At 36.4% G+C, this 72,089-nt stretch overlaps 2 protein-coding genes, 1 long non-coding RNA gene and 1 pseudogene across 5 annotated transcripts; 2 read left to right on the forward strand and 2 right to left on the reverse strand.

The window, feature by feature from the left end:
- Window positions 1-19,005: 19,005 nt before the first annotated feature.
- On the forward strand, window positions 19,006-21,957 carry LOC146936064 (F-box/kelch-repeat protein At3g23880-like; annotated as a pseudogene). Its single transcript, XR_015030447.1, has 2 exons — window positions 19,006-20,291; window positions 21,584-21,957. The product of XR_015030447.1 is annotated as an F-box/kelch-repeat protein At3g23880-like (transcript).
- Window positions 21,958-23,089: 1,132 nt separating this feature from the next.
- On the reverse strand, window positions 23,090-27,158 carry LOC146936065 (uncharacterized). The gene is made up of 2 exons (XR_015030446.1): window positions 26,732-27,158; window positions 23,090-23,416 (listed from the first exon to the last, which is right to left on the reverse strand). It is a non-coding gene; the product is annotated as an uncharacterized LOC146936065 (long non-coding RNA).
- Window positions 27,159-36,974: 9,816 nt separating this feature from the next.
- LOC146936066 (uncharacterized) lies at window positions 36,975-40,699 on the reverse strand. The gene is made up of 2 exons (XM_085751075.1): window positions 40,012-40,699; window positions 36,975-38,156 (listed from the first exon to the last, which is right to left on the reverse strand). Exons 1-2 carry the CDS (start codon window positions 40,478-40,480, stop codon window positions 37,114-37,116), a joined length of 1,512 nt encoding a protein of 503 aa, XP_085607201.1. The 5' UTR covers window positions 40,481-40,699; the 3' UTR covers window positions 36,975-37,113.
- A 2,396-nt stretch (window positions 40,700-43,095) lies between these two features.
- On the forward strand, window positions 43,096-46,945 carry LOC146936067 (F-box/kelch-repeat protein At3g23880-like). Of its 2 annotated transcripts, XM_085751077.1 has the most exons (2): window positions 43,096-43,656; window positions 43,828-46,945. In XM_085751077.1, the coding sequence occupies exons 1-2, from the start codon at window positions 43,260-43,262 to the stop codon at window positions 44,646-44,648; spliced, it is 1,218 nt and encodes a 405-aa protein (XP_085607203.1). In that variant the 5' UTR covers window positions 43,096-43,259; the 3' UTR covers window positions 44,649-46,945. The 2 variants fall into 2 exon arrangements, with proteins under 2 accessions (XP_085607203.1, XP_085607202.1); XM_085751076.1 differs by having other exon boundaries at window positions 43,098-46,945.
- The last annotated feature ends 25,144 nt before the right edge of the window (window positions 46,946-72,089 follow it).

Raw genomic sequence — 72,089 nt, forward strand, 5'->3', positions numbered from 1 at the left:
ACACGAGGCAACCCCCGGAATGAATTGTCGATTATATCCCTCCTAAATCCTAAGTTCACTCAGCCCGGGTGCAGGACTTTTGATATTCTCACCCCACACGTTTGCAAGAAATTAAACATTTATTCACATAGGAAAGCAAGTAAAAGAAGCAAGTAAAAATACAAGCGCAAACGTGGAAATAAAAACTAGGCGTAACTCTCGAATCTCCCCAGTGAAGTCGCCAGCTGTTTTATCTTGGTTTTCGGGTGTCAAACATTGATTACGTTTGAACCTTTTAAACCGGTGATATCTTATTTTTTCTTGGGAAGGGAAAAAGTAAGCAAAACCCTTGAGAATCGAGGTCCGGGAGTTGTTTTCGCTACGGGAAGGTGTTAGGCACCCATAACGACTATAGTAACCTATAGGAACCGTCTTTAATTTCTACGCGCGCGCTTTATTTTTAAATGCTATTTTGAAATGATATTTACACCTAAGAATTACTAAATGAAGAATTGGAGGGAGAAGAATGTTTTTGGATTTTTATTTTATTTGAATTGAAGGAATTTTGTTCCTTGCCTACGTACCCGATTAAGGGATCAAATCCACCGTAGTTCTCTTTCAAAAAATGTTTTTGTTTTTGTTGGTTGATTTTAAGTTTGAAAATTGGAATTTGAAGAATAGAAAGAGGCCTCAAGGGCATGAGATTATGAAATTGTGGGGTGGAATTAGTTACTTGCAAAATGGTCTAAGTATGATTAAAATTCATTAAGTTTGATTAAGAAAATAAAAGGAAAATTCAATGGGGTTTTGACCCCAAGGTTTATTATGAAAAAAATGTTTGAGTGAAGTTTGTTCAAGTTTTTTGGGAAAATGATTTTTCTAAGTATAAGGCCTAAACATACATCTAAACATACAATCCTAAACATACATCTAAACATGCATATTCTAACTATATCTAAAGTGGTGTGTGTGCAATGTGTCGGTGCTTGTGTCGGTGTACATTATTAGAGTCCATTGTCCTTTACATCATACCCTAGATACATTCTATGGCCTCTTTGCCAAGAAATTAAAAGTGCATAAAGGAAAATATTACAAAACTCCTAAATGTTTACATTCTAACTTTGGTACAAATTAAATTGCAAGAAAGTTAAACTAGAATATGAAATGAGATGAGCTTATGGGATACATGAAACAAGAAACAAAAGGGTTAGTAGCACATGACAATATCAAGAAGTAAAATCAAGTAAAAATTACTATAACAAAAGCAAAGAAATTACCACAAAAAAAAAACATAACAAAAATGATGCAAAATAGAGCTAAAACCCTACTACAAATGCAAGGTTCACATGACTTATAATCCTCACATTTTAACACATTTTGAAGACATGAACTCAGATTGTAAAATGGGGATCAAAGGGATGTGATAGACCATGCATTTTAATAGTGAATTTAAGCATATTTTACATTATTTATTCACAAACGAATCTTGCAAAGCAAGCAACTAGGCACAAGACACACATTCAACAAAAGACATACTCACAGTAGCAAAAATCCTCACAACATCACATATCATGAATTACTAGTATCTATCAAGAAATGGAATTGAAACTAGGCAAGAAAACCACAAGTTTTTAACATAAAATCATACAATTAAAGCAAGAAAAATCCACACTATTTTCTATCAATTTTCCAACACAACTACTATCATAAAAGAGTCACAAAAAATAAAGAAACACACAGGAATTTTTATAGAATTTTTCAAGAGGTTTTCAATCAAGCAGGGGTGTAAACAGCAAGAAAATAACAAAACACGCAGGAAAGGGGGGGGGGGCGCATAGCAAGACTGGACAAAATGAGCAAAAAACGTTGGGCCTAGCATGGGTTATGGAGCAGATTACAATAGGAGGGTAGTATATAATAGAATTTGCTGCATAAGACCCCATGTTATTAGAACCTTCATCTCTCTAAAATACAAAAGCTCCCTCTTCTCTCTCTAAGATGATTCTGAAGAAAACAAGAAAGAAGATGAGTCTTCATCTTCTCCGGTGAACCTTTTCACTCCGGCGCGGTGGCCGGCCACCCTAAAGTGGCGGCGCCGCCGCCGGAGTTACTTACTTTCACCCTTTTTCGAAATTTTTTGCACTTTCAAACGTCTTTTCCTCTCCTAAACTCAAATCCGGTACTGAAATTTTCAAAACATAACACAAACGCCTTGGATCTATGATTAAACGTGACACACAAAAGAGGGAAGAATTACCTCTGTTTGAAACAGAGAAACCGAGCTTGAGAGGTGAGAAAAGCTTCAACTCTTCTTCTTTGTTTCGATCTGCACCTCGCTACCTCAGCTGAAAACGGTTCAGATTTGAATGAAAACGGTTCCGCTTTGATTTCGTGATTTTTCTTCTTCTGCGTGAATAGTGAATTCGCGTGAACAGTGACGCGTGAATAGTGAATTCGCGTGAACAGTGACGCGTGAACAGTGAATTCGCGTGAACAGTGACGCGTGAACAGTGAACGTTGTTCTTCGACACCGATTTGGAATTTGTGAGTGTTGTTTGTTTGTTTTTGGATTGATTTGTGAATTGGTGATGAATTTGTGTTATGATTTGTGGGAAAATTGTGATGGATTATGGTGATGATGATTGTTGTTAGTTGAAGGTGATGATGAAGGTTTTGGCTATGGAGGATTGTGGTGGTTGAAGATTGAAGATGGTTTAGGATGATTGTGGTGGTTGAAGGTGGTGGAAGCAAGTTGTTATGGATGAAGATGAGTTAGTTAGGGTGGAGAAAGTGGTGGAGGAAAAATAATTATGATTTTATGTAAAATAATTGGAAAATAAAATTGGTGTAAAAAATGATTTGTTCATGAACCTTGACCAACTTTGACCTATTTATAGGTGATGTGGAAATGCTTGGACCAATGGGAGTGGGACATGTGACACTTGACTTGTAACAAACCTTGACTTTGACTTAAAAGGGATTAAAATGCAAATAACAAAAGTACGAGGACTAAAATGAAAATTAAACTAAAACTGAATTAAAAAAGTAAATTGAAAATTAACGTAAAATGAGACGATTAAAAACAACAAAGCAGATTAAAATGAAACAGAAATATTATGTGAAATGACCAAAATGCCCCTAGGGACTAAAATGACTCGAAACGACTCAAATGCAATTTTAAAATGATTTTTTAACAAGGGATTAAAGCAAGAGTTCATACAAGCGAATTAAAAGACTCAGAGACAATTTTTAGAATTTAAACAGGGTTTTAACACATGAAAAGACTAAAATGCCCCTAGGGGCAAAACTGACTCAAAATGACTTCAAACGCAATTTTTTAAAATGGATTTTGACATGGAATTGCAATAGAAACTTATCCAGACTATTTGAAAGGACTCAAACAAATTTTCAAAGATTGAAAGAAATTTTAACATGAGAAATGACTAAAATGCCCCTAGGGGCTAAGCTGACTAGAAAATGACTCAACTGATATTTTTGAAATGAATTTTGACATGAGATTGAAACAAGGACTTATGCAAACCAAATTAAAAGACTCAAACAATTTTCAAAGATAAAAATGAGTTGAATGCAAGAAATGACTAAAATACCCTTTTACATGAATTTTGCAAACAATATTGAAATAAAATGCAGAGAAAAATGTAACTGATCAGAGACAAATCAAATGACTTATAATGCAAGAAAAGAAGAATTGAGTTAGTATTTTTAGGTCCAAAATTAGGGTATAACAGCTGCCCCTATTTAAGTTTCTTTGTCCGGGGAGTCAAGAGACGAAGTCTTAGAATTGACGGGACGAAGATACTTAAATATTAACATTTGCACTGCTTTTGGACATAAAAATACGTTTTCAGATTTTCAAAAACATGAATGTCATGCAACATTTCATTTATGAGTGCAAGACAATCAAACCGGAATCTACGGGCTGTGTCACACCACCAAGGGATTTATAGACATCAAGGTAGAAAGAACGGGCAACAAATAGACAGGTACAAGCTGTTCTTTGGGTCGAACTTGGCACTTGACCGGAAACATAGACATATAGGCAGATACAAGCTGTTCTTTGGATCGAACTTGACACTTGATCGGAAACATAGACATATAGGCAGATACAAGCTGTTCTTTGGATCGAACTTGACACTTGATTGAAAATACAAACAGATAGACAGACACAAACTGTTCTTCGGATCGAACTGGCCGTTTGGCTGGAGACATAGACAAAAGGGTTGATACAAGCTGTTTCTTTGGATCGAACTTGCTTGTTGGATTATCACCACATCATGTGGGAGAGTGCAGACTGTTCTCTTAGATCGAACTTGTCGTTTGACCGATAACAAAGCATAAGCTGGGTACAAACTGTTCTTCAGATTGAACTTGCCGTCTGACTGATAACAAAGCATGAGCTGGGTACAAACTGTTCTATCGAACTTGCCGTTTGACCGATAACAGAACATAAGCTGGGTACAAACTGTTCTATCGAACTTGCCGTTTGTCCGGAAGTATAGGTATATAAGCAGGTACAAGTGGTTCTTTTTTGGATCGAACCTGGCACTTGACCAGTAACAAGATACAAATTGAAAGTCTGGTTTAACAAGATACCAATTGAGGGTAAATTGTCATTGACTTAATTTGAAAGTAGACATGACCATTTTTGTTGGCCCAAGAGTAAATTGACATTGATTTGAATTGAGAATTGACATCGACATTGACATTGACATTGACATTGACATTGGCTTGGCAATTGAAATTGACATTGACATTGACATTGGCATTGGATATTTGACATTGACATTTGACATTGACATTGACATTGACATTTGACATTTGACATTGGATATTTGACATTGACATTTGACATTGACATTTGACATTGGATACTTGACATTGACATTTGACATTGACATTGACATTTGACATTGACATTGACATTGACATTGACATTTGACATTTGACATTGACATTTGACATTTGACATTTGACATTTGCATTTGACATTGAAATTGACATTGGATTTGAAATTGGAAATTGACATTGGAATTGGATTGAAATTGGAATTTTGACATTGGGATTGGATTGAAATTGGAAATTGACATTGAAATTGACATTGGAATTGGAAATTGGCATTGGAATTGGAATTAGAGATTAGCATTGGAAATGGAATTGGAGATTGACATTGACATTGTCACTGGATGTCAACATTGGAATTGGAGATTGACATTGACATTGTCACTGGATGTCAACATTGGAATTGTTATTGAAGTTGAGATTGCTTCGAATTCGACATTTGACATGGTTTGAAATTGAGATTGGGAAGTTGAGATTGCATCGAATTTGACAATTGAAGTTGAGTTGGATTTGACAGTTTGACATTGAAATTGAGATTGGAATTGACATTGGAGATTGGAAATTGCTTCGAATTTGGCAGTTGAAATTGACATGAATTTGACATTTTGGAATTGGAATTGTGATTGAAATTGAATTTGACAGTTGACAGTTGGATATGCAACATGTATGTATGGTATAGCAAGATTATTGGATGTATGAGCACATAAAATGCATGATTATGCATGCATGAATGCTTGGAATGCATGATTGGTTGGCAGTTTGACAGAGAAGTTTCACAAAGGCAGACGAAACATTGGAAGATTGGGCACATAGTGGCTCGTGCTGCAACGTATTCACAGGGGAAAAACCTCTTTGGAGAGACCGTCGTTGAGAGACGTATCAAAACCATGGCTGAGGGCAGTAAAACTTGTAAAGAAGGGACCCTTGGAAGGTTCTTGGATACAGGTCGCCGTTGCTAGGCGTGTCAGTGCTGGGTAAACATTGGATGTTCGCATCTGTGGTCAATGCTTTTCAAGATTTCGTTCTTTTCATTTTTCATTTTCAAACCCCACTTTTGCCTGAACCGCCCTTTCGGGTTTTCGATTCACCGGGGAATAAGTATTCTTTTCATTGCCCCATTTTTACCTGAATTGCCTTCATAGGTTGTCAATCAGCGGGGTGCTCATTTTTGCCTAAGCCGCCCTTTCGGGTTTTCAACTTAGCGAGCTTTTCATTTGTATTTTTTTCATTTTTTCATTTTCATTTTCATTCTGTTTTTTCATTCTTGCCATTGACCACAGATCATCCTGGGGAGTAACCTGCTTGTAACATGTATTGAAATAGACATTGACATTCATTCATTCATGCATGTTTCATTGAAATGTACCCTGTTGCTCAGGTTTGCTTTCAAAATAGATAGAAAAAGATTTTTCAATTTTCAAAAGATGTTTGTTTCAGACATTGACATTATCAAATAGAAAGAAAGTATTTTGTACAAAGCATTGAAAGTAGAAAGAAAAATAGAGTTTCAAACAGTAGAAAGGCTCAAACTGATGTAGAAGAGTGAGAGTCAGCCAAAGGCATGACTTCACGGATTTACAAAGCTTGGAAAATGGTAATTTTATTGGTTGGTGATACATTGAACACGATGACCGCTACATTTCATAGAAATTTTGAATTCACAAGTACAGAAGCCTCTGATGAAGACGATCATTGACAGTTGCAGATGCCCCAAGGGGTGATGGTGATTTGCCAGATATAGTTACTTGTCTTTTATCAACCTCATTTTTGCATGAACCGCCCTTTCGGGTTTTCGGCTCATCGAGGCGCTCATTCTTGCCTGAGTTGCGTACAATCTCAGCGAGCTTTTTCATATTCATTTTTTTTTTGTCCCTAACTTTTGCCTGGATCGCCCTTTCGGGTTTTCGATCCACCGGGAAGCGCATTTTTGCCTAGGCCGCCCTTTCGGGTTTTCGACCTACCACGCTGTTCTTTTCTTTTTAGACAAAGTATTTCTTGACTATATCGGCATTAACGGGATTTGGAAGCTCAACACCATCCATGTGCGTAAGAATCAAAGCACCACCAGAGAAAGCCTTCTTGACAACATAAGGACCTTCATAGTTAGGTGTCCACTTGCCCCTTGGGTCGGGTTGTTGGCTTATCCTTCTTTTCAATACAAGTTCGCCTTCCTTGAATTCCCGAGGTCGGACTTTCTTGTCAAAAGCATTCTTCATTCGCACTTGATACAACTGTCCATGAGTCATAGCATTCATACGTTTCTCTTCAATCAGATTCAATTGATCATACCGACTTTGACACCATTCAGCCTCAGTTAATTTTGCTTCCATAATCACTCGAAGAGATGGAATCTCCACTTCCAGAGGGAGAACTGCTTCCATGCCATATACCAAAGAGAAAGGAGTTGCCCCGGTTGAACTGCGCACTGTAGTACGGTAACCGTGCAAGGCAAATGGTAGCATTTCATGCCAGTCTTTGTAAGTAGTGACCATCTTCTGAACAATCTTCTTGATGTTCTTGTTAGCGGCCTCAACTGCACCATTCATCTGAGGTCTGTAAGGAGAAGAGTTGTGATGCTCAATTTTGAATTCTTCACATAAAGCTTGCATCATGCTATTGTTCAGATTGGAACCATTGTCAGTGATGATCTTATTGGGAACACCATATCGACAGATGATGTTATTCTTGATAAACTTGACAACCACTTGCTTGGTCACATTGGCATAGGAGGCAGCTTCAACCCACTTGGTGAAATAATCAATTGCCACTAGAATGAAACGATGTCCATTGGAAGCCTTTGGTTCAATTCTTCCGATCATGTCAATGCCCCACATAGAGAAAGGCCATGGGGAAGAGATAACATTGAGAGCATGCGGAGGTACATGAATCTTGTCAGCATAAATTTGACACTTGTGGCATCTTTTAGCATGTTTGTGGCAGTCACGCTCCATAGTTATCCAGTAATAACCGGCTCTTAACAGCTTTCTTGACATGGTGTGGCCCGAAGCATGGGTCCCAAAAGTACCATCATGTACATCATGCATTAATTTCTCAGCTTCTTGTTTATCAACACATCTCAATAAGACCATGTCATAATTCCTCTTGTGTAGGATTTCTCCGTCCAGAAGGAATTTGCTAGCCCATCTTCTCAAAGTCTTTTTATCCCTGTTGGAAGCACCAGGTGGATATTCACGATTCTGCAAGAATTGTTTGATATTGTAGTACCAAGGCTTTTTATCATTCACATCTTCATCAGCCCGATCTGGTATATTTTCAACGGTAAACACATGTGCGGGTCTATCAAGACGCTGCACCTTGATCACAGGCACATCATTCCAGTGATTCACACGAAACATGGAGGACAGAGTAGCAAGAGCGTCAGCCATCTGATTTTCATCCCGAGGGATGTGGTGCAGCTCAACCTTGGTAAAGTATGTCAACAGACGTCTTGCATAGTCACGGTATGGGATCAGCTTCTCATGATGAGTCTCCCATTCACCTTTTATCTGATTAATGACAAGTGCAGAATCTCCATAGATGTCAAGGTGTTTGATCCTCAGGTCAAGGGCTTCTTCAATGCCCAAGATGCATGCTTCATATTCAGCTATGTTGTTTGTGCATTCAAAAGTTATTCGAGCGGTGAAAGGAATGTGGTGCCCCTGCGGAGTTACGATGATGGCCCCAATTCCTTTACCATAAGCGTTAACAGCACCATCAAACACCAATCCCCATTTGCTATTGGGATCTGGCCCTTCATTGATCAGTGGCTCTTCACAGTCTTTTGCTTTCAGATACATAATCTCTTCATCAGGGAAATCAAACTTAATTGGCTGGTAATCATCAAGAGGTTGACAAGCAAGATGCTCAGCAAGGACGCTTCCTTTGATTGCTTTCCGAGCTTTATACACAATATCATATTCAGACAACAACATTTGCCAACGTGCAATCTTTCCAGTAACAGCAGGCTTTTCAAAGATGTACTTGATTGGATCCATTCGGGATATCAACCAAGTTGTATGATTCACCATATAATGACGCAGGCGTTTGGCAGCCCAGGCTAAGGCACAACAGGTCTTTTCAAGCATTGTATACCGAGTCTCACAGTCGGTGAACTTCTTGCTCAGATAGTAGATAGCATGCTCCTTCTTGCCAGTCTCATCTTGTTGACCGAGAACACAACCAACTGAATCATCTAACACTGACAGATACATGATCAAAGGCCTTCCTTCCACTGGCGGGACAAGGATAGGTGGTTCCAACAGGTATTCTTTAATGCTATCAAAAGCTTCCTGACATTCATCATTCCATACAACAGGCTGATTCTTTCTGAGCAATTTGAAAATTGGTCCACAGGTAGTAGTCATGTGAGATATGAATCTTGAAATATAATTCAGACGTCCGAGGAAACCTCTGACTTGCTTCTCAGTTTGAGGGGCCGGCATCTCTCTGATGGCTCGGACTTTGTCAGGATCAACTTCAATGCCTCTCTGGCTGACAATGAAGCCTAGCAACTTTCCAGATCTTACACCGAATGTACACTTGTTAGGATTCAACCGCAGCTTGTACTTTCTCAATCTTTCAAACATCTTTTTCAAATATGCAACATGCTGCTCTTCATCACTTGACTTCACAATCATATCATCAACATATACTTCGATCTCTTTATGAATCATATCATGAAACAGAGTGGTCATACCCCTTTGATAGGTAGCACCAGCATTTATCAAGCCAAACGGCATTACTTTATAACAGAACGTTCCCCATGGAGTGATGAAGGACGTCTTTTCTCTATCTTCAGGAGACATTCGTATCTGATTATAACCAGAGAAACCATCCATAAAGGAGAACACTTTGGATTGAGCAGTACTGTCAACAAGCACATCAATATGAGGCAATGGGAAGTTATCTTTTGGACTGGCTTTATTCAGATCTCTGTAATCAACACACATTCGAACTTTCCCATCTTTCTTAGGTACTGGTACGATGTTGGCAATCCACTCAGGATATTCAGCTGTCATGAGGAAACCCGCATCAATTTGCTTCTGTACCTCAGCCTTGATCTTAAGAGCCATGTCTGGACGAGACCTTCTCAATTTCTGTTTGACAGGAGGACATTCAGGTCTTGTCGGTATCCGATGTTCCACAATCTTGGGATCTAGACCCGGCATATCTTCATAGGACCATGCAAAGACATCTGGATAATCATGGAGAAGCTGGATGATCTTCTTTTTCACCTCTGGCTCAAGTGCAGCACCAATCTTGATCTCTCGCTTGTTTTCTTCAGTACCCAGGTTGATAAGCTCAATCTCTTCCTGGTGAGGCTGAATGGCTCTTCTTTCTTGCTCAAGCAGTCGAGTGATCTCATACGGTATCTCTTCATCATCATCATCCTCATCTTCAGCTTCATATACAGGGAATTCAAAATTTGGAGGAACCATAGGGTCACTGTGTTCAACGGGTTCATTATGGTTCAATCTGCATAATATGATTGGGATGATTTTAGAAAAAGTTTTTCATGCAGATTTTTGAAATTAATAAGAAAAATACAGATGTTTTGGTTTTTTCTGGCATTACCATTATTTCCAAGAAAAAGGCACTAAAAAGTAAAAAAACAAAGAGTCGTGAGAAAAACGACAACTTTTATTGATAACGGCAATGCCGAAACAAACACGCCCTTACAAAGATATCACTTTCGCCTTGGGCAGAGCGAAAGGATTGTTATTTTGAAAACGAAAAACATGAGCAACAAGACACATTACATGGAAGCATGCATGACTAAAGGAACATCAATGGCTTCCCAATTTCTCACAGTGCCTCCTGGTATAACAAATGCAGGCACGTGACCACCTTCAGCAGCATCTTCAGTAATAGCATTGATGAACCCAGCACTGTAGAGAGTCCCCTTTGAAACAGCAGATGTCGGGGAGAATCCAAGGCCTTCTTTACGCTTGTTTTCCAAAATCTGAATCACCTTGCCCCAGCCAGCAGCTTGCCCTGCTTGAACAGCCTTCTGGGCATCCTTCAGTGAGGCCATACTAGTACCAGCCCTCCGGGGCTCTGCACCCTCAACAGTCAAGCCTTGGAATGACGTCCCTTCTGCGGACCCTGCTTCAACACAAGAGAACGATGATATTTGGCTAACCAGAAATGCCTCCTCACCATATACGGTGACAACCTTACCGTTTCTCATGAACTTGAGCTTCTGATGCAAAGTGGATGTGACTGCTCCGGCGTCGTGGATCCATGGTCTTCCGAGGAGACAGCTGTAAGAGGCATTGATATCCATGACTTGGAAAGTTATTTGAAATGTCTCGGGACCGACGGTGATTGGCCAGTCCACTTCCCCGAGAACATCCTTGCGGGATCCATCGAAAGCTTTAACCAGATAGCTGCTACCCCTCAGAGAAATTCCATGATGGCTCAATTGCCTTAGTGTGGATTCAGGCATTACATTCAGAGACGATCCAGTGTCTACCAATACGTTGGATATCATATCAGACCCACAGTGCACTGAGATATGTAGAGTCAAGTTGTGGCGTTTCCCTTCTTCGGGGAGCTCATCATCACCAAACCCCAAGTTGTTGCAAGCGGTAATGTTACGCACTATTCCATCAAACTGATCCACAGAGACTTCATGATCAACATAAGCCTGTTCTAGTACTTTCATCAACACTTTCCTGTGAGCCTCTGAGCTCATAAGCAGAGACAAGATATCTTTGACGGAGTTTGCAGCAGCTGGTCAACAATTTTATAGTCGCTCTTCCTGATGAGCCTCAAAATCTCGTCCAGATTAGACTCTTTAATGGGCTGGCCCGAGGGGCTGGCATTCTCTTCCTCAAGGCTAGCCATGTTTCTTCTCTTGTACAATCTTGTCTGATGAACTCTAACTGGTTGGTAAACTTTGCGAGCACGAGCCACTTTTCAGACTGCGGCGGACAAAACCAGGAGACAATGAGCGCGGGAAGCCATTTGTGACCGACGAATGATGCATATGATGCATGATATGCAAATGTAAAAAGACTCTTTTTTTTGTCAGAAGACTTGTCAAAGTGGTTGTGAACATCACGGAGAAACACGGTTTTATTTGAAAATCTTGAGCAAAACTAAAAGTTTAGTTGAGATGGTATCACTTGGTGTTCACATCCGTGATGTTCAAAAGATGACTTGTCTAAGTCCTCCAATAAATGCATGGGAAAAAGTTTATGCATGTATGCATGAATGCATGATTATGTTCAAGTTCGGAGAAAACATGGTGGGTTGAAGTTCAAAGTCGAGGAGTCACGGGTGGACACGGCGTCCGGTGAAACTAGGGTTTTAGGATAATAGTAACCGGGTTCTAAAAAGGTTCCCAAGTTGCAACCTCTCCGACGTATCTCATGGTGTCACGAGTCAACACTCGCTCCATGATTATACGTGGAAGGTCTAACTTGAGTGTAGTATCGCGTGACAACTAAAACTCGAGACAACACCCGGTTTAGCCTCCGCACTACATCCTAGAAAATGGCCATGGATGGGTTTGGTTATCTACGGTTCATAGCGTCATAGAACAATTAGAAGCAAAGTGCCTAAACGCGACAACTCGCGCCGACAACATCACCCCCAAAATGCCTCAGCTATGTGGGATTAATCGCATAATCCAAAACACGAGGCAACCCCCGGAATGAATTGTCGATTATATCCCTCCTAAATCCTAAGTTCACTCAGCCCGGGTGCAGGACTTTTGATATTCTCACCCCACACGTTTGCAAGAAATTAAACATTTATTCACATAGGAAAGCAAGTAAAAGAAGCAAGTAAAAATACAAGCGCAAACGTGGAAATAAAAACTAGGCGTAACTCTCGAATCTCCCCAGTGAAGTCGCCAGCTGTTTTATCTTGGTTTTCGGGTGTCAAACATTGATTACGTTTGAACCTTTTAAACCGGTGATATCTTATTTTTTCTTGGGAAGGGAAAAAGTAAGCAAAACCCTTGAGAATCGAGGTCCGGGAGTTGTTTTCGCTACGGGAAGGTGTTAGGCACCCATAACGACTATAGTAACCTATAGGAACCGTCTTTAATTTCTACGCGCGCGCTTTATTTTTAAATGCTATTTTGAAATGATATTTACACCTAAGAATTACTAAATGAAGAATTGGAGGGAGAAGAATGTTTTTGGATTTTTATTTTATTTGAATTGAAGGAATTTTGTTCCTTGCCTACGTACCCGATTAAGGGATCAAATCCACCGTAGTTCTCTTTCAAAAAATGTTTTTGTTTTTGTTGGTTGATTTTAAGTTTGAAAATTGGAATTTGAAGAATAGAAAGAGGCCTCAAGGGCATGAGATTATGAAATTGTGGGGTGGAATTAGTTACTTGCAAAATGGTCTAAGTATGATTAAAATTCATTAAGTTTGATTAAGAAAATAAAAGGAAAATTCAATGGGGTTTTGACCCCAAGGTTTATTATGAAAAAAATGTTTGAGTGAAGTTTGTTCAAGTTTTTTGGGAAAATGATTTTTCTAAGTATAAGGCCTAAACATACATCTAAACATACAATCCTAAACATACATCTAAACATGCATATTCTAACTATATCTAAAGTGGTGTGTGTGCAATGTGTCGGTGCTTGTGTCGGTGTACATTATTAGAGTCCATTGTCCTTTACATCATACCCTAGATACATTCTATGGCCTCTTTGCCAAGAAATTAAAAGTGCATAAAGGAAAATATTACAAAACTCCTAAATGTTTACATTCTAACTTTGGTACAAATTAAATTGCAAGAAAGTTAAACTAGAATATGAAATGAGATGAGCTTATGGGATACATGAAACAAGAAACAAAAGGGTTAGTAGCACATGACAATATCAAGAAGTAAAATCAAGTAAAAATTACTATAACAAAAGCAAAGAAATTACCACAAAAAAAAAACATAACAAAAATGATGCAAAATAGAGCTAAAACCCTACTACAAATGCAAGGTTCACATGACTTATAATCCTCACATTTTAACACATTTTGAAGACATGAACTCAGATTGTAAAATGGGGATCAAAGGGATGTGATAGACCATGCATTTTAATAGTGAATTTAAGCATATTTTACATTATTTATTCACAAACGAATCTTGCAAAGCAAGCAACTAGGCACAAGACACACATTCAACAAAAGACATACTCACAGTAGCAAAAATCCTCACAACATCACATATCATGAATTACTAGTATCTATCAAGAAATGGAATTGAAACTAGGCAAGAAAACCACAAGTTTTTAACATAAAATCATACAATTAAAGCAAGAAAAATCCACACTATTTTCTATCAATTTTCCAACACAACTACTATCATAAAAGAGTCACAAAAAATAAAGAAACACACAGGAATTTTTATAGAATTTTTCAAGAGGTTTTCAATCAAGCAGGGGTGTAAACAGCAAGAAAATAACAAAACACGCAGGAAAGGGGGGGGGGGGCGCATAGCAAGACTGGACAAAATGAGCAAAAAACGTTGGGCCTAGCATGGGTTATGGAGCAGATTACAATAGGAGGGTAGTATATAATAGAATTTGCTGCATAAGACCCCATGTTATTAGAACCTTCATCTCTCTAAAATACAAAAGCTCCCTCTTCTCTCTCTAAGATGATTCTGAAGAAAACAAGAAAGAAGATGAGTCTTCATCTTCTCCGGTGAACCTTTTCACTCCGGCGCGGTGGCCGGCCACCCTAAAGTGGCGGCGCCGCCGCCGGAGTTACTTACTTTCACCCTTTTTCGAAATTTTTTGCACTTTCAAACGTCTTTTCCTCTCCTAAACTCAAATCCGGTACTGAAATTTTCAAAACATAACACAAACGCCTTGGATCTATGATTAAACGTGACACACAAAAGAGGGAAGAATTACCTCTGTTTGAAACAGAGAAACCGAGCTTGAGAGGTGAGAAAAGCTTCAACTCTTCTTCTTTGTTTCGATCTGCACCTCGCTACCTCAGCTGAAAACGGTTCAGATTTGAATGAAAACGGTTCCGCTTTGATTTCGTGATTTTTCTTCTTCTGCGTGAATAGTGAATTCGCGTGAACAGTGACGCGTGAATAGTGAATTCGCGTGAACAGTGACGCGTGAACAGTGAATTCGCGTGAACAGTGACGCGTGAACAGTGAACGTTGTTCTTCGACACCGATTTGGAATTTGTGAGTGTTGTTTGTTTGTTTTTGGATTGATTTGTGAATTGGTGATGAATTTGTGTTATGATTTGTGGGAAAATTGTGATGGATTATGGTGATGATGATTGTTGTTAGTTGAAGGTGATGATGAAGGTTTTGGCTATGGAGGATTGTGGTGGTTGAAGATTGAAGATGGTTTAGGATGATTGTGGTGGTTGAAGGTGGTGGAAGCAAGTTGTTATGGATGAAGATGAGTTAGTTAGGGTGGAGAAAGTGGTGGAGGAAAAATAATTATGATTTTATGTAAAATAATTGGAAAATAAAATTGGTGTAAAAAATGATTTGTTCATGAACCTTGACCAACTTTGACCTATTTATAGGTGATGTGGAAATGCTTGGACCAATGGGAGTGGGACATGTGACACTTGACTTGTAACAAACCTTGACTTTGACTTAAAAGGGATTAAAATGCAAATAACAAAAGTACGAGGACTAAAATGAAAATTAAACTAAAACTGAATTAAAAAAGTAAATTGAAAATTAACGTAAAATGAGACGATTAAAAACAACAAAGCAGATTAAAATGAAACAGAAATATTATGTGAAATGACCAAAATGCCCCTAGGGACTAAAATGACTCGAAACGACTCAAATGCAATTTTAAAATGATTTTTTAACAAGGGATTAAAGCAAGAGTTCATACAAGCGAATTAAAAGACTCAGAGACAATTTTTAGAATTTAAACAGGGTTTTAACACATGAAAAGACTAAAATGCCCCTAGGGGCAAAACTGACTCAAAATGACTTCAAACGCAATTTTTTAAAATGGATTTTGACATGGAATTGCAATAGAAACTTATCCAGACTATTTGAAAGGACTCAAACAAATTTTCAAAGATTGAAAGAAATTTTAACATGAGAAATGACTAAAATGCCCCTAGGGGCTAAGCTGACTAGAAAATGACTCAACTGATATTTTTGAAATGAATTTTGACATGAGATTGAAACAAGGACTTATGCAAACCAAATTAAAAGACTCAAACAATTTTCAAAGATAAAAATGAGTTGAATGCAAGAAATGACTAAAATACCCTTTTACATGAATTTTGCAAACAATATTGAAATAAAATGCAGAGAAAAATGTAACTGATCAGAGACAAATCAAATGACTTATAATGCAAGAAAAGAAGAATTGAGTTAGTATTTTTAGGTCCAAAATTAGGGTATAACAAAATGGTGTAAATGAAAGGCAGAGGATCGAATGGTAGAATAAAGGAAAAAGAAATTCAAAGTTGTGAAAAGGCGTTAAAATAAATTAGCATAATAGTCATAAGTTGATTTTGTTTTGAAATGAGGAATTTAAGAATTAATAAAAAAAATGTCAAGTATATATTGTCAAAGCACTTCACTCCAAATTCTGATTTAACATAGACTCAATTGGGTCTATGATCAAGATACCATAGAACCAATTGGGTCTAGTGTGTTGTAGATTTTTTTTTTAACCATTTGGGTTTATAGTAAAGTAAGTCTATGCACATTTCTATAAACAATAACGAAGCTTACTATGCAATTAATTGAGACTACATTAACACACTATAACTTGGAAGGAATTAACAATTATTAGTTCAAAAAAAGGTAGATGAAAGCGAAGGGATCAAAATGAGGTAATTATTTAACACTCTAGATTGAAAGCAATCAACAGGTTACTAGTTCGAAAAAATTTAGATGAAAGCGAAGGGATCAAATGGTGTAAATGAAAGGCAGGGGATCGAATGGTAGAATAAAGGAAAAAGAAATTCAAAGATGTGAAAAGGCGTTAAAATAAATTAGCATAATAGTAATATGTTGATTTGGTTTTGAAATGAGGAATTTAAGAATTAATAAAAAAAAATGTCAAGTATATATTGCCATAGCACTTCACTCCAAATTCTGATTTAATATAGACTCAATTGGGTCTACGATCAAGATACCATAGAACCAATTGGGTCTAGTGTGTTGTAGTTTTTTTAATAACCATTTGGGTTTATAGTAAAGTAAGTCTATGGCACATTTTTATAAACAAAATCGAATCTTACTATGCAATTAATTGAGACTACATTAACACTCTATAACTTGGAAGGAATCAACAATTACTAGTTCAAAAAAAGGTAGATGAAAGTGAAGGGATCAAAACGAGGTAATTATTTAACACTCTAGATTGAAAGCAATCAACAGGTTACTAGTTCGAAAAATTTTTAGATGAAAGCGAAGGGGTCAAATGGTATAAATGAAAGGCAGGGGATCGAATGGTAGAATAAAGGAAAAAGAAATTCAAAGATGTGAAAAGGCGTTAAAATAAATTAGCATAATAGTAATAAGTTGATTTGGTTTTGAAATGAGGAATTTAAGAATTAATAAAAAAAAAATGTCAAGTATATATTGTCATAGCACTTCACTCCAAATTCTGATTTAATATAGACCCAATTGGGTCTATGATCAAGATACGATATAACCAATTGGGTCTAGTGTGTTGTAGATTTTTTTATTAACCATTTGGGTTTATAGTAAAGTAAGTCTATTCACATTTCTATAAACAAAAACGAACCTTACTATGCAATTCATTGAGACTACATTAACACTCTATAACTTGGAAGGAATCAACAATTACTAGTTCGAGGCAAGGTAGAGATTTTGGTGAATACTGTAGAATATAGATCGATAGCTTTTCTGTTATATTTCTCTCGTGAGCAAACAATTCCCTTCACTAGTTCTATACAGAAAATGGCGCAAGGTAACGATGGTGACGACAATCGAAACGCCGACTCACTCGCGGAGGAAACAACCCTAACAAGCCCACCGCTGAAGCTTCCAACTCTTCCTTTCGATCTTAATAAGTTAGGGCGGCCTGTTCTTGGGCTAGTCACCGTATTTTTAATTTTTATCCTTCTTGTATTGAACATGGGTTGATTAATGATAATAGTTAACTTTTTCTTGGTAAAAAAAAACCTTTTCAACAACAAAATAATTGAACCTGTTATAAAAATAAAGTTAATAATAATTTTTTTGAGAGAAATTAAAAATATAGTTTTATATAAATACATTGAGATAAGAGAAACAGAGTGTGTGTAGGCAGTAGACCTATGAAGCCCAGATACTTCAAAATAGGTGACGTACCGTATCCCCTGCGTATCCTGCAGTGATACCTGCCTGATACTTTCCGCTACGTATCGGAAGAGTATAAGATCATTAATTTTATTTTTTTAAAAAATAATTATCCGATACTTTTCCGATACGTATCGGAAGAGTATCAGATAATATAAATTATAACTTTTTTTTTTATATTATTTTGATTTATGTTTTTTTCTATAAAAAGTAAGGAAAAAAACATTATATTACTATAGCACTAACAATGTTCCTTTTGGATATAGTATAACATATTTTTTTTCTTTTGAGGGAATACAGTATAACATTGATGATGTTCTTTTTGAGACATATTATATATGTAATTGACTAATCACCACTCTCTTAATCATCAATGTTACTTATAGGCTTAAATAGGTCTTTCGTCCCTGCAAATATAGGTCATTTGAATTTTCGTCCTTGAAGTTACTAATCCTTCCAATCTGCCACTGCAAATATTAGTCATTTGACTTTTGGTCCTAATTAGGTTATTTTTGCTGAGGTGGGCTGTCATTAGCGACGTGGTGCCCATGTGGCAAGTGATGATTGGGTGAGGTGGTTGACTTAAATAGGTCTTTCGTCCTGCAAATATAGGTCATTTGAATTTTCATCCCTGAATTTACTGATCAGATATAATTAGGACCATTTTTCAAATGATTAATATTTGCAGTGACAGATTGGAAGGATAAGTAATTATATAATTTTTTTTTTAACGTATCACAGCCGTATCGTATCTTGATTTTTGAAATTTTTTCACATATGGTATATCGTATCCGTATCTGTATCTTGTATCCGGGCTTCATAGTAGTGATCGTATCCGTATCTGTATCTTGTATCCGGGCTTCATAGTAGTGTAGACGCGTAAAAAACTGAGATACGAGAAACTAGGGTAGAGATTATAGATCGATAGCGTTTCTGTTCTATTTCTCTCGCTAGCAAACAATTCACTTCACTAGTTCTATACAGAAAATGGCGCAAGGTAACGATGGTGACGACAACCGAAACGCCGACTCACTCGCGGAGGAAACAACCCTAACAAGCCCACCGCTGAAGCTTCCAACTCTTCCTTTCGATCTCTTGCCTGAGATTCTGTGTAGGCTTCCGGTGAAATTACTTGTGCAGCTTCGGTGCCTCTGTAAGTTTTTCAATTCTTAAATTTCTGATCCTAAATTCGCAAAGAAGCACCTTCAATTCTCAACCAAGCGACACCACCTCATGTTAACAAACGCTGATGATGATGAGTTAGTTATGTATGATTCCCCAATCCCATTGATTTTATCTCCTTCTACCGTTTTTACACAGACACAACTTTACCTTCCTGCTACTCTCCCAAATGAACTTTACAACAAGAAAGTGTTGTGCTGTTGCGATGGCATGTTTTGTGGTGAGCTCAATCTTGGTTCTTATTTCTTATGGAACCCTTCCATTACAAAGTTTAAGTTATTGCCTCCTTTGGATAATCCAGGCCAACAGGTTCCTTTTACCATAAGCTTTTGATATGATCATTCCATTGATAATTATAAGGCTGTTGCTGTTTCTCACGAAATTGAAGTTTGTGTTTATACTTTGGGTACTGATTATTGGAGAAAGATAGAGGAAATGCCATATTACGACAGACATAGCTCGGGGATATTTGCGTGTGGCACTGTTAATTGGATTTCATGTACTGGTGGGTGTGAATGGGATGTCATTATTTCTCCTGATTTAGAGGAGTCATATCAAGAGCTTTGCCCACCTGACTTCGGGGATGAAAATAATTCGTGGGAGTTGGGTGTGTTGAGGGATTGCTTGTGTGTCTTCGCAAGTAGTGATGAATATTGGGATGTTTGGATTATGAAGGAGTATGGAAATGAGGAGTCTTGGACTAACTTGTACACTATTCCTAACAAACTGTTATATATAAAGTCTTTGCAAGATCAGGATTTAGTAGCCGATGCTTCTTTATATGTTTCAGAGAATGACCAACTGTTGGTGCAATGTTATGAGCTTGATGATATGCAAAGAAGGGACAATATGAAGTTGGTTGTTTATGATTCCAAAACTGGCACTTTGAATATTCCTGAGTTTCAAAACAACTATGAGCATACAGACGCAATTGTCTACATTGAGAGTCTCATATCACCTTAACCATGGATTCAACTGCAACATATATATGGTTAGTTTTTGTTTCTGTTATTTATATGTTTTGCCTGCTCTGATTCTTGGTGACTTGTTAGATCATTATTAATCAATGGTTGATGGATTCTATTGGTTGAACATTTCTTTTTATTTTCAATAGTTTGGTTAATTTGAGTTGTTGATTCTCTCGCATCTTGCACTATATTTTAAATAGTTCAGAATCATGAATTGTATTAAAAGTTTGTCATTTGATTTTCTAAGATTTGCGTTATGAATTAGATGTAATAATGCCTTCTTAGTGTTGCACAATTTGTTTTACTGTTTGCTTCAAATCTTGCACAATGCATTATGAACTAAAGTGAATAGGTCATATAATACTATTGTGATGTCAGTTTTTAAAGAAGATAATTATTGTAGAACTTATAGAAAAAGATGCACTATACTAAAAAAGAGACGCAAAGTTGAATGATCTCAAATCCATTCATTTTAGTATAATGATGATGATAGACAAGGACGCTTGATTCTGTTTTAACTTTCTTACTGTTTCGGTTATCCTTAATGGAAGGGAAAACTAGTGCTAAACCTTGCAGAACATAAATCTCGGTTTACATCTTGACACTTGTGCAGTTCAGAATGTGAATATAGAATTAAAGTGAAAGATAAAGATGAGAACTTAGTTTATGAGTTTGACTTCAGAGCCATTTTTTGTATGTACATTATTTATATCCTTTTAGTAGTGACTAATGGAATATGTATTGATAGAAGAATTTGATTTATTGGCTGATTATATAGTGTAGTAATAATTTGAATAAGGTTGTGTTGGTCATTACTTGTTACAGATAAAATTGTTCACTATTTTGCCTTATTTGACTAGGATTATATTCATGTTAAATTGCAGTTGTATGATAATATTTTGATGGATGCATTTATTTTAGTTTTGCTATTCAAATTAAGCCACTATTTGTTTAAGGTTGGGGTTCTTTGTATAAGCAGTGAGACTTAAGATACAAGCCCAAAATTGTCAAGCTTATGGGGTTCTAATACTATGAATTCATTTAAAAGTTTCAGTTTTAAGAAATCAATTAAACTTGCTAAGGGGGGTTTCATTATATTTCCAAATGGCACGCATGTGTTTTGTTATCGATATATCTACATATGTCTTACATGTGTTTTCTTAATACTAGACACAGTACTGGTTGGATTCTAACTTTTGTTTGCCTTGACTTTGTTAACATTGCATGTATTTTTTGGATTTGTTGAACTTGGTAGTGTTCAAGTTTTGGATTTTTTCTTCAATCAATGAGTTATTTTGGCTTGTTATTTCTGCAGGTCTTTTCAGATCAGATTCAACCTCAGTCGTAGGAGGAATGCCTCGTTTTTTCAATGAATGCGAGCTGGACTATCTGTTTTTCTGCTATCTTTCGGTTCCCAGGCTTGTGCTGCTGTAATTGGTTTTGCGTGCTGTTGGATTGCAATTGCATTTTATTATCTCTCTGTTTGGTATTTTGATATGGTGGTGATGGACCTTGCATTGTTGTCTTTTTGACATTATGGTTATGTTAGCCTTGCTATCTTAGTGGTTTGTTAGTATGTCCTAGTCTTGCCTAGTTATGTTGGTTAGATGTGGTGTGAGTGACTTTGATTCATTGTTTTTATTTGCTGTCTTTTTTAGTGGTCAATATTTTTATTACTTTTCTTTGCTAGTACAGTGATTTTCTTCTTTTGAAACGGCTAAATATTATTCGAAACACTACCTAGCTCCAGACGAGCAAGAGGCGCAATAAACGGAACTGCAACTTGCCACCAAAACCAAAAATACACACTATTACAACAACAGCAGACTGAAACCCAAAACTAAAACAAAACCCATAACTCCAAACGGCTCTAACTGATAACCTGACCCATTTAAAACCCTCTCCTCTTCATTATGACCCGTTATACAGTGACACTAAAATTAGAAACGATTCTGAGACTGAATAACAAAGTCGTTTCAAAAGGGTAATTCATCAAAGGGGATAACCTCAGATTCGACGAAAAAGGTGTGTTGTGGGGGTGTTTGGGTTGTCAAAGAGAGTGAGATGCCGAGATCGTTGGAAGATGTGACCAAAGCTGGAGACCAGTTGTGAGGGAAGTGAATTGTTCTTGCCCTTCGATGAATTCTTCTGTTCAAAACTGATTATCTCTTCTTTCTTTTCCAAGAACTTTGTGATAGGAAAGAACCGATTAGAAAACCTTTGTTTCAAGTCGTCCCACTACAAAGTAGTTTTGTGCAGGAAAACATTCAACTAGTCCTTTTCTTTTCAATGTGAAGAGTAGATGAAAAGTCTTTGTTTCTTGACATATTCAGAGACTACATTCGGATTGGAGGTAGCAAAAGTCTCATTGAAAAACAACTCATGTTTTACAGAAATGCCTATGAGTCAGCCATAGTAAAAAATGCTTTTTGAGCTTTAAGTTTTCTTTTGTGTGCATCTTCTCTGTGCAAGTGAAACTGTTAGGAATGAACTGGGACTCTGGACAGAAAATTTCCAAGTTGTATGGAAGTCAATTCTTCATTGATTATTGTCTGCATACTTCCATAGCATCCACACAATAGGACCAAATATTGATTGATCAATTTTATTTTCTACAGAAAAATGATTTTAAAAATAAGCTTACACAAAAATAACTAAAACATGTAAAATCATTTTTCCTGTAGAAAATAAAAATATATTTTGCTTAGGTTTTAAAGGAAAAAATATTTGTAGAAGAAATGTTACGTATACAAAATCTATTAATTTAGTCAACATGTAAAATCATTTTTAAATAACCTTAAACAAACGGGTAATAAATATGTTTTTGCAAGGAAAATACAACATCCAAATGCATTTTGCAATTAAAGAATCCCTCAATTATCCATTTCACTATGTTTCACAATCACACAAACTATCCATGATCAATAAAGACAAACAACAGACAATAATAAAGTCAGAGACAAGGTTATCCAATCTATTCAATATACCTATCCAGAAGAAATAATCAAACAGAACTTAATAAGTTAAATAACCCTAGAACTACTACCCCTTTTTACCCCATCTTCAACAAAGCTTCAGACCAGAAAAAGAACCCGAGCAATTCTGATTTTGAATAACCCTTCCATTGAAACAAACAAACACAGCCAACCTGAAAAAGAGACATTCCAAATATTACGTCATAAGGAGTACTTTGAGGCTTAAGGTGCAAGTAAAATTACAAACACAATAGTTAGACATTATAAGGTAGAACTCGTATGGAAAGGATCTTCACTACCATCTCAGAAACTATCAATCATATTCAGACCATTTTACCATTGATATGAATTGTACAATGTGCTGCGTGTGTGTAAGAATTTAAAAATATCGTTTACACAACAATATAATGAATATATCTTTGAAGCAAAACTTTAAAACGCCTGCAAATGAAACACCAAAATATAAAAAATCCATTTTCAGATTAATCATTCAACAAGAAGAACCTGTTATCTTGTGAATTTCTATCCCACAAACATTATTAAAAAGCAAGAGCTAAAACAAAGAAACCATAATACGCTCCTTGTCAATTTGAATTAGTGCATACTATGAATGTTATCAAAATCGTGATTTAGATCCAGATCTTATACAAGATATTGCAGCTCGAAAAATTGAAGTCAAGATTGTAAAAGTAAATCGGGTTTTTTGTGCAAGGAGCAAGTGCGGCCTCTCATTTTATCTCTCTCAATCGCACGCAACATTGTGGCCATTTTTCTCTAAATTGGGAGTTCCCTTCTTATGATTCATTCAGTTTCTTTCCTCTAAACCTCTAACACATCTCTCTACAAACACACCAGACATTAAATACTTAGCAGCTCGAAAATAAATGCATGGCATAAATCATATTGGCATTTCAACTCAGCCAATCAGAAAACTAGACACCACTAAGCAGTAACAAAAAAAAAATCATCATATGCACAATTAAAAGATCAATATTACGTCAAAACAGAAACCAAAATGTTTGCAATTATAATGATAAACATGTAGACATTCTATTAACAACCTCACCTTTTCATTATTTTGGAAAATACTCAAAAATATGCAGCGTTCTTTCTTAATCTCAAGAGACATAGAATTGCATTTCAATCTCACCAATGGTGCAAGAACCTGATGCTCACAGAAAACAAGTTTAAATGAACGAACATGTGCAAGAGAGTCAAACCATGTAGCAATACTAGAAACTAGCATTTCTAGAAGGTTAACTAATATTGAAAGAAACCCTTATTAAACAATACGAAAAAAAGGATTCTAAAATCTAAGAAAATGAATCTTCTACTCCTATCTTTGTTGTCTCGTTCAATAATTAAACCCAACCAAACTCATATTGTCCTAAGCAAAGATGCAACTCAACTGTACTCTGAGTCGTATATACTTTAATTGTTAATTTGCAGTAATCAACACTATCTTACAAGAGAAGTGTGTAAAGAAATTAAGCCAATTAAGCTAATAACAAAAACTGAGAATCATAGTAGTTAATAGCGGATAGCGGCGCGTAGCGGCCGGCCCCAAAAATGCTATAGTGGGATAGTGCATAGCGGTATGACCGCTATTTCATAAAAACAAAAACAACACAAATAAGGAAACAAAGAGCAGAATAGAGTTTTATATGAACAAAACAGACGATTGTTTTTACAAACTACAAACAGAAACAGAGAGAGCAGAATGGAGTTTGGAATCAATAATAACAATAACAAAGAAAACTAGAACAAAAAAGTAACAGGACAACAGAGTTTTGAGATTGTTAAACAAAAAAATAACAGGATAACAAAGCAAAATCATGACAAAGTAGAGGAAGATTTACAGCAGAGGTGAAGAAGTTGTACAGAACAGCAGAAAAGCAGTGGAAGATTTACAGAAATACCCTTTTTTTTTAAACCAAGGACAATTTTGTATTTTCTCTTAAAATGAAATAGCGGTTCTAAACTGCAAAACCGCGTTGCGCCGCTATCGCACACCGCAACGCTATGGCATGTTGCGTAGCGCTCCGGCACCGCACCGCGCGGCCGCTATAGTGGCGCTATTGGCCGCTATTGACTACTATGCTGAGAATGACCATACTATTCCAAACAGTCATGGGAAAACAGAAGTTTTCAAGATATGAGTCTGTTCTCTCTCGATCTCTAGATAACTAGTTCAAAAAGAGGACAGAAAGAACCTAGGTATCATGAAAAACCCTATAATTGGACAACTATCATCACCACCAAGAAAATAAAAGGCTAATTGGTAAAAAATCCTCATTTGATAAATGTAACCATACATCATAAGTTAGAAGCTCTGCAAAAATTAGATCATGTTCATGAATAAATTCCACTGTGCAGCAAAATACAATCAGCAAAGGACTAACGAGAGCTGACAAGTAGATTAGCTACTCATTAAAGTGCATTTGTTAAACACAAAGCATCACACATGCAGATCTTTATGGAGCAATGAACATGAATATTGGAAACAGTAGGGTGAGGTTCTTCAGGAAAAGGCGAATGTGCATAGAACTTTGCGTCAGTAAACTCAAAGTTTGGGCAAGAAAAAATACATGAAAAATTTACTTGGTAACTGTGGTTTTAGTTCAGTTCAGCGTGGAAAACCAAACGGGTTTGCAATTTTATCAAATCAAACAAGTTGAGGATGAATTCTATCAAATCAAACAAGTTGAGAATCAACCTAATTCAGACCGATTCTGGTTGATGCACCATGTTGTGTTTTAGAACTGAACTTTAAAACAGACATTGTTTTTTTCTTATACATCTAGAAAACCTTAACAAAAATTCATAAATGCAAAAAAAGTGATTCAGGCCTAATACGTTTCAAATGCCTGTGCCAAAATTTTGATAGTTTCTATTTTCTAACCACAAACAAATTAACAACGTAGTTAGGTTTTCACCACTAGTTTTGAAACATTGAATTTTATGCAATGAATATTATTTTTCCATCACAACTTTTGGTCTCTACTTTGTCCTTCAAGTTCTTCCACTGCATAACAAAAATCCAAAGACAAGCCAAAAAAAGAACACAGGTAATTTATGATTTACTGATAGACAATTACCTAAAAAATAGCTTCCATCTCATTGTTAATAGTCAGACCAATAGTTTACATATGTGCTAAATAAAATTGGATATTCAATATTCTTTAAAAAATGACATCCCAATAGTTTTCTATAACATATTAATTTTAGTTCATAATGCATTGTGCAAGATTTGAAGCAAACATTAAGAAATTTGTGCAACTCTAAGCGGACATTGTAACATCTACATCATAACACAAATCTTAGAAAAATCAAATGACAAGATGTGAGAGAATCAACAACTCAAATTATTGAAAATAAAAAGCAATTTTCAAGCTATAGAATCCATCAACCATTGATTAATAATGATCTAACAAGTCATCAAGAATCAGAGCACGCATAACATATAAATAACAGAAACAAAAACTAACCATATATATGTTGCAGTTGAATCCATGCTTAAGGTGATATGAGACTCTCAATGTAGACTTTTGCGTTTCTAGGTTCATGGTAGTTTTGAAACACAGGAATATTCAAAATGCCAGTTTTGGCATCATAAACAACCAACTTCATATCGCCATTTTGTACCTCATAACACTCTACCAATAGGTGGTCATCCTCAGAAATATATAAAGCTCTACTGGCTTCTAAATTCTGATCTTGCAGGTTAGCAATAGTGCACAGTTTAGTCCAAGATTCTTGATTTCCACATTCCTTCATAATCCAGACATCCAAAAACGTATGACTTCTTGCAAAGACACACAAGCAATCTCTCAACACACCGAAGCTCCACCATTTTTCATTCCCTAAATTAGGTAGGCAAAGCTTTTGATACGACTCCTTCTCTAAATCAAGAATAATAATTGTTGCGGATTCGATGAAAAACTCACACCAATAACAACTTGATGTGTGGAGCAAGGGATAATTAAGCAACCAAAATCAAAGTGTATGGAACAGTTATAATCACAAGCCAAAAGTAGAAAACAACAGCAAGAGAAAAGGATGAGAGAACACAAAGAATTTGTTGACCCAGTTCGGTCCAAATTGACCTAGTCTGGGGGAGAGAGCAGCCCTCCGTTCCACTATATGATGAGTAACGTTACAAAAGAGATGGATTACAAGAATAAGTCTCCCGCCTAATTCTACCCAAATCCCAGCCTCTTCCCGTAACCAAGAGACTCAATCCTAATAGTGTTTCCCAAGGTGAATCAACCCACAAACCCTAGTTTTGTTCCAAAGAGACAAAACTCTAAACAAACCCTAGTTTTGTTGTTGCCTTTCTAAACCCTTGTTTCAGCCCCCTCTATCTCTCAAGGTTTACACTGATACAATGTCTATATTTATAGTAAAAGAAACTCCCATAAAATTGTACCAAATCTGGCCCAAAAATACGTTTCTGAAAAATAACAGCACGCAAAATCGGGCCCCGATTTTTACCATTCGGGCGCCGATTTTTCCAGTACCAAACTGCTTCCAAAGACAGCCAAAATCGGGCCCCGATTTTTGCCATTCGGGCCCCGATTTGTACTTTCAGCAAACATCAATTTTTGGCCTCCAAACTCCAATTTTGAGTCACTTTCACAACAATCTCCACCTTGACTCCAAATTAGTGATGATGCCCATTTAACATCAACACCTTGCTGCTCTTTCCCTTGCTTCCCACTACACCAAGTAGCTCCACAAGTTTGCACCCTAATCCCTTCAGCCATCGGAATGTCTTCCGCCTTCTCGAAGGTACTTGCAGTCCAACTACGCCAGGAATTTTAGGTAGTTCCACAAGCCTTTACCATAACCTCTTCAACACGAGACATCTCCCGCTTCCTTGAAAATCTACTTGTTCCCAATCACCCTTGGATTTTAGAGTAATCCACAAGTATACACCTCCCATCCCTTCAGCCCTCGGAATGTCTTCCGCCTTCTCGAAGGTCCTTGCAGTCTAACTACGCTCGGTATTTTAGGTAGTCCCACAAGCATTCACCATGACATCTTCAACACAGGACATCTCCCGCTTCCTTGAAGGTCTCCTTGCATCCAATCACCCTTGGCCTTTTTTTAGGGTAATCCCGCAAGCTGTGCAGTACATTCTTCAACCTTATGAAGAAATCTCTTGCTCACCATAGAGCATAGCACCCAAGGTCCTCCATAGCCGTACCATTACCGGTGTGTTCAACTCCACCTCAAGCTGAGCGTACTTTACCTCAACTAGCAAATGCGTACATCCCATTATGTCTTCAACCTTGAAACTCCACCTCAACAGGTAGATCATGAGTATTGTTGCCTCCGCCTCTCCAGACTGATCATGAGTATTCTTACCACCGCCTCTCCAGGCTGATGTTGAGTGTTTAACGTCTCTCCAGACGAACACCGCTCCACTAGGCATCAATCCCAAGGTGACCAACATCACCTTCTTCATCCTCCAAACAACACCACACCATCAGAGCACCCGCATCCTCAAGACGCACCTTAATGTTCTCAAAATCACCAATGATTTTGTTGAACTCCACAAGTAGCTCCATGACGGCCTTTAACTTTACCATCCTGAATAAGTAAAGTTGTTGCTTTAGGAATTGCCGACGAGTCAAAGACTTTGTCATATACAAATATTCGAACTTTGACCACATCGATGTCGCGGTTGTATCCTTTGCTACTTCTCTCAAATCTTTATCCCCGAGGCACAAGACAATGGCACTCCTGGCCTTGTCCACCATCTCGGTCTTCTCCGCTCGTGACATGGTGACCGGTAACGAACCTTCACCCTTCAAAGCTTTCTCACACTTTTGCTGTATTAACACCGCTTCCATCTTTACCTTCCATAACCCAAAATCGTTATCTCCGGTAAACTTCTCAATATCCCACTTCGAACCCATGGTACTAGATTATCCTTTGACCTTGCCCCACGGTGGGCGCCAATTGTTGCGGATTCGATGAAAAACTCACACCAATAACAACTTGATGTGTGGAGCAAGGGATAATTAAGCAACCAAAATCAAAGTGTATGGAACAGTTATAATCACAAGCCAAAAGTAGAAAACAACAGCAAGAGAAAAGGATGAGAGAACACAAAGAATTTGTTGACCCAGTTCGGTCCAAATTGACCTAGTCTGGGGGAGAGAGCAGCCCTCCGTTCCACTATATGATGAGTAACGTTACAAAAGAGATGGATTACAAGAATAAGTCTCCCGCCTAATTCTACCCAAATCCCAGCCTCTTCCCGTAACCAAGAGACTCAATCCTAATAGTGTTTCCCAAGGTGAATCAACCCACAAACCCTAGTTTTGTTCCAAAGAGACAAAACTCTAAACAAACCCTAGTTTTGTTGTTGCCTTTCTAAACCCTTGTTTCAGCCCCCTCTATCTCTCAAGGTTTACACTGATACAATGTCTATATTTATAGTAAAAGAAACTCCCATAAAATTGTACCAAATCTGGCCCAAAAATACGTTTCTGAAAAATAACAGCACGCAAAATCGGGCCCCGATTTTTACCATTCGGGCGCCGATTTTTCCAGTACCAAACTGCTTCCAAAGACAGCCAAAATCGGGCCCCGATTTTTGCCATTCGGGCCCCGATTTGTACTTTCAGCAAACATCAATTTTTGGCCTCCAAACTCCAATTTTGAGTCACTTTCACAACAATCTCCACCTTGACTCCAAATTAGTGATGATGCCCATTTAACATCAACACCTTGCTGCTCTTTCCCTTGCTTCCCACTACACCAAGTAGCTCCACAAGTTTGCACCCTAATCCCTTCAGCCATCGGAATGTCTTCCGCCTTCTCGAAGGTACTTGCAGTCCAACTACGCCAGGAATTTTAGGTAGTTCCACAAGCCTTTACCATAACCTCTTCAACACGAGACATCTCCCGCTTCCTTGAAAATCTACTTGTTCCCAATCACCCTTGGATTTTAGAGTAATCCACAAGTATACACCTCCCATCCCTTCAGCCCTCGGAATGTCTTCCGCCTTCTCGAAGGTCCTTGCAGTCTAACTACGCTCGGTATTTTAGGTAGTCCCACAAGCATTCACCATGACATCTTCAACACAGGACATCTCCCGCTTCCTTGAAGGTCTCCTTGCATCCAATCACCCTTGGCCTTTTTTTAGGGTAATCCCGCAAGCTGTGCAGTACATTCTTCAACCTTATGAAGAAATCTCTTGCTCACCATAGAGCATAGCACCCAAGGTCCTCCATAGCCGTACCATTACCGGTGTGTTCAACTCCACCTCAAGCTGAGCGTACTTTACCTCAACTAGCAAATGCGTACATCCCATTATGTCTTCAACCTTGAAACTCCACCTCAACAGGTAGATCATGAGTATTGTTGCCTCCGCCTCTCCAGACTGATCATGAGTATTCTTACCACCGCCTCTCCAGGCTGATGTTGAGTGTTTAACGTCTCTCCAGACGAACACCGCTCCACTAGGCATCAATCCCAAGGTGACCAACATCACCTTCTTCATCCTCCAAACAACACCACACCATCAGAGCACCCGCATCCTCAAGACGCACCTTAATGTTCTCAAAATCACCAATGATTTTGTTGAACTCCACAAGTAGCTCCATGACGGCCTTTAACTTTACCATCCTGAATAAGTAAAGTTGTTGCTTTAGGAATTGCCGACGAGTCAAAGACTTTGTCATATACAAATATTCGAACTTTGACCACATCGATGTCGCGGTTGTATCCTTTGCTACTTCTCTCAAATCTTTATCCCCGAGGCACAAGACAATGGCACTCCTGGCCTTGTCCACCATCTCGGTCTTCTCCGCTCGTGACATGGTGACCGGTAACGAACCTTCACCCTTCAAAGCTTTCTCACACTTTTGCTGTATTAACACCGCTTCCATCTTTACCTTCCATAACCCAAAATCGTTATCTCCGGTAAACTTCTCAATATCCCACTTCGAACCCATGGTACTAGATTATCCTTTGACCTTGCCCCACGGTGGGCGCCAATTGTTGCGGATTCGATGAAAAACTCACACCAATAACAACTTGATGTGTGGAGCAAGGGATAATTAAGCAACCAAAATCAAAGTGTATGGAACAGTTATAATCACAAGCCAAAAGTAGAAAACAACAGCAAGAGAAAAGGAAGAGAGAACACAAAGAATTTGTTGACCCAGTTCGGTCCAAATTGACCTAGTCTGGGGGAGAGAGCAGCCCTCCGTTCCACTATATGATGAGTAACGTTACAAAAGAGATGGATTACAAGAATAAGTCTCCCGCCTAATTCTACCCAAATCCCAGCCTCTTCCCGTAACCAAGAGACTCAATCCTAATAGTGTTTCCCAAGGTGAATCAACCCACAAACCCTAGTTTTGTTCCAAAGAGACAAAACTCTAAACAAACCCTAGTTTTGTTGTTGCCTTTCTAAACCCTTGTTTCAGCCCCCTCTATCTCTCAAGGTTTACACTGATACAATGTCTATATTTATAGTAAAAGAAACTCCCATAAAATTGTACCAAATCTGGCCCAAAAATACGTTTCTGAAAAATAACAGCACGCAAAATCGGGCCCCGATTTTTACCATTCGGGCGCCGATTTTTCCAGTACCAAACTGCTTCCAAAGACAGCCAAAATCGGGCCCCGATTTTTGCCATTCGGGCCCCGATTTGTACTTTCAGCAAACATCAATTTTTGGCCTCCAAACTCCAATTTTGAGTCACTTTCACAACAATAATGACATCGGATGCAAACCAATTAACAGTGCCATTCCCAAATAACCCCGATTTATGGATGTAGTAATTAGCTGGGATGTCATGTATTCTTGTCCAATAATCAGTCCCCAAAGTATAAACAAAAACTTCATTTTTTTTAGAAACAGAAATGACCTTATAATTATCAATGTAATGATCATACCCAAAGCTTAGTGATTTCCATTTGTGCTTCCTCAAACGAGGCAATAACTTAAATGTTCTAATGGAAGGGTTCCACAAAAAATAAGAACCAACATCGAGATAACCATAAAAGATGCCATCGCAAGAACACACTACCTTCGGGAAATTATGTTCGTTTGTGAGAGTACTGGGAAAGTAAAGTTGTGTCTGTGGAACAACAGTAGAAGTAGAAAAAACCGAAGCTATTAGAGAATCATACATATCTAACTCATCATAAACATCTGATAGCATGAGATGGTGGTGCTTGGTTGACAATTGAAGATGTTTCTTTACGAATTTAGGATCAGAAATTAAAGAATTGAAAAACTTACAGAGGCACCGAAATGATATTTGTACAATCATTTTGGTACAACTTTTGAACAATTTTCTCTTCAATACTCACATTAGATTCTTATTTTCTCTTTTCCTTTTTCTCTCTATTGTTGTTGACCAATAAGAAGAGAGAACAAGGTTGTCCCAAAAGTTGTACCAAAATAGTTGTTCAAATATCATTACTCCTTCTAAAATAGGGACAATTGGATTACCAACGAAGTAAAAAAAATTGCACTCCTAACATGGGGTCCTGGATACGCCATTGGCATAGTTATACCCCATTTTGAGACATATCCATAAATTAGTTGGTAAAAGGTTCTACCTTATTGGCATAACAGTCTTGGATAAGTGGCATTGATTACCTCGTGGCCACATTTAGTGTTGAACAATCTATCAAATAAAATTACAGTGGATATGAATTATATGGTAGATAAAAAAAAGAGCTTATAATCCGACACCATGACATGTCTAATCCGAGGAGTGTTCGTACTTCATAGCACATCACCATTATTGTAATGATTCAAACTATAATTTGATTTCAGGTTGCAGCTGCTTGGGGAGTAGGTTTTGGTCTTTGGACCAGCATTGGGAGGTTATTTGGCTCAGGTAGTATTTTGTTTTTTCTTTCTGGGATAAAATACTTCCGAAAAAGTAATGGATTTTTAACATGGATGTAAGATAACTTGTATTGCAAGACATGAGTTGTCATTCTATTTGTGTCCCAAAATTTAGGTACTACCTTGATATATCTAAATATAAACTTTCGTTTCTTTCGAAAAACTCGTCCCTAAATATAAGCTCTATTTCAAAATACTCGTTACATTTATTATATTTTTTTTCAAAATGCACACCTTATTAACACTACTAATTCGTTTTTGAAGATGAAAAGTCAGAATTTGACACCTTATTAATACTTTATTTCAAATTGGGAAAAGAAAATGAATACAAAGCATTTGTCACTTGTTTCTCTAATAGTTTGTCAAATTTTGTTTCACAGCTAGTACAGATATCCAAATATATTTCCAAATGATTCCTTTTGGGATAAGTGGATATTTTTCATCTTATAACAAACTCTAACCATCTATTATGTTTTTCGTTGCTGTTGTACTAAGTTTGATTTGTCAAAACTTAAACCACCCTATAGGATTCCATACTTTTTGCCGTGCTTCATTGTATCAGCTATGGCATTCGTAGTAGCAATATCCTGCATTTGGCTACCAGTATGTATCTTAAATTCCAACATTTTATCTGTTCATTAATCACATATATAGTTGCCCTCTTTATATTGAGTGAGTTCTATTTTGATGTTAATATTATGATGATATGTCGCCATATTTAAGTATCCTTTTTATGTGTTTTTCGGTTTTTTCCTATCAGTACAAATGATCTAAAATGTCTGCATCAATGTAGAAGACACTTCATAATCACAAAGTATCGACCAACCATTTATAACAGTGTTTCACTAATCTATACGAGTACTTGTTTGATTTGTTTGGTTTTACATTCATTCAATGTGAAAGTAAGTAATCCTTGACTGAACTACAGAAAACGATTACCTATTATCTGTGCACTCAACACTCACTACAGTCGTGACCTTGACCATTGATATAGATCTAATGATTTCCTATAATCAGTGCAGTCAACACTCACTACACTCATTTGAGTTTTCAGATCTCTATTCAATGGATTAGATGAACATAATGCTGTGACTTTAAGAAATTTTTAACTCCAAGGAACCAAGGTTCATAGGCTGCATAGTTCTTTTAAGTTGAGCTGCATTGAACATTTGCAGATTGAAACTCAAACACAAGAATGGATGAACTTTGGAAATGCATGATATTAAAAGAGGCTTCTGGCTTTCAAAATTCTTAGTAAATTAAAGTATTATTTGCACGGTTTGTTTGGTAACTTTGAAAACTAGAAGTTTTTGAGTACTTACATGATATTAAATAAAGTTGTTGGCATTCATTATCCATAGTAAAAAAGGAATAAATATTTCTATTGTAAATAGCATACAACATGCTTAAAACAACAAATTGGTACAAACTAAGTTTCTATTGTAAATCTTACCCTATAATGTTTCTTTCTGTTTTCCTGTTTCAAGGAATTGGATTTTTTCAGACATGATTTCAGAGGTGATCCTATTCGTTTTGCTGAGGGATGCTGATAGAACCCCAAAATTTGAAGGTAAAATTGTATTTATTTAACTGGAAAATGATGAGCTCAAAGCTCTTACAAAGATGAAAACAGGAAATGGAAAGGATAACCCAGAGTTCAGAGAACTCCTACCAGAGCTAAGCTCCTAGACCAGAGAGAAACTCTCCTAACAAACTCTTAACAATAATTCTCAATGCCTGATTCACTTCCCTTTTCCTCTCTTTTATAACCCCATTCACATGACAATCAATGTCACTTTATTAATTATTCTGAATGGATGATTTAATTCCCCTTTCATCTCCCCATTCACATAACAATTAGTGCCACCACATTAACTAACTTTTACTCTCTATCCATATTCCCCACTTTGAACTTTCAGGTTCCTATCAATGCCACCTTCTTATAACAACCTTGTCCTCAAGGTTGGAAGTGATTTCCATTACTCTTCTTAATACGAGGAGGTCTTTTAATTCACTTGAGAGACAAATAGGAAGCGGTTTGTTTTGCACACTATAGTTGGACAGCAGCTGCACCCAAATCTTTCCTGAATGATTTTGATATGTCAATATAGAAACATTTTGCACCATATTATGAACATCAAGTGCTAAATTTGTACTTTTCGCCAACCCCTGATTACATGTCTTCATATACACTAGAAGTAATGTGGTAATCCAATCATATGTTATCAATTTTCCATTTCTATTGCCAACATCACCACTAGGTACACGCCAAGGGATTTCACAACCACCACTGGTCACTACGATGGTACTGGCCAAGAGACTTCCCATAACAGGGTTTCCATGATGTCCGGCTTTTATACCAAATTCTTCATCATCAAGAATTTGGAGTGGTTCTGAAATTAATGCTTTATTGTCCCCAATTTCAAAACCTCTTCTGAGGACTTTGAATGTATGAGCATTCAAGCAAAAACTGTGCACATGTACCTTCTTCCATGTCTCCCATTGGACTAGCTCCCTTGTCTCTATTTCAGCCCATGTTCTAAAATTATCTTCCAACAAATTAATAGTTTGGGCCTGGCCCATTAGGTTAAAGATACTCGACTCATAAATTGACCCTTTTACCCCTATGTATTTCTTTCTCATCCACATCAGGTCTTTAAATTTCTTCACACAAAGAGGGTCTTTAACAGCAATCACTGTTGACGGCATTCCGACCACTGTTGGTGGCGGTTCAACATCTGGTGGTTTTGGTGGGGGTGTGAATGTAACAGAAGGATGCATCACTTGCCTCTTTCGTAATCTCTCATCCTCCTCCTTCAACAGAGTCGGATTTCGTGATGCCTTCTTCATCCCCAAAGTTACAACTGAACCTCCTTTGTCCTGTTTCGTTGTATTCTTCGTTAATACTTCTGCTCCTGGTCGTAAAATGTGGTTCACGATTTGTGTCTTCTCCGGCATCGATGCTGCGATGTACGAACCAGACACGACCATTCCTTCTTTTCTTGCCACAACGGTACAGAGAGTTTGAACATCAATCCCAATTCCATCGTGATCTGTTTCATTCTTCTTTATCACGATCTGAGATCCAGAAACTGAATCTTTAATGGAAGGGAGTGAGCAAACACCTTCTCGCAATTTAGCAAACTCTGTAAACACAGATTCACTAAATTTCTCAAAAGCTTGATTCCAGACATTTTCAAGCGCCTCCAATTCCCACAGATCGAGACATTTGGACATTTTCAGATCTTCACTAGCTCCTCTCGATAATCCGGTAGGTCGGACCATTGATAGAACCCCAAAATTTGAAGGTAAAATTGTATTTATTTAACTGGAAAATGATGAGCTCAAAGCTCTTACAAAGATGAAAACAGGAAATGGAAAGGATAACCCAGAGTTCAGAGAACTCCTACCAGAGCTAAGCTCCTAGACCAGAGAGAAACTCTCCTAACAAACTCTTAACAATAATTCTCAATGCCTGATTCACTTCCCTTTTCCTCTCTTTTATAACCCCATTCACATGACAATCAATGTCACTTTATTAATTATTCTGAATGGATGATTTAATTCCCCTTTCATCTCCCCATTCACATAACAATTAGTGCCACCACATTAACTAACTTTTACTCTCTATCCATATTCCCCACTTTGAACTTTCAGGTTCCTATCAGATGCACATGATATAAATGCTTCAACTTTCTTCGTTTATGTTCAAAAGGATCTAGCCAAAACCGGATACCAGCATCACCAAACCAGACCTTCCTTTTGGCATATCAATATAGCAACTGCATCACTTTCTTCGAAAAAAGCCACCTGAGCTGAGCCGGTGTAACAAAAGACACTTATGTTTGAAGAATCTACAGAGCCAAATATACTGAACTTCTTTATTAACTGTTCCTTTGATGGTAGGTTGAAATTCTTGGGGAACTTCATGTTCAGAAATGTAGAACAAATGGGAACATGTGTTTTTGGTTGCGCTCCAACATTTAAATCAAATCAAATAGTGAACAAGAGGCAGCATATTGATAGGAATTTATACCCTCTAACGAACGATTCCCAGAAAGTGATTTTATTCTTGCTGACTCTTTTGGCTTTAGAGGTGTCATACTTTTATCACCATCACAACTTTGCAGCCTCTCCTCGTAAACAGAAGAGTTGGATCTTAATACAGATTTAACTTTTGCTGCACTGGCATTAGCCTCATGACTATCAAAATGGAAGCCAAACACTAAACTGGGAGATGATTCACATGTAAAAGACTGCTGGAACGTCAATTTTTGACATCTTTCGATATCCACTTTACGGGACTCGTCACTGAAGTTTATGCTAGTTTCAGAAAAGTGTATGCAGGCCTGATTGTCTTTTTGAATACTTTCTTCTGGTTCAAGAATACTGATGTGTGAGATCCTAGGTCTGGTATTTCTTGAGATGCATGCAAACCCTTCATTTTCTTGAGCTCTGCGAATTTGAGGACATAAAGCATGTTTATCTGGTCGCTTTCTTTTTCTGTTGAGGCATATAGTGGTTTCTATGTCAGGCAACCTAGAGAAAAGCCTTGGTACATTGTCTCCTCTTTCACCTATATAATCGACCAAATGAGACTTGAAGTCGGAAGCGGTAGAAAAATGAGCTTCACTCATACTAGAACAATTTTCAAAGCAGATATCAAACATTCCATGCTCTAATATATTTTTAAATCTCGGACGGTTCTTCCTTTCAAATTTTAGATTCTTTCCCCAAATGTGGAATGGGCTTAAGGCAGGAGAATGCATAAAGAGTTCAGCTTTACCACTGGTAGTTGGAACCTCTGGAATAATCAAAAGTTTATTCTGAAACAACTGTAGAGAATGTCCTTCCAAATCAGGAACTGTTGGCTTCAATCTTCTTATAGCACCAATGGTCATGTTTTTCTGCCCTAGGTCAGATATGACCTGATATTTTTCCGTGGGTTCTATCGCCATAGATTCTCGAGTAACTGAGAGTAGCTTCTGACTCAAAGAGGAACATTGATGCTGCTTCACATTATCACCTAATGATAAACACCATAAGTTTTTAATATCAAGATGCTATTCAACATAGGAATGAGACTAGAAGCTTAATTATGTCAAGAAAATGGTAAATATTGACAAATTAAAATCTTATAGTATAATATATTTTCCATTTCAAATTATGGATGATCGTCACAAGCATGGTTAACAAACTCACAAGTGGACTAGTAAACTAGTCCATTATATGTTTCTAGGTAGGAAAATCTAGTTGAATTGAATCACATACATACTCAGTTTTGGGAAAACTCGGTTGAAATTGTGTGGACTCATTCAACCTCAATATCACAAATTTAAGCCCGTGTGATCAAGTTTGATAAAAAGGAAAAGTTGGGCCCAAAAAATTGTTAAACAAGAACATGTCACCGTATGGTTCTACTTCTTTGCTCCACCTCAATACTTCCCTGCCAACCAAACCCACCCTTGCCATCATTCCCATCCTACTCGTGAAGACAGTATTGATCACTCTTTCAGCGATGACCCGGTGGCCTCAGTGAACAGACACTGTCGAACAATCATGTTCGCTCATGATACACTGTTGCACCACATGAACATACCTCTGCATTACTACACAAGAGAATAATCTCCCTCCATCTTTCTTCTGCATCCTTGTCCTACGACTCAGTGCTTTACCAGTGCCTTTTTGACATGATAAGATGATTTCACTGAAATGGTTCCCGAGTAGGACACTTACAACCAAATGGAATTCGAACTCCATCTCTATATCTAATCTGTGTTTCTTATTTTTCTGTGTAGTAATGTATGCACAGTTGTATATTTTAGTTCTGTCATAATATCATTCAACTTATAAGTTTTTCTAATATTACATTTTAATAATCCAACCTAGAGTTTTTGTAAGAAAAATCCAACTATACTCTATTTTATTAACTTTACGAAGTATCCATTGTTGTTTAGTAGTACTAAGTTTTTTTTGATAAGGCAAAAGAAAGCATTAAAATTCAAGAGAGGGCTTGAACCCTTATACAGCCAGAGTGCAAAAATTGCACAAAAGAAAGAAAGACAAGTATTGCCACAACAGACCAACTATCAAAACAGAACCTAAGCTAGCAAAAACTGTCTTTGGAAACCTCCTTTTGAGAACGAGTTCGAATTCCATTTGTGTTTGTACCGTTAGCTTGTTGAAACCTATTCTTCTTTTTCCTGCTGAAACCCTTTTACACAGGAGCAAAAGAAGACATTCTTTAGACAACTAAGGTTCTAGAACTTTTGGTTTTGAAATACCCTTTTTGGAACGGGTGATGATACCCTCTGAATCCGTTGAATCCGTTTAGTAGTGCTAAGTACTTTAGTATGTAATTAATCAATGACAGAAAACATGTTGGACACATAGTAAATTTTCTCTCGCAATTAAGTTTTCTCCATGTATAAGAGTCAAAATTTGAATCCATGACCACTTGTTTAAAGTGCCAAACTCCTTAGGCTCTTATCACTTTGTAACAACCACATGTTGTTAAACTCTTATCATGCTTCTACATGTCTTCTCCACAGATGCCTGTAGACAAATTTCTACCCTGTTTTCCATAATAATAAATAATTACCCGAATTTTTTCTCACAATTACAATTAAAATATTTCTTATCTTATGTAATCAGTGTAATCACATTGAGTTTGCATTGCAATATTCTACCAAAATTCCCAATAATTACCCCGATACACACTAAACATATTGACATTTGAGAAAGTGACATAATTGAATGTAACGTATGTTGTGTCGTGTCAGTGTAGGACACTTACACTTGTCGATTAAAAGCGTCAGTGCTATAGAGATTACGTGGGAAAAGTAGCAACCAAAAGATTAAAAAGATTAAAAACAAAGTACCTAATGTTGTAGCTTCTTTGTAGAGTTTCTTCTGGTGAATGGTAGAGTACTCACGAAAAGCATGAATTTGAGCAACAACTTTAACAGCATCAACAGCACAAGAAGCCTCAACACAAGGCAAAACAGCAGCATCAAGAACAAAACCCAAAACTCCAATCGGGTCAAGCTGATAGCCCGATCCATGTAAAACCCTCTCCTCTTCGTTATGACCCGTTATACAAAGACACCGCATACTCGAAACAATTCTGAGACCAAATAACCTAAGTGCAGAACGGAACGCTTCACATTGAAAGATGTCGTTAGGAAAGGGAAATTCATCGAAAGGAATAACCTCAGATTCGACGAATGAGAGTGAGATGCCGAGGTGGCTGGAAGATGTGACCAAAGCCGGAGACCAATCGTTGTTGTTGTTGTTATGAGGGAAGTGAATTTCTCTTGCCCAAACTATGTCACCTTTTCGACTACTCATGCTTCTTTCTTTCTCGTTTCAATCATGTTTATCGGTTTCGTTTATATTCTTCAACAAGATTTGGGATAAGTAGTGTTGTGAATCTTCTAATTTTTCTCTTCTCCCGCCTTAATCAAATTCAACCAAATAAAGGCGGGACATTTAAAAAGGGTTAAGTATAAGGATAAGAGAAATCATTTTCTTTTTGAATGTATAAATGAGGAGTCGTAATAGTTATTTACATTAAAATGTCTCATATTGGTTCCTCGATATATTTATTTATCGTCATATGAATCCTATAAGTATTATGTCATATATGTTTCTATATAAAAATAATTCATGTTAGAGCATCTTCAATGGAGGGTCCTTACTTAACAAGGACCACTCCCTATTAAGGACCCTCCATTGGAGGAAGAAAAATTGAGTCCCCGTTAAGGAACGAGCAACTATATAAGAACCTTCTCTCTCCTGGGTAACTAACGGGCCCCACGTTTAAAAAAGTAATAAAATGTGTACTGCTTGGTCCCACTTGCATAAAGAAGTAATAAAATGTGTACTACTTGGTCCCACTTATAAAAATGATTAATAGATAAATTATTTTTGTTTAATACTCCCTCCGTCCCATATTACTTGACCTATTTAGAATATTTGCACTATTCATGTAACATGCTTTGACTCTATTTTTCTATTAATATATAAAAACAAAATATAGCATATAAGATGTTGTTAGATTCGTCTCGATTAATATTTTCAAAATATCAAATTTTCGTAATTTTTTCTACTAGATTATTAAAGAAATTTAAGTTTAAAATTGTGCATTGGCATATGTGACAGAGTCAACTAGGTCAAGTAATATGGGACGGAGGGAGTATGTAAAGATAATGGGACATATTTAAGTATTTTTCATTGGAGTCCTTAGTGTATTGTCATTGGAGTCATTGAGTCCTTAATAGATACTTTTATTAAAAAATTATAAATAAGTGATGTGTCACGTGGGGTCCATTTAATGAGTCCTTGTTAGGGAACTACCATTTGTGGATGCTAGCAATGAGAGACTATTTTAATGTCAGAGACAATTTTAACTTATAAAGTGCACAATCAAAGACTATTTTAGAATTTCGATATATTGAGAGATTATTGTAGTTACTCATTACACATTTAAAAATCAAAATGATTATTACCTCGTTAAATATATTTCTAATGATTTTGGCTAACATGTCTTGTATCATACATAATGTTTTTTTATTAGACTAAAAAGTCACATCATATTTTATTTAATAATAAATTTTATTGATTCATTGTTATAAACTAAATTGTGTATGATGTTAGATTTGTTTCATTCATGCATCATAGAGTTGGTCATTTTTAATTTATTTACTCTTTGATTGATTCAATGGTTAAGAATTGAAGAAGGAGAGAGAATGAGACAATTTTGAATGAGAAGATCGGATTTCAAACGGTTGCTTCAATTCTTAGTCTTTTAATTATTATTTTTTACCAATTTGAGTCTTTGTTTTTTTACAAATATGTGCGTTATATATCAAATAACTTTTTCTTATGACATGTTATTGTTATCATATTAAAATATTATAAATTAAACGATTTAATCAATAATTCATTGGTTAGATACATTAATAAATATTAAATAGTTAAATTACAAAACTAATGGTAAGACTTGGAATTGAAGAAGGAGGCTACTTGTGTGGGGAGAAGGAGTTGGTGGGGCGGGTGTGGATCAATTGACTATTATTGTGTTTACAGGTTGAGGTTGCAGATCGTTGTGTTTAGAAACTTCATTCTATCCAGCAGTACACAGTCAAAAGTGCTTAAATAACTTGACTGATGTTGAACTTGTGTGGGGTTTTTCAAAAATTCTCACTTGGCTTTTAATATTATCTAAATCTTTGTGATTTGCATCATATGGAATGAGCGAAATGGAAGGATTTTCCATCACAAGGAAAATCTTCTTCAATCTTTATCTGAAGAGCTTAGACTCTAGACTTTTTTATGGCAAAAATCATACCACATCTTGTTCGATTTTGATTATTTTACTAGAAGGCTAAATCCTTTATTGTCTTCAAAGATGGTGGATTATTAATTTTCTAAGATACACTTTGGTTAGAGGGCTTACTTTAGTTTATTAACACATTCTTAGCCTTTAAAAAAAAAAATCAAACCTATTACAAAAATAAAGTAAGTAATAAATTTTTGAGAGAACAAATGGGGGGTCCTTACTTAACAAGGACCACTCCTCATTAAGGACCCTCCATTGGAGAAAGAAAAATTGAGTCCCCGTTAAGGAACGGACAACTATGTAAGGACCCTCTCTCTCCTGAGTAACTAACGGGTCCCATGTTTAAAAAAATAATAAAATGTGTACTACTTCGTCCCACTTGCATAAATAAGTAATAAAATGTGTACTACTTGATCCCACTTGTAAAAATAAGCAATAGATAAATTATTTTTGTTTAATATGTAAAGATAGTGAGACATATTTAAGTACTTTTCATTGAGGGTCCTTCCTAGTGTATTATCATTGGAGTCGTTGAGTGTTAATATGTATTTTTATTAAAAAATTATAAACAAGTGATGTGTCACATGGAGTCCATTTAAAGGGTCTCAGGGAACTACGGTTGTGATGCTAGTCAAAAGCTCAAACTCAAACCGAATCTAGGTCACACAAAGACAAGGAACGAACCATCTCAAACCAAAATACCTAATTCACCTTTCACTCTTAAAATTTCTTAACACTCTTCAATAAACTTCCACTTTCTTTAAACTCATTCATCTTCAACCAACAATGGCGGATTCATCTTCTCCCGCAACCCTACAACCCAATTCAGAACCTTCACCTCCTAACCCAATCCCTAATCCACCCGATCCAGTTCCTCAATCATCTCAATCGCAATGGCAATCTCCAACACCGTCACCAATCCCCATCCCTACAAACCCTAATTCCAATCCACCTGGTGTATCCGGTTCGGTGCAGGTTCCGGTTCCGATGTATCAAATTTCCGGGAGTAATGTCGTTTGTTCTCAGTCACTCACGCAGGAAACAACCAACATTCAGAGGCAGCGATTGGTCGCCGGAACCCTAACATACCCACCGCTGGAGCTTCCAACTATTCCTTCTGATCTTTTGCCTGAGATTCTCTGCAGGCTTCCGGTCAAATCACTCGGACAACTCCGATGCGTCTGTAAGTCCTTCAATTCTCTTATTTCTGATCCCAATTTCGCGAAGAAGCATCTTCGTATGTCAACCAAGCGCCGCCACATCATGCTAACAAATTATAATCCTTCCACGCGTAGAGATGAGGAGTTAGTTATGTATGATTCTCCAATCCCTTCGCCTTTTTCTACTTCTGCAGTTTTTACACAAACACAACTACACATTCCTATTACTCTCACAAATGGAAATCATGTCGTGCGTCTGATGTGCTCTTGCGATGGCATGTTTTGTGGTAAGCTCAGAGATGGTTCTTATTTCTTGTGGAACCCTTCCATTACAAAATTTAAGTTATTGCCTCCTTTGGAAAGTGACAAATGCTGGACATCAATAAGCTTTGGATATGATCATTTCATTGATAATTATAAGCTCATTGCTGTTTCTGAAAAAATTGAAGTTTATGTTAATACTCTTGGGACTGATTATTGGAGAAAGATAGAGGACATCCCATGTTACACCAAGCATGGCCCGGGGATATTTGTGTGTGGCACTGTTAATTGGTTTTCATGGGATGTCATTATTTCTCTTGATTTAGAGAAGGAATCATGTCAAGAGATTTGTTTACCTGATTTCGGAGATGAGATTAATTCATGGGAATTGGGTGTGGTGAGGGATAGCTTGTGTGTCTTTGCAAATCGTGATGAATATTGGGATGTTTGGATTATGAAGGAGTATGGAAATCAAGAGTCTTGGACTAAATGTTACAGTATTCCTGACGAACTGTTATATACAGATTGTTTGCAAGATCAGGATTTATTAGCCAATACTGCTTTATATATTTCAGAGGATGACCAACTGTTGGTGAAATGTGAGCAGTTTGATAATTATCATGATGCGACACTTGACGATATCAAGTTGGTTGTTTATGACTCCAAAACTGGCATTTTGAATATTCCTGAGTTTCAAAACTCCTATGAGCATACAGACGCAGTTGTCTACATTGAGAGTCTCATATCACCTTAAGCATGGATTCAACATATATATGATTAGTTTTTGTTTCTGTTATTTATATGTTATGCCTGTTTTGATTCTTGGTAGATCATTGTTAATCAATGGTTGATGGATTCTATAGGCTGAACATTTCTTTTTATTTTCAATAGTTTGGTTAATTTTAGTTGTTGATTCTCTCACATCTTGCACTATATTTTAAATAGTTCACAATCATGAATTGCATTAAAAGGTTTGTCATTTCATTTTCTAAGATTTGCGTTATCAATTAGATGTAATAATGCCTGCTTAGTGTTGCACAAATTTTTTAATGTTGCTTCAAATCTTGCACAATGCATTATGAACTGAACTGAATATGTCATATAATACTATCGTGATGTCAGTTTTTGAAGAAGATAATTGTTGTAGAACTTGTAAAAAAAAGACGCAAAGTTGAATGATCTCATCCATTCATTTTATTATTCACATCTATCAAATCCAATAGTGCTGAGGTTTTTTACTCCCTTGTAACGTCTTCTCTCTGATCCAATCTTCTGTACCGCCGACAATTTTTTCTTTTGTCTGCTGCTTCACTAGACTCAACATAAATTATATAATACTAGATGTAGCCTTTTGACAAATTGGATTTCTTCACTTTCAACCTAGTCAATTTTCCCTCTGAATCTGATGGTGTGAACTATTTTTTAGACTACAACATGTGCAAATAACCAATGAATTATAGTAAACAATGTACCAAAGTGTAGAATTGTAAATGGATAGTTATCTTATAGTTATGTATTGCCCCCATTTTCATTACTTGATCCTCCAGGTGGAAAAGGGTATTTGATTTGTTTTCAGTTATTTTGTATCATCAACCGCAAGTCATCCCTTCTTATTCTGAAGGACATTGACACTTTTTTATTTTTTGTTTTTTTGTTTTGTTGATTCTTGATTTGGAGGGGTTGGGATAAATTAGTGATGAAATACTCTAAAGGGTGAAATGTTGATTCATGAGACACAAATCTTTATATAGTTGCATTTTAAAGTATTATATGCCTCTAGAATAAATATGCAAAGGATTTAAATTGCTTATGTAAATATCTATAGTTAGCTAAGTGGTTATATTTTGTGTTAGAGTAGTTTGGTCCAATGGGGCTGTGAATAGGAAAGAAATACATGGATGAGAACATTGTAACTTATAGAATCAAAACAAATTTGTACCGTCGTTATGGTTTTGGACTGCCCCGATTACACGTTATTGGGGCTGATCAACTGAATGGTCAAAGAAAGTGTGATACTAGGAAATGTTGATGTTGATCAGACCGCAAACTCTATTCAAGGTAGCATGTAGAGGTATGAGGTATCAAAAGCTAATAAAAGCTATCCGTAGGGAGAATTGGATAACCACAGCATCAAAAAGAGGGTATAAAATGGAGACCTTTTACACACCTTTTAGCTTAGAGATGAATTGAAGCTTACATATGCTAAACCGTGCAGAACATAAGTCTCGGTCTTCATCTTGTGCACCGCAGAATGTGAATATAGAATTAAAGTGAAAAATAAAGATGAGAACTTAGTTTATGAGTTTAACTTCAAAGCCATTTTTTGGATGTACATTATTTATATCCTCTTAGTAGTGACTAATGGAATATGTATTGATAGAAGAATCTGATGTATTGGCTGACTATATAGTGTAGTAATAATTTGAATAAGGTTGTGTTGGTCATTACTTTTTACAGATAAAATTGTTCACTATTATGCCTTATTTGACTCTGAATTATATTATTTCATGTTAAATTGCAGTTATATGATAGTCTTTTGATGGCTGCATTTATTGTAATTTTGCTATTCAAATTAAGCCACTGTTTGTTTAAGGTTGTGGTTCTTTGTATAAGCAGTGAGACTTAAGATACAAGCCTAAAAATGTCAAGCTTAGGGGGTTCTAATACTATGAATTCATTTAAAACTTTTTGTTTTAAGAAATCAATTATACTTGCTAAGGGGGGTTTCGTTGTATTTCCAAATGGCACGTATGTATTTTGTTATTGATATATCTAAATATGGCTTACATGTGTGTTCTTAATACTAGACACAATACTGGTTGGATTCTAACTATTGTTTGTTTGCCTTGACTTTGTTAACATTGTATGTTTTTTTACATTTTATTTTTTCAGATTTGTTGAACTTGGTAGTTGTCAAGTTTTGGATTTTTTCTTCAATCAATTAATTATTTTGGCTTGTTATTTCTGTAGGTCTTTTCAGATCAGATTCAACCTCAGTCGTAGGAGGAATGCTCATTTTTTCAATGAATTCAGACTGGACTTTCTGTTTTTCAGCCATCTTTCGGTTCCCACGCTTGTTCTGCTATAATTGGTTTTGCAATTGCAATTGCATTTTATTATCATTGCTGGCTGCACTGTGGCTGTATGACAGTTAGTAGGTTGTTTTGAGTTTGTTTAGCTCTCTCTGTTTGGTATTTTGATATGGTGGTGAATGGAGAATGTTGTGTCATTATGGTTATGTTAGCCTTGCTATCTTAGTGGTCTTTTAGCATGTCCTAGTGTTGCCTAGTTATGTTGGTTAGATGTGGTGTGAGTGACTTTGATTCATTGCTGTTATTTGCTGTCTTTTTTAGTGGTTAATATTTTTATTACTTTTCTCTGCTAGTACAGTGATTTTCTTCTTTTTTGAAACGGCTAAATATTATTTGAAACACTACCTAGCTCAAGACGAGCAAGAGGCGCAATAAACAGAACTGCAGCCTGCCACCAAAACCAAAAACACACTGCTACAACAACAGCAGACTGATACCCAAAACTCCAACCGGGTCAAACTGGTAACCTGAACCATTTAAAACCCTCTCCTCTTCGTTATGTCCCATTATACAGCGACACTGTAAACTATAAACAATTCTGAGATTGAATAACTATAAACGAGCAGAATGGAATGCTTCACATTGAATGGTGTCGTTTTGTAAGGGTGATTTATTGAAGGGGATAACTTCAGATTCGACCAAAAAGGTGCATTGTGGGGTGCTGGGGTTGTTGAAGAAAGAGAGTGAGATGCCGAGATCGTTGGAAGATGTGAGCAAAGCTGGAGACCTGTTCTGAGGGAAGTGAATTATTCTTACCCATACTATATCACCTCTTTGAACATTCCTCGTCATGGTTATGTCTGTTTCTTGTTTCGTTTAAGTTCCAACGATTTGATTTGGGACAAGTTCAATTGTGATTATGAATCTTGTTTATTTTCCTCTTCTCCCGCCCTGATCAATTGCAACTAAAATAGGCTGGACTTATTTTTTAAAAAAGGAAAAGCAGGACATTTAAAAGGATTAAATATAATACTACATTCATCTCAAATTAGATGTCATCTTTCTTAATCAATTTCAAATTGTTTTTCATTAACCTTTATTTTTTGTATTTCAATTGTTTATAATTATTTCCTTAACTATATAAATAATAAGAGTGTTTTAGTAACTAATACAAATGTCCTCGCGAGCTTAGCTTAGTTGGTAGGGACATTGCATAATATATGCAAGGTCTGGGGTTCGAACCCCGGCTACAAAAAAAAAAAAAGTAACTAATACACATTTTACCTTTAAAATCAACATTATTAATCATTTCATTAAAAAATGTGTACTACTCAAATGAAACGTTTAATATGAGACAGAGTATGTGGATAGTGGATAGGCCATGTTGGCCTATAGAGGCGACCACCTGGCCTACAATAGACCTTAGAAAATGTGATGTGAATTTTTATCAAAGAAAAATAAAAAATCATGACTATAATCGAAAATAAAAAATTTAGAAAGACCAAACTTTGAAGCCATCTTTTTGAGCGATTAAAAATAAAAGTTCATATATTTAGGAGTTACATAAATCATATTTAGCTCTCATGAGCGTATTGACAATGCATAATATATGCAACCCCGACCACAAAAAAATAAAAAACATTTAAATATATTAAAAAAAGAAATATTTGTTTTATTGGATACGTATGTATTTGATCTGATACTCTGAACATTTAAGGATATACACCCCATAAGCATTTAAATATTTTATAATATTATCACTAGTGTTAACAAGTACTCTGTGTCTGTCTGTTCACTTTTTTATTAAGCTAACACATGTAAATTATGAATAAACCTATAATTTTCAAAAAGTTAAAAAAAATTCCAAGTTGTATGGAACTCAATTCTTCATTGTTTATTGTCTGCATACTTCCATAGCATCCACAATAGCACCAAATATTGATTGATCAATTTGTTTGGTCAATACCAAAAGACACGACACCCTACTGAGTTTTCTTGTTAGGAAAATACAAAGACTTAAAATGTTCTTTTAACACAATATTTGCCTAAACTATCTGTATCACTAAAGTGCATGTTACAACGAGGACTCATCAATTGTGAGGTATTTTTAAAAACACATTAAAAAAACCGTCCAACACCCTCCATTTTTTCGGATTTCATAATCTGAAATAGGTGTGGATGGTGGAAAAAAGAAAATTCACAAATCATTGTGTAAACTATAAGATCTCTATTCAGAGGTTCAAACAAGCTTATTACGGTGACTGAAAGAAATTGACCGTAAGGAATCGAGCTGAAATTGACCTACATATATAGTTATTTCAACGTTGAACTGCACTGAACGTAAGCAAATATAAACTCAAACACAAGCATTAATATTAAATGAAGCAAATTGTTTCATCAAGAACAATTTGATTTCTCTTCAACACAACCTCATCTCCAACTATAAAAATGTTTAGCTTTGAAAGGGTTATCTTAGTATTCAACTGGTTCTGTATATGCAGTACACCTTTTATATTAGAAAGATTATTGCAACTTGGAAGGAATCAACAATTACTAGTTCGAAAAAAGGTAGATGAAAGCGAAGGGATCAAAACGAGGTAATTATTTAACACTCTAGATTGAAAGCAATCAACAGGTTACTAGTTCGAAAAAAATTTAGATGAAAGCGAAGTGATCAAATGGTGTAAATGAAAGGCAGGGGATCGAATGGTAGAATAAAGGAAAAAGAAATTCAAAGATGTGAAAAGGCGTTAAAATAAATTAGCATAATAGTAATAAGTTGATTTGCTTTTGAAATGAGGAATTTAGGAATTAATAAAAAAAAATGTCAAGTATATATTGTCATAGCACTTCACTCCAAATTCAGATTTAATATAGACCCAATTGGGTCTATGATCAAGATGCCATAGAACCAATTGGGTCTAGTGTGTTGTAGATTTTTTTATTATCCATTTGAGTTTATAGTAAAGTAAGTCTATGGAACATTTCTATAAACAAAAACGAACCTTACTATGCAATTAATTGAGACTACATTAATACTCTATAACTTGGAAGCAATCTGCAATTACTAGTTCGAAAAAGGTAGATGAAAGGGAAGGGATCAAAACGAGGTAATTATTTAACACTCCAGATTGAAAGCAATCAACAGGTTACTAGTTCGAAAAAAATTTAGATGCAATCTGCAATTACTAGTTCGAAAAAGGTAGATGAAAGGGAAGGGATCAAAACGAGGTAATTATTTAACACTCCAGATTGAAAGCAATCAACAGGTTACTACTTCGAAAAAAATTTAGATGAAAGTGAATGGATCAAATGGTGTAAATGAAAGGCAGGGGATCGAATGGTAGAATAAAGGAAAAAGAAATTCAAAGATGTGAAAATGCGTTAAAATAAATTAGCATAATAGTAATAAGTTGATTTGGTTTTGAAATGAGGAATTTAAGAATTAATAAAAAAAATGTCAAGTATATATTGTCATAGCACTTCAATCCAAATTCTGATTTAATATAGACCCTATTGGGTCTATGATCAAGATACCATAGAACCAATTGGGTCTAGTGTGTTGTAAATTTTTTTATTAACCATTTGGGTTTTTAGTAAAGTAAGTCAATGACACATTTCTATAAACAAAAACGAACCTTACTATGCAATTAATTGAGACTACATTAACACTCTATAACTTGGAAGGAATCAACAATTACTAGTTCGAAAAAAGGCAGATGAAAGCGAAGGGATCAAAACGAGGTAATTATTTAACACTCTAGATTGAAAGCAATCAACAGGTTACTAGTTCGAAAAAAATTTAGATGAAAGCGAAGGGATCAAATGGTGTAAATGAAAGGCAGGGGATCGAATGGTAGAATAAAGGTAAAAGAAATTCAAAGATGTGAAAAGGCGTTAAAATAAATTAGCATAATAGTAATATGTTGATTTGGTTTTGAAATGAGGAATTTAAGAATTAATAAAAAAAAATGTCAAGTATATATTGTCATAGCACTTCACTCCAAATTCTGATTTAATATAGATCCAATTGGGTCTATGATCAAGATACCATAGAACCAATTGGGTCTAGTGTGTTGTAGATTTTTTTATTAACCATTTGGGTTTATAGTAAAGTAAGTCTATGCACATTTCTATAAACAAAAACGAACCTTACTATGCAATTAATTGAGACTACATTAACACTCCATAACTTGGAAGAAAATTACTAGTTCGAAAAAAGGTAGATGAAAGCGAAGGGATCAAAACGAGGTACATATTTAACACTCTAGATTGAAAGCAATCAACAGGTTACTAGTTCGAAAAAAATTTAGATGAAAGCGAAGGGATCAAATGGTGTAAATGAAAGGCAGGGGATCGAAAGGTAGAATAAAGGAAAAAGAAATTCAAAGATGTGAAAAGGTGATGTAAGATTTTTCCTACACGTCATATAACTATGTACACGTGAGTATATATAGGATCGTTTCCACAGGGAGTTACGTTTAATCATAAGCATTTACACAATCGTTCACATTAAGGGTTTGGATATAATTTGTTTGTTTGTAACACTATATCCATATTTGACACTAAAGTAAAGCCGAGAGGGGATCGAACTATTTCGCTTGCGGTATAAGATAACGAGCAAGCATAACAGCAGCAATCTCTTGATCGATTAACAGACTCTAGCTTTATAACCAATATTATCACAATCATTTCTACAATATCCTTCGTGTCCAAAGCGACATCGTTATTTCCAAGTTAGCGTTTAAACATTCGTGTCCAAATTCCTTAAACGATAACAAAGTCGATCGGATAACTTAATCGACCGTGTCCAGCCTGATTAAGTATCCGAAAGCATTAAAATCTTGATTAAAAGTAATTATCAAAGGTTTACAAACTTGTCAAGAGTGATATAACATAAGATAGATTGTTATTCTAGTTCTAGATTCAAGAGTTTGTGTCCAAATCATCTTGAATCTCTTTGAAAGCATTAAAAGCAAGAATAACAACAATATTGAATCATATAGCTAGAACCATATATATTAAAAGATCAAAAGATTACATAATAGCTTGATTGTTACCTCAATACTACAAAGAAGGTTAGTTACATATAGACATGTAAACTAATGCAAGGAATGAAGGAAAGATGAAGATTCCATGCCAAGATCCTTGATGTCTCAATGAATCTAGGGTTGAATCTACTCTTTAATCACTTGCTTTGTGTTTCTCTCTATGAAATAGCTCTAACCTCTCTCTAGAAATGTATAAAATGTTTCAATGGAATAGTGAGTAGTTCTAGAGAGAGGTTAAACTTGTATTTAAATGGGCTGAAAACGTGTAATCTCGCTCACGCGAGATACATCTCGCTCAAGCGAGAATCCTAAATATCCAACCATGGCCAATGAGATCCTGCCACGTAGCCCTGCTCCTTGATGAAGTTGCATCTCGCTCAAGCGAGTTAGACCTCGCGTAAGCGAGGTTGCTTGAGACTTAAACCGCCTTGGAATCCTGCTTGAGCGACTGGGAAGCGAGATGGGAGCGAGATTTACAATTGTTCCCTGGAGAAATCTCGCGTAAGCGAGATGATCTCGCGTAAGCGAGATGCCAAAATCCACAAGCGACCTTGGAAGCGAGATGCAAGCGAAGGTTGAGCTTCTCCCTGGAAGAATCTCGCTTAAGCGAGATGACCTCGCGTAAGCGAGATTTGCTTGGTTCACACAACTTGAGTTTTGGTCCTTGCTTGTCATTTCCTGCATAAATTGGGTAGAATTAGGCATATAAAGCACAAATGGTATAATTACAACAATTGGTTGCTTTTCCGTAGATAACTTGCATAACAAGTCACTAAAAATGCCTCTTTTAACACATGAAATATATTACTTTTGAGCACTTATCAAACTCTCCCCAACTTAGCTTTTTGTTTGTCCTCAAACAAAAGAATAAAAAGGAAACTAACAAGGCTTTGGACAAGCTTTCTAGCACAATACCAAACAATTCAAGTCAAATAAAAATTTTCAAGTGGTGATTCAAATGTGAAAGCACCGGCAAGCATGAAGTTCTCCATTATTCCTAGCACAGCTATAAATGTGAAACAAGTCCTAAGCACAAAATACACATCATAAACTTCAAAGTATAAACATATCTATCTATGAACCACACCTAACACACTTCTTTGAAAGTAAATGCAATATAATGATAACAATGAATGAGGTAATGAACACACATCCAACAATCATGCTAACATACTATTTAAGTTAGGTGTCCATCCAAATATCATCTCAAAAAGCATAAAAGCATGGATCAAAAGGTCTTGCAAGGGTTATAACTTGGCCGGGCTACAAAAGAAATGTCATATGTGGGGCAGTTGATCAGAAAGCCTAACAAAGAGGAACATTCTTTGTAATTCAACTTGAAATTCAAAATCTTCCCTACCAAAAATTACAACCTTTGATGATTAACAATCAAACCAATAACCTTGACAACTTATTCTATTTTTGATTTTTTTTTTTTTCTTTTCTTTTTCTTCTTTTTCTTTTCTTTTCTTTTCTTTTTCAAATGTACAACTTTTTCTTTGATTCAATGTTGTCAGGTTATTTTACAACTTCACCAGAACTTAACATATAATGCCTCCTTTTTCTCCCCAACTTGAATACAACAAAACTCTAATTGAATGTTCCCCTATCCTAAGGCAAGGGACAAAGTACAAAAAGGTTAAGGGTTCAACAAAGTAACATTATCAAAGTCCTATAAGATTCAACCATGAACTGGATTTTTGAAAAATTTCAGGCAAATTCAACAAGCATTGTGCTTATGAATATTGACAGTTCATGTTTGAGGACTTGATTCATTTAGCTCAGATTGGGGTATCAGATACTCACTCTTCTCACAGGTAGGCTTTATGTGGTCAAGTAGGTTACTCTCGATTCAAAAAGTGCCTTGATCCTTTCCATGCTTTCAAACAGTTTAAAATAATTATCAGATTTAACATAACTAAAACAAGTTAGACGGTGATTATCGGTCTCCAGCATATATATACAACAGTTTGAAGTTACCTCACATTTAGGTTAAGTACTAAGTGGTTCAAAGATATTTATGTTTATGAAAAGACTTAAATGATATATATTTTGTGCAAAGTACAGATTTCACATTCATAGTAACACCTAGAATAACAGGAAACCAATACCTTGGCATTGCGCTTTCTCACAATTCATATCATTATCACTCACCTGCTTTTGCTCAATAATTGGCTCCTTAGAGCACTTTAAACTTTGATGTTCATAAGCAATTTTTTTCTTTTGACGAAACACAAGCAAGATTAATCAAAAAATTTCATCCAAAGCACTAAGTTAAAAACCAACAACAAGCTAAGCTATTTATCCCAAAATGAAATTAAAATTAAACCAAAGTATTGAACACCCAAAACCGTGCTCAAAAAGTATAAGTTCAAAAGCGATAAAATTGTTCCAGCATAAAAATAAAAACAAAAACTAAAAAGTCAAAGCAGAAGTCAAAGTAAAATAAGCATCAAAAGAATGCGGTCAGTGTGCCGCATCATCATCCATATCATCCTGAGACAGATGGACACTGGCTGTCCTCTCTGGATCATGAGCACCATGCAAGCTAGCAGTCCTATCTGGATCATGAGCACCATGCAAGCTAGCAGTCCTCTCCTGGGTGTGAGATGGTCCTGCTCCACTGCCCCCTCCTGGGTAAATTGGCCTGTCCCCAGGCCACATGCAAGAGTCATAGTACTGTGCTGGAGTGAACATGAAACACCCAGGGTCCATGTGAGCATCGTAAAGATGCGCGTAGATGCCCTGGTTGCTGCGGAAGATAGCAGCCTGCTGATCCATTATGTGATTCTCTCTCAGCTCCTGTGCCTGAGCTAACTGAAAGGCTTGCTGCTGCTGTGCCTGAGCTCTCTCAACTGCTCGCTGCTCATACTGAGCCATATATGCCTGAAAAGATGAAAAATCAAAAGTGGCTGACTGCTGAGGTGGTGGCATAGTCTGGTGAGGATCTTCATGCTCTGGAAAGTCCTCAGGTTGGGGTACATCCTCAGGTTGGGGTACTTGAGAAGAAGAAGCAGCACCCTTAGAAAGTGCTCTAGAAATGTAACCCCGAATGTACTTGTCATCAATGGGAGATACAAGCTCTTCTGAAAAAGGCTCGGTGACGGGTACCTGATGATGCCTAAGTAAACCCATAATAAAGCCCGGAAAAGCGAGTCTGGTCTCTGGTCCTGCTACACCACCGAGAGCTACATGCTTCAGCTCTCTTGAAATAATTGCAGCCACATCCACTGCCCTTCCTTTGCAAATATGCCAGATCAGAGGAGGCATCACTTTCTTTGGAGTTGTGGTGACATGGCTTTTTGGCCAGACATTATGAACCAAGAACTTAAAAATAATACCAGCTTTAGGCCTCATATCAGAGAAAGCTGCCAAATTGCGGTTACCCGCTTTGGACTCGGTGTATGTCCTTCCTGGTAGGAGAATCTCTCTCTCAATCTTACCAAGGTTCCAATCAGCAGCCTCTTCTCTTTCCGCATAAGGACACAAGGCAGGTGTGTCAGGGTCCTCGGGCTCAGGTAGGGTGTAAGGTTTGCCTAGGTAATCATTAATAGCATCCCTATCGAAGCGGATGGTTTTTCCTCTCACCATGGTGGTATAGGAAAATGCAGCTTGCATTTCCTTAGCATCACAATCTGGTAAGGCATTTGCATAAAACTCACACAGAAGGTCCAGGTTGATTTTGGGGTATGGGTTAAGGAGTTTCTCCCATTTTCTCTCCGTGAAAACAGCTGCAATGTCAGCATAGTCACCCTCAGGGTTAATCCGGAAAATTTTATCATGCCAGGTTTTCTCTTTTTTCAGCTCGAGAAACCTGGCATAGGTTTTGTTGGAAGTGTAAATGGTACGGTCCGGGTTTCTAGGTAAGGGTGCAGGACGGTTTACAACACCGGATGAGGAAGCAGTGGTTTTTCGTTTCTTGGTTGGTTGATTTTTGGGTGCCATCTGCAAAACAACCAGCAAAAACCATATACAGTATAGAACAATAATCAGCACATGTATGGAATCAAAAAGGTTAAAGCAGATAAACTTAAAAAAAAAGAAGAGGTACAGAACTATCTCGCTTGTGCCTCGCTTGAGCGAGTTGCAAACGAGATTTTTCCAGATTTCACATGAATACTCGCTTACGCGAGATTTTTGGTAAAGAATCTCGCTTGAGCGAGATTGTTCTGCACCTGCGAAAAATGACCCATTTCCAGCATAACACAACCAAAAACACAAAATTTTCAACAGAAATCAACCTCAATCCACTTCTATCCAAACCAATTCATGAAAAGGAACCAAAATCAAGACTTATATTCACATTCAATCAAAACCCTTATTTTTCAAAGATTCCAAAATGGGTCAAAATTTACACAATTGAATGTTGAAGAAAAACAGTGATGATTTTGATTCATTTTCATTGTTATGAACCTAAGGAAACAGTCTCTAGTCACAAACACCTACATCTAACCCTAGCCATTCTAAATTTGCATATAGCATGAATTTTGAAATTGAAAAGCATGGAGCAAAAAAAAATAGAAATCAAACCTGTTGAAATGATGATTAATGAAGCAAGCAAATGATGATGAATGAAGAAGTATGCAAGTGCTTGACTATGGTTGAATTGGTTTTGATTTTAGGGTTAAAGTTTGTGAGGAAAGGAAAATTTTAGAGAAAGTGGAGAAAATGAGAGTTGGAAAACGTAAAAGGGGAAAATGAGTGGATGGGGGAGTGGTTAAGGGGAGTTAATCCCCTTGGAAACCGTTACCATTTTTGAATAAAAAACTCATCTCGCTTGCGCGAGATAATCTCGCTTAAGCGAGATTTCTCCAGAACCAACAATTCGAAAATGCGATAATCTCGCTTAAGCGAGATTAACTTCGCTTGAGCGAGATTTCTCCAGATATGTTTCTTACTTTGCTTTGCTCATGAAATTATTCCTAAATGCATTAAAACATGAAAATACTTACAAAACTGGGTGTGACTCCCAGCAAGAGCTTGTTTTACGTCCTTAGCTTGACGCATTTTGAAGAAATCATGGCTCGATTAGTGAAATTGTCGTCAAACACCGATCAATTTCACCACCGAAGTAGGGCTTAAGCCTTTGCCCATTAACAGTCCAGTTGGCTTTGGTGACTGGGTCCTCAAGTTCAACAGCTCCGTACGGTTTGACCTCTTTAACCATGAAAGGTCCGGACCACTTAGACTTCAATTTGCCCGGAAACAACCTCAGTCTTGAATTGAAAAGTAATACCATTTGTCCCGGCATGAATTGTCTCAGAATGATCTTCTTGTCATGATACTTCTTGGTCCTTTCTTTGTAGAGCTTTGAAGATTCATAAGCTTGATTTCTCAATTCTTCAAGCTCATGCATTTGAACTTTTCTTCTTTCACCGGCTTTCTCTTGATCGAAGTTTAGGAACTTCAATGCCCAAAAGGCTTTATGTTCGAGCTCGACCGGTAAGTGACAAGATTTGCCATAAACCATTTGGAAAGGAGTGAGGCCTATAGGAGACTTGTATGCAGTCCTATATGCCCACAAAGCTTCATCAAGTTTAGCCGACCAATCCTTCCGAGATGTAGAGACCGTCTTCTCAAGTATGCGTTTGACCTCCCGGTTAGAAACTTCGGCTTGTCCATTCGTTTGCGGATGATACGGTGATGCTACTTTGTGCTTGACTCCATAATGATCTAGGGCCTTGGCAAGTTGTGTGTTGCAAAAGTGTGACCCTCCATCACTAATGAGAACTCTTGGTGTACCAAACCGGGTGAAAATATTCTTCTTTAGGAACTTCACCACCGTCTTGCTATCGGCTTTAGGCGATGCTACGGCTTCCACCCACTTTGACACATAATCAACAGCGACCAAGATGTACTCATTTGAATATGATGAAGGAAAAGGGCCAACAAAATCTATACCCCAACAATCAAACACTTCCACTTCAAGGATGAGTTGTAGAGGCATCTCATTTCTTTTTGACATTGATCCGGTTCTTTGGCATTCATCACAATACTTGCAATGTAAATTGGCATCTTTGAATAGAGTTGGCCAATAGAACCCGGATTGAAGTACCTTTGCGGCTGTTCTCTCCCCGTTGAAGTGACCTCCATAGGGCGAATTATGACATTGCCATAGGATCTTCTTTGCCTCTTCATCATCCACACACCTACGCAAGAGATTGTCCGCTCCAATTTTGAACAAATAAGGCTCATCCCACACAAAGTGGTTAGCATCATGAAGGAACTTCTTGCGTTGTTGCCATTCAAAATCTTCCGGAATGAACCCGGTTGCTTTGTAGTTCACCATGTCGGCAAACCACGGTCTCACATTGATTGCTAGCAACCGTTCATCTGGAAATTCTTCACGAACCTCCGGTTCATTCTTGGTTACCTCATTGTTTGTCAACCTTGAAAGGTGATCAGCTACAAGATTCTCCGTGCCTTTCTTATCCTTGATCTCTAAGTCAAACTCTTGAAGCAACAACATCCACCGGATGAGTCTAGGCTTTGAGTCGGACTTAGTAAGGAGATACTTGATAGCTGCATGGTCAGTATAAACAACAATTTTGGAACCTACAAAGTAAGAACGAAATTTCTCCATTGCATAAACTATTGCAAGTAACTCTTTTTCAGTTGTGGCATAATTGATTTGTGCCTCATTTAAAACCTTACTTGCATAGTGAATAGCATGAAAAATTTTATCCTTACGTTGACCCAAGACCGCACCAACAGCATAATCACTTGCATCACACATTAATTCAAAATTTAAATCCCAATTAGGAGCAATGATTATTGGTGCGGTGGTCAACTTTTCTTTTAAAGATTCAAATGCATCAAGACATTCATTATCAAAAACAAAAGACTTATCTTTGTTGAGCAAGTTGCTCATAGGCTTTGCAATCTTTGAGAAGTCTTTGATGAATCTCCGGTAGAAACCGGCATGACCAAGAAAACTCCGAACACCTTTGACATTCACCGGTGGTGGAAGCTTTCCTATGACATCGACCTTTGCTTGGTCTACCTCAATACCCTTAGCAGAAATCTTATGACCAAGGACAATACCCTCGGTAACCATGAAGTGACATTTCTCCCAATTGAGCACCAAGCTAGTTTCAATACACCGCTTCAACACGGTATCCAAGCTATTCAAACACGTATCAAATGACGAACCGAAAACTGAGAAATCATCCATGAACACCTCCATGCATTTTCCAATAAGTTTGGAGAAGATTGCTTGAACACACCGTTGAAAAGTTGCGGGTGCATTACACAAGCCAAATGGCATTCTTCGATAAGCAAAAATACCAAAGGGGCAAGTGAAAGCCGTCTTCTCGTGATCATCTGGGTTCATGGCGATTTGATTGTAACCGGAGTAACCATCTAGGAAGCAATAAAAGGACTGACCGGAGAGTCTCTCAAGCATTTGATCCATGAAGGGCAAGGGAAAGTGATCCTTCCTTGTTGCTTGATTGAGTCTTCTATAATCTATACACATCCTCCATCCGGTGACGGTTCTAGTTGGGATCAACTCATCTTTATCATTAGTGATCACCGTCATTCCTCCTTTCTTGGGAACTACTTGAACCGGGCTTACCCAAGCACTATCCGAGATAGGATAGATCATGCCGGCTTCAAGCAACTTCACTACTTCCTTTCGCACCACCTCTTTCATGTTTGGATTCAAGCGGCGTTGAGGTTGTGCTACCGGTTTAAAGTTTTCTTCCATCATGATCTTGTGCATACAATAAGATGGACTTATCCCTTTCAAGTCGGATAGCTTCCACCCTATTGCTTCCTTGTTGGCCTTGAGAACCTCAACCAACTTTGTTTCTTCATTGATGGACAAGGAGCTACTAATGATCACCGGTTTTGTACCATCTTTCTCAAGAAAAACATATTTCAAATTAGATGGTAAAACTTTTAATTCTACCTTGGTGTCATCAACTTTGGCTTCTTCCTTGGATTCTTCTTTCAAATCTTCAAGTATGGCTTGATTAGGAAGAACCTCCTTCAAGGAATCTAGCTCCTTCAAACACTCTTCAATGGCACTTGCTTCATCTTCGTCAATAGCATTGAGTGCGTCCACCAAAGCACTCTCAAGGGGTGTTCTATTGTGCATTTGCTTCCGAGTAGTCAAGATGACTTCTTCGGTTGCATCCATTTTGAAACATGCACCCTTGTCTTTCGAGTACTTCAAAGCTTCTCGGATGTTGAAGGTAACCTCTTCATCATTTACCTTGACCTTCATGATATTATCATCAAGATCAATCATCATCCGAGCCGTTTGCATGAAATTCCTTCCCATTAAGATAGGCACATCCTCATCTTCTTCGACATCCATAACCACAAAATCAGCCGGAAAAATAAATTTGTCCACTTTTACAAGAACATCTTCGGCCATACCTAGTGGTTTTGCAAAGGATTTGTCGGCCAATTGCAACATCATCCTAGTCCGCTTTATACAAAGGTCACCAACTCTTTTGGCCACGGACAAAGGCATGAGATTGATGCTTGATCCAAGATCAAGTAGTGCTTTACCTACATGTGTTGTGCCAATAGCTACCGGTAGAGTGACTCTTCCCGGATCTTGCTCTTTCTTTGGCATTGTTCTTTGAATAATAGCACTACAATTGGCATCGATTTGGATCGTCTCTTCATCGTTGATTCTTCTTTTCTTGGAAAGGATATCTTTCATGAACTTTGCATAGACCGGCATTTGCTCCAAGGCTTCCGAGAATGGTATATCAATTTGCAACTTCTTGAAGAGTTCAAGAAACCTTGCGTATTGCCGCTCTTTGTCTTTCTTCGATGGAGCATGTGGGTATGGTAAGCGTTGAGCCACCACTTGCTTCTCAACTACTTGTTTCTTCCCTTTATCTCTCCCCACATCTTTATTCTTCCTCTCCATCTCCTCTTGTAACTCTAGATCTCTTTTTTGATTTTTTTCTTTTTCAACTAATGCTTCTTTATTCTTTATATACACTTCCTCCTCTATCTCTACACTATCCTCCTCGAACTCCTCTTTATTGACAACTTCATCATCCTTTTCCTCAACAACAATATCATCACCTACCCCTATACCTACTACTCTCCCACTCCTTGTAGCTATAGCTTTTGACTGCTATGCCTTGTTGTGCTCCTTAGGATTTGGTTGAGTGTTAGCGGTGAAAGCTCCACCTTGCGGAGGACCTTGAGCCATTTGTTGAGCTAACTGACCAACTTGCGTTTCAAGGCCTTTGATGGACGCGTCGGTGTTTTTCTGGTTAGCCATGGACACTTGCATGAATTGTTTCAAGACCTCCTCGGTGCTTTGGGAATTATTCGGTTGTTGGGGGTTATTTGGTGGTGGATTTTGGTATTGATTATTGAATGGTTGTTGGTAAGGTTGTTGGTAGTAGTTTGATGGTGGATATTGATAGTTATTATTGTACGGTGTTCTCCAAGGTCTTTGTTGGTTTTGGTTGGCCGGATACCTTCCTTGGAAGTTGGAAGTACCCGGATTTTGTTGTGAGGTTCCGGCTTGTTGTGATTGGTTAGGCCTTTGTTGGTTTCCCACATAGTTGACCTCTTCCCCTTCAAAAGAACCGGGCTCGGGACAATAGCCGGTGGGATGATCCCCCGTACAAAGTCCACAAGTAAAGACTTGAGCGGTTCCTCCTTCTTGCTTGAGAGATTCAAGAATTTGTTTAGGCATAGCTTTCATCTCCTTTTGCATAGCTTCTAATTGTTGAGTGAGAAGCTTATTTTGAGCTAAGACCGCATCATTTGCTTCAAGCTCAAGAATACCGGCTTTCCTTTGATTAGGATTCCGATTGTGAGAAGATTTTCTTGTGTTGAGCGCCATTTGGTTAATGATTCTGACAGCTTCAGCTGGGTTTTTCAAAGCAATAGAACCTCCAGCACTTGCATCTAGCATCGTCTTGGACATGTCTTGAAGCCCTTGACGAAAAAGATATAGCTGCATTTGGCTATCAAAACCATGCTTTGGACAATTCCTTAGCAATGATTTATAGCGCTCCCAAGCTTCACAAAGAGTCTCACTTTGGCCTTGAGCAAAAGTTGTAATTGAAGTTTTAGCCTCAAGATGCCTATCCTCCGGAAAGAACCTTTCTTGAAATGCTTTCTCTAGCTCACCCCAATTTTCCATCAACGAAGTTGGTTGATCAAGATACCACTCCTTAGCCTTCCCGATCAAAGAATGAGGAAACAATTGCACAAACACACCCTCTTCCTCATCTTCCTTCATACCAAGTGTACCGGCGGTAACATAGAAGTTGGTAAGATGTCTATATGGATCCTCATGATCCATACCGGTAAACTGGTTATGAGTTATCAAGTTTATCAACCCAGACTTCAGCTCAAAAGATTTGGCATTACGGTTGCCAAGATTAGCTAGCCTCCTCGGACTAACCCACATAGGTAGAGCATTCTCATCTTCATTAGCCATGACTACTTCTGGATCACTCCTCGGAGATGAATGTGCAGAAGAATGTGATGAAGAATCACCTAGTGATATAGTATGCACCGAACCTGACGGAGAAGGAATAAAAAGTAAAGATTCCGGCTGAGCCAGCCTGGCTAATCTCCTAGCTTCCTTTGCTTGCTTTCTAAGTAACCTAGCAGTTTTCTCAATTTCAGGATCAAATTGTAGGTCTTCCTTATCAACGGTACCTCGCATAAACAAAGTTCACCAAGACTATACCAGGTGGTTAGCATAAAAAATAATGAATGACATAAGTGTATAAGTATATGCATGAAAGAATTTTGTGCAAAATTGACTTAACATGACAAAATTGTTTCAATACTTATGATAAAAATTTCCGTTACTCCCCGGCAACGGCGCCATTTTGATGTAAGATTTTTCCTACACGTCATATAACTATGTACACGTGAGTATATATAGGATCGTTTCCACAGGGAGTTACGTTTAATCATAAGCATTTACACAATCGTTCACATTAAGGGTTTGGATATAATTTGTTTGTTTGTAACACTATATCCATATTTGACACTAAAGTAAAGCCGAGAGGGGATCGAACTATTTCGCTTGCGGTATAAGATAACGAGCAAGCATAACAGCAGCAATCTCTCGATCGATTAACAGACTCTAGCTTTATAACCAATATTATCACAATCATTTCTACAATATCCTTCGTGTCCAAAGCGACATCGTTATTTCCAAGTTAGCGTTTAAACATTCGTGTCCAAATTCCTTAAACGATAACAAAGTCGATCGGATAACTTAATCGACCGTGTCCAGCCTGATTAAGTATCCGAAAGCATTAAAATCTTGATTAAAAGTAATTATCAAAGGTTTACAAACTTGTCAAGAGTGATATAACATAAGATAGATTGTTATTCTAGTTCTAGATTCAAGAGTTTGTGTCCAAATCATCTTGAATCTCTTTGAAAGCATTAAAAGCAAGAATAACAACAATATTGAATCATATAGCTAGAACCATATATATTAAAAGATCAAAAGATTACATAATAGCTTGATTGTTACCTCAATACTACAAAGAAGGTTAGTTACATATAGACATGTAAACTAATGCAAGGAATGAAGGAAAGATGAAGATTCCATGCCAAGATCCTTGATGTCTCAATGAATCTAGGGTTGAATCTACTCTTTAATCACTTGCTTTGTGTTTCTCTCTATGAAATAGCTCTAACCTCTCTCTAGAAATGTATAAAATGTTTCAATGGAATAGTGAGTAGTTCTAGAGAGAGGTTAAACTTGTATTTAAATGGGCTGAAAACGTGTAATCTCGCTCACGCGAGATACATCTCGCTCAAGCGAGAATCCTAAATATCCAACCATGGCCAATGAGATCCTGCCACGTAGCCCTGCTCCTTGATGAAGTTGCATCTCGCTCAAGCGAGTTAGACCTCGCGTAAGCGAGGTTGCTTGAGACTTAAACCGCCTTGGAATCCTGCTTGAGCGACTGGGAAGCGAGATGGGAGCGAGATTTACAATTGTTCCCTGGAGAAATCTCGCGTAAGCGAGATGATCTCGCGTAAGCGAGATGCCAAAATCCACAAGCGACCCTGGAAGCGAGATGCAAGCGAAGGTTGAGCTTCTCCCTGGAAGAATCTCGCTTAAGCGAGATGACCTCGCGTAAGCGAGATTTGCTTGGTTCACACAACTTGAGTTTTGGTCCTTGCTTGTCATTTCCTGCATAAATTGGGTAGAATTAGGCATATAAAGCACAAATGGTATAATTACAACAATTGGTTGCTTTTCCGTAGATAACTTGCATAACAAGTCACTAAAAATGCCTCTTTTAACACATGAAATATATTACTTTTGAGCACTTATCAAAAGGCGTTAAAATAAATTAGCATAATAGTAATAAGTTGATTTTGTTTTGAAATGAGGAATTTTAGAATTAATAAAAAACAATGTCAAGTATGTATTGTCATAGCACTTCACTCCAAATTCTGATTTAATATAAACCCAATTGGGTCTATGATGAAGATACCATAGAACCAATTGGGTCTAGTGTGTTGTAGATTTTTTTATTAACCATTTGGGTTTATAGTAAAGTAAGTCTATGACACATTTCTATAAACAAAAACGAACCTTACTATGCAATTAATTGAGACTACATTAACACTCTATATCTTGGAAGGAATCTGCAATTACTAGTTCGAAAAAAGGTAGATGAAAGCGAAGGGATCAAAACGAGGTAACTATTTAACACTCTAGATTGAAAGCAATCAACAGGTTACTAGGTCGAAAATTTTTTAGATGAAAGCGAAGGGATCAAATGGTGTAAATGAAAGGCAGGGGATCGAATGGTAGAATAAAGGAAAAAGAAATTCAAAGATGTGAAAAGGCGTTAAAATAAATTAGTGTAATAGTAATAAGTTGATTTGGTTTTGAAATGTGGAATTTAAGAATTAACAAAAAAAAATGTATAGTATATATTGTCATAGCACTTCACTCTAAATTCTGATTTAATATAGACCCAATTGGGTCTATGATCAAGATACCATATAACCAATTGGGTCTAGTGTGTTGTAGATTTTTTTATTAACCATTTTCGTTTATAGTAAAGTAAGTCTATGGCACATTTCTATAAACAAAAACGAACCTTACTATGCAATTAACTGAGACTACATTAACACTCTATAACTTGGAAGGAATCAGCAATTACTAGTTCGAAAAAAGATAGATGAAAGCGAAGGGATCAAAACGAGGTAACTATTTAACACTCTAGATTGAAAGCAATCAACAGGTTACTAGTTCGAAAAAAATTTAGACGAAAGCGAAGGGATCAAATGGTGTAAATGAAAGGCAGGGGATCGAATGGTAGAATAAAGGAAAAAGAAATTCAAAGATGTGAAAAGGCGTTAAAATAAATTAGCATAATAGTAATAAGTTGATTTGGTTTTGAAATGAGGAATTTAAGAATTAATAAAAAAAATGTCAAGTATATATTGTCATAGCACTTCAATCCAAATTCTGATTTAATATAGACCCAATTGGGTCTATGATCAAGATACCATAGAACCAATTGGGTCTAGTGTGTTGTAGATTTTTTTATTAACCATTTGGGTTTTTAGTAAAGTAAGTCAATGACACATTTCTATAAACAAAAACGAACCTTACTATGCAATTAATTGAGACTACATTAACACTCTATAACTTGGAAAGAATCAACAATTACTAGTTCGAAAAAAGGCAGATGAAAGCGAAGGGATCAAAACGAGGTAATTATTTAACACTCTAGATTGAAAGCAATCAACAGGTTACTAGTTCGAAAAAAATTTAGATGAAAGCGAAGGGATCAAATGGTGTAAATGATAGGCAGGGGATCGAATGGTAGAATAAAGGAAAAAGAAATTCAGAGATGTGAAAAGGCGTTAAAATAAATTAGCATACCAGTAATAAGTTGATTTGGTTTTGAAATGAGGAATTTAAGAAATAAAAAAAAATGTCAAGTATATATTGTCATAGCACTTCACTCCAAATTCTGATTTAATATAGATCCAATTGGGTCTATGATCAAGATACCATAGAACCAATTGGGTCTAGTGTGTTGTAGATTTTTTTATTAACCATTTGGGTTTATAGTAAAGTAAGTCTATGCACATTTCTATAAACAAAAACGAACCTTACTATGCAATTAATTGAGACTACATTAACACTCCATAACTTGGAAGGAAATTACTAGTTCTAAAAAAGGTAGATGAAAGCGAAGGGATCAAAACGAGGTAATTATTTAACACTCTAGATTGAAAGCAATCAACAGGTTACTAGTTCGAAAAAAATTTAGATGAAAGCGAAGGGATCAAATGGTGTAAATGAAAGGCAGGGGATCGAAAGGTAGAATAAAGGAAAAAGAAATTCAAAGATGTGAAAAGGCGTTAAAATAAATTAGCATAATAGTAATAAGTTGATTTTGTTTTGAAATGAGGAATTTTAGAATTAATAAAAAACAATGTCAAGTATATATTGTCATAGCACTTCACTCCAAATTCTGATTTAATATAAACCCAATTGGGTCTATGATGAAGATACCATAGAACCAATTGGGTCTAGTGTGTTGTAGATTTTTTTATTAACCATTTGGGTTTATAGTAAAGTAAGTCTATGACACATTTCTATAAACAAAAACGAACCTTACTATGCAATTAATTGAGACTGCATTAACACTCTATATCTTGGAAGGAATCTGCAATTACTAGTTCGAAAAAAGGTAGATGAAAGCGAAGGGATCAAAACGAGGTAATTATTTAACACTCCTGATTGAAAGCAATCAACAGGTTACTAGTCCGAAAAATTTTTAGATGAAAGCGAAGGGATCAAATGGTGTAAATGAAAGGCAGGGGATCGAATGGTAGAATAAAGGAAAAAGAAATTCAAAGATGTGAAAAGGCGTTAAAATAAATTAGCGTAATAGTAATAAGTTGATTTGGTTTTGAAATGAGGAATTTAAGAATTAACAAAAAAAATGTATAGTATATATTGTCATAGCACTTCACTCTAAATTCTGATTTAATATAGACCCAATTGGGTCTATGATCAAGATACCATAGAACCAATTGGGTCTAGTGTGTTGTAGATTTTTTTATTAACCATTTGGGTTTATAGTAAAGTAAGTCTATGGCACATTACTATAAACAAAAACGAACCTTACTATGCAATTAACTGAGACTACATTAACACTCTATAACTTGGAAGGAATCAGCAATTACTAGTTCGAAAAATGATAGATGAAAGCGAAGGGATCAAAACGAGGTAATTATTTAACACTCTAGATTGAAAGCAATCAACAGGTTACTAGTTCGAAAAAAATTTAGATGAAAGCGAAGGGATCAAATGGTGTAAATGAAAGGCAGGGGATCAAATGGTAGAATAAAGGAAAAAGAAATTCAAAAATGTGAAAAGGTGTTAAAATAAATTAGCATAATAGTAAAAGTTGATTTGGTTTTGATACGAGGAATTTAAGAATTAATAAAAAAAATGTCTAGTATAGATTGTCATAGCACATCACTCCAAATTCTGATTTAATATAGACCGAATTGGGACTATGATCAAGATACCATAGAACCAATTGGGTCTAGTGTGTTGTAGATTTTTTTATTAACCATTTGGGTTTATAGTAAAGTAAGTCTATGGTAAATTTCTATAAACAAAAACGAACCTTACTATGCAATTAATTGAGACTACATTAACACTCTATAACTTGGAAGGAATCAGCAATTACTAGTTCAAAAAAAGGTAGATGTAAGCGAAGGGATCAAAACGAGGTAATTATTTAACACTCTAGATTGAAAGCAATCAACAGGTTACTAGTTCGAAAAAAATTTAGATGAAAGCGAAGGGATCAAATGGTGTAAATGAAAGGCAGGGGATCGAATGGTAGAATAAAGGGAAAAGAAATTCAAAGATGTGAAAAGGCGTTAAAATAAATTAGCATAATAGTAATAAGTTGATTTGGGTTTGAAATGAGGAATTTAAGAATTAATAAAAAAAAAATGTCAAGTATATATTGTCATAGCACTCCACTCCAAATTCTGATTTAATATAGATCCAATTGGGTCTATGATCAAGATACCATAGAACCAATTGGGTCTAGTGTGTTGTAGATTTTTTTATTAACCATTTGGGTTTATAGTAAAGTAAGTCTATGCACATTTCTATAAACAAAAACGAACCTTACTATGCAATTAATTGAGACTACATTAACACTCCATAACTTGGAAGGAAATTACTAGTTCGAAAAAAGGTAGATGAAAGCGAAGGGATCAAAACGAGGTAATTATTTAACACTCTAGATTGAAAGCAATCAACAGGTTACTAGTTCGAAAAAAATTTAGATGAAAGCGAAGGGATCAAATGGTGTAAATGAAAGGCAGGGGATCGAAAGGTAGAATAAAGGAAAAAGAAATTCAAAGATGTGAAAAGGCGTTAAAATAAATTAGCATAATAGTAATAAGTTGATTTTGTTTTGAAATGAGGAATTTTAGAATTAATAAAAAACAATGTCAAGTATATATTGTCATAGCACTTCACTCCAAATTCTGATTTAATATAAACCCAATTGGGTCTATGATGAAGATACCATAGAACCAATTAGGTCTAGTGTGTTGTAGATTTTTTTATTAACCATTTTGGTTTATAGTAAAGTAAGTCTATGACACATTTCTATAAACAAAAACGAACCTTACTATGCAATTAATTGAGACTACATTAACACTCTATATCTTGGAAAGAATCTGCAATTACTAGTTCGAAAAAAGGTAGATGAAAGCGAAGGGATCAAAACGAGGTAATTATTTAACACTCGATATTGAAATCAATCAACAGGTTACTAGGTCGAAAAAAATTTAGATGAAAGCGAAGGGATCAAATGGTGTAAATGAAAGGCAGGGGATCGAATGGTAGAATAAAGGAAAAAGAAATTCAAAGATGTGAAAAGGCGTTAAAATAAATTAGCGTAATAGTAATAAGTTGATTTGGTTTTGAAATGAGGAATTTAAGAATTAACAAAAAAAATGTATAGTATATATTGTCATAGCACTTCACTCTAAATTCTGATTTAATATCGACCCAATTGGGTCTATGATCAAGATACCATAGAACCAATTGGGTCTAGTGTGTTGTAGATTTTTTTATTAACCATTTGGGTTTATAGTAAAGTAAGTCTATGGCACATTTCTATAAACAAAAACGAACCTTACTATGCAATTAACTGAGACTACATTAACACTCTATAACTTGGAAGGAATCAGCAATTACTAGTTCGAAAAAAGATAGATGAAAGCGAAGGGATCAAAACGAGGTAATTATTTAACACTCTAGATTGAAAGCAATCAACAGGTTACTAGTTCGAAAAAAATTTAGATGAAAGCGAAGGGATCAAATGGTGTAAATGAAAGGCAGGGGATCGAATGGTAGAATAAAGGAAAAAGAAATTCAAAGATGTGAAAAGGCATTAAAATAAATTAGCATAATAGTAATAAGTTGATTTGGTTTTGAAATGAGGAATTTAAGAATTAATAAAAAAAAATGTCAAGTATATATTGTCATAGCACTTCACTCCAAATTTTGATTTAATATAGATCCAATTGGGTCTATGATCAAGATACCATAGAACCAATTGGGTCTAGTGTGTTGTAGATTTTTTTATTAACCATTTGGGTTTATAGTAAAGTAAGTCTATGCACATTTCTATAAACAAAAACGAACCTTACTATGCAATTAATTGAGACTACATTAACACTCCATAACTTGGAAGGAAATTACTAGTTCGAAAAAAGGTAGATGAAAGCGAAGGGATCAAAACGAGGTAATTATTTAACACTCTAGATTGAAAGCAATCAACAGGTTACTAGTTCGAAAAAAATTTAGATGAAAGCGAAGGGATCAAATGGTGTAAATGAAAGGCAGGGGATCGAAAGGTAGAATAAAGGAAAAAGAAATTCAAAGATGTGAAAAAGGCGTTAAAATAAATTAGCATAATAGTAATAAGTTGATTTTGTTTTGAAATGAGGAATTTTAGAATTAATAAAAAACAATGTCAAGTATATATTGTCATAGCACTTCACTCCAAATTCTGATTTAATATAAACCCAATTGGGTCTATGATGAAGATACCATAGAACCAATTGGGTCTAGTGTGTTGTAGATTTTTTTATTAACCATTTGGGTTTATAGTAAAGTAAGTCTATGACACATTTCTATAAACAAAAACGAACCTTACTATGCAATTAATTGAGACTACATTAACACTCTATATCTTGGAAGGAATCTGCAATTACTAGTTCGAAAAAAGGTAGATGAAAGCGAAAGGATCAAAACGAGGTAATGATTTAACACTCTAGATTGAAAGCAATCAACAGGTTACTAGGTCGAAAAATTTTTAGATGAAAGCGAAGGGATCAAATGGTGTAAATGAAAGGCAGGGGAACGAATGGTAAAATAAAGGAAAAAGAAATTCAAAGATGTGAAAAGGCGTTAAAATAAATTAGCGTAATAGTAATAAGTTGATTTGGTTTTGGAATGAGGAATTTAAGAATTAACAAAAAAAATGTATAGTATATATTGTCATAGCACTTCACTCTAAATTCTGATTTAATATATACCCAATTGGGTCTATGATCAAGATACCATAGAACCAATTGGGTCTAGTGTGTTGTAGATTTTTTTATTAACCATTTGGGTTTATAGTAAACTAAGTCTATGGCACATTTCTATAAACAAAAACGAACCTTACTATGCAATTAATTGAGACTACATTAAAACTCTATAACTTGGAAGGAATCAGCAATTACTAGTTCGAAAAAAGATAGATGAAAGCGAAGGGATCAAAACGAGGTAATTATTTAACACTCTAGATTGAAAGCAATCAACAGGTTACTAGTTCGAAAAAAATTTAGATGAAAGCGAAGGGATCAAATGGTGTAAATGAAAGGCAGGGGATCAAATGGTAGAATAAAGGAAAAAGAAATTCAAAAATGTGAAAAGGTGTTAAAATAAATTAGCATAATAGTAAAAGTTGATTTGGTTTTGGAACGAGGAATTTAAGATCTAATAAAAAAATGTCTAGTATAGAATGTCATAGCACTTCACTCCAAATTCTGATTTAATATAGACCGAATTGGGTCTATGATCAAGATACCATAGAACCAATTGTTTCTAGTGTGTTGTAGATTTTTTTATTAACCATTTGGGTTTATAGTAAAGTAAGTCTATGGTACATTTCTATAAACAAAAACGAACCTTACTATGCAATTAATTGAGACTACATTAACACTCTATAACTTGGAAGGAATCAGCAATTACTAGTTCAAAAAAAGGTAGATGAAAGCGAATGGATCAAAACGAGGTAATTATTTAACACTCTAGATTGAAAGCAATCAACAGGTTACTAGTTCGAAAAAAATTTAGATGAAAGCGAAGGGATCAAATGGTGTAAATGAAAGGCAGGGGATCGAAAGGTAGAATAAAGGAAAAAGAAATTCAAAGATGTGAATAGGCGTTAAAATAAATTAGCATAATATTAATAAGTTGATTTTGTTTTGAAATGAGGAATTTAAGAATTAATAAAAAAAATGTGAAGTATATATTGTCTTAGCACTTCACTCCAAATTCTGATTTAATATAGACCCAACTGGGTCTACGATCAAGAAACCATAGAATCAACTGGGTCTAGTGTGTTGTAGATTTTTTTATTAACCATTTGGGTTTATAGTAAAGTAAGTCTATGACACATTTCTATAAACAAAAACGAACCTTACTATGCAATTAATTGAGACTACATTAACACTCTATAACTTGGAAGGGATCAACAATTAAAGGTAGATGAAAGCGAAGGGATCAAAACGACCTAACTCAATTGGACCATCCAAGGAGTGACAGAGTATTGCCAAAATCTACTCAATCTCAACCCTTAGAAAGAGAAAGAAAAAAAAATATTCGTATACTCTTTCTTTGTGCCCTTCAAACCAACCCTCTGTGTTCTCATCAAACTTTACATTGGAACCATAATCATTATGGCATCTGATAGCGATGATCCTTCTTCCTCGTCAACGAAGGAGGAAATAACCACCATCAACAAACAATTCTTATCTGTTGTAACCCTAACACCACCGCCTCTTCCCACTCTTACAGTTGAC

The sequence above is a fragment of the Medicago sativa genome, chromosome 3 (genome assembly GCF_051527215.1).
Source record: "Medicago sativa cultivar Bolivia chromosome 3, Bolivia_mono, whole genome shotgun sequence".
Lineage (NCBI taxonomy): Eukaryota > Viridiplantae > Streptophyta > Magnoliopsida > Fabales > Fabaceae > Medicago > Medicago sativa.

Bases quoted from the DNA above. Each gene is read 5' to 3' on its own strand.
- LOC146936066 (XM_085751075.1), bottom strand. From the start codon at position 40,480: ATGAGTAGTCGAAAAGGTGACATAGTTTGGGCAAGAGAAATTCACTTC. The intron at 38,157-40,011 runs GTACTTTGTTTT...GTTTATCATTAG, and splicing joins CAAAGAAGCTACAACATTAG to GTGATAATGTGAAGCAGCAT.
- LOC146936067 (XM_085751076.1), top strand. From the start codon at position 43,260: ATGGCGGATTCATCTTCTCCCGCAACCCTACAACCCAATTCAGAACCT.